The sequence below is a fragment of the Trichosurus vulpecula genome, chromosome 3 (genome assembly GCF_011100635.1).
Source record: "Trichosurus vulpecula isolate mTriVul1 chromosome 3, mTriVul1.pri, whole genome shotgun sequence".
Classification (NCBI taxonomy): domain Eukaryota; kingdom Metazoa; phylum Chordata; class Mammalia; order Diprotodontia; family Phalangeridae; genus Trichosurus; species Trichosurus vulpecula.
This window is the reverse complement of record NC_050575.1, coordinates 96,342,877-96,412,605: the sequence shown is the minus strand read 5'-3', so window position 1 is coordinate 96,412,605 and position 69,729 is coordinate 96,342,877. Positions and strand designations below refer to the sequence as shown.

At 50.2% G+C, this 69,729-nt stretch overlaps 3 protein-coding genes across 5 annotated transcripts in view; 2 read left to right on the top strand and 1 right to left on the bottom strand.

Annotated features, from left to right (window-relative positions):
- GRK6 (G protein-coupled receptor kinase 6) overlaps positions 1–3,479 on the top strand; it is a 20,631-nt gene extending 17,152 nt beyond the window's left edge. The window contains exons 13-16 of one of the 2 annotated variants that reach the window (XM_036751906.1): positions 1–64; positions 517–654; positions 773–907; positions 2,040–3,479. The exon at positions 1–64 is cut by the window's left edge and continues 74 nt beyond it. In XM_036751906.1, the coding sequence (XP_036607801.1) occupies positions 1–64; positions 517–654; positions 773–907; positions 2,040–2,093 (391 nt within the window). In that variant the 3' untranslated portion in view covers positions 2,094–3,479. Of the gene's footprint in view, positions 65–516; positions 655–772; positions 908–1,208 lie in introns of both variants that reach the window. The other variant, XM_036751908.1, reaches the window with a different exon arrangement.
- A 26,921-nt stretch (positions 3,480–30,400) lies between these two features.
- PRR7 (proline rich 7, synaptic) lies at positions 30,401–31,618 on the top strand. The gene is made up of 2 exons (XM_036752739.1): positions 30,401–30,839; positions 31,147–31,618. Exons 1-2 carry the CDS (start codon positions 30,401–30,403, stop codon positions 31,536–31,538), a joined length of 831 nt encoding a protein of 276 aa, XP_036608634.1. The 3' UTR covers positions 31,539–31,618.
- A 1,906-nt stretch (positions 31,619–33,524) lies between these two features.
- DBN1 (drebrin 1) lies at positions 33,525–57,039 on the bottom strand. Of its 2 annotated transcripts, none has more exons than XM_036752883.1 (14): positions 56,620–57,039; positions 48,316–48,371; positions 47,804–47,916; positions 43,817–43,891; positions 43,565–43,711; positions 43,380–43,457; positions 42,864–43,015; positions 42,556–42,619; positions 41,527–41,586; positions 41,193–41,310; positions 38,663–38,809; positions 36,116–36,744; positions 35,253–35,355; positions 33,525–34,628 (listed from the first exon to the last, which is right to left on the bottom strand). In XM_036752883.1, exons 1-14 carry the CDS (start codon positions 56,703–56,705, stop codon positions 34,558–34,560), a joined length of 1,899 nt encoding a protein of 632 aa, XP_036608778.1. In that variant the 5' UTR covers positions 56,706–57,039; the 3' UTR covers positions 33,525–34,557. The 2 variants fall into 2 exon arrangements, with proteins under 2 accessions (XP_036608778.1, XP_036608779.1); XM_036752884.1 differs by lacking the exon at positions 56,620–57,039 and adding an exon at positions 48,719–49,062.
- Between the last annotated feature and the right edge of the window lie 12,690 nt (positions 57,040–69,729).

Genomic DNA, 69,729 nt, shown 5'->3' with positions numbered 1-69,729 from the left:
CTTCAAACGTATCAACTTTAAGCGGTTGGAGGCCGGGATGCTGGAGCCTCCCTTCAAGCCCGATGTGAGTGCTTCCCCCTCCCCTGACTTGGGTGGCCCAGAGTGGGAGCCAGCTTTGGGGACTGACCAGGGCAGGATTGGGCTGGGCTCCCACCTGCACTAAAGTCACCAAGAGCCTGAAGAACCCTGGCCGCTGATGTTAACGAGTAAAGGGAATCAGAAGTCCAGCCCCACAAATCCCCAGAGGCTGTGGGTAACTGGAGAGAAAACGGGCTGGAGCAGTGGGATTGGAAGGGATTGGAAGGCCAGGAGCTGACCCTAGAGTCGGAGTCCCCGCTTCCTGCCCTTCCCAGCTGTGAGGAGGCCCGGTGAGCCCTCGGGAAGGTCTCAGGAAGGAGATGACCAACGCCAGGCAGAGGGCATCCAGGCCCACATGGCCACTGGACCCATTGGCACTTCCCATTCCCTGGCCTTGCTGGGTCACCCAGAGAGCCCCTTATCTCTTCCCCCTCCCAGCCCCAAGCTATTTACTGCAAGGATGTGCTGGATATCGAGCAGTTCTCCACGGTCAAGGGCGTCGAACTGGAGTCTACAGACAATGACTTCTACCAAAAGTTTGCCACGGGGAGTGTGCCCATCCCTTGGCAGAACGAGGTACGTTGGCCTGCCTGACATGTGGGAAACGAGTCGTCCCTCCCTCGAGAGGCTCCCCGAGGTAGGGTATCCCAGCACTACATTGCACCTTGACCACCTTCTTGCCTCACGGCCACAGATGATTGAGACAGAGTGCTTTAAGGAGTTGAACGTCTTCAGCATGGATGGAACAGTACCCCCAGACCTCGATTGGAAGGGCTTGCCCTCACCACAGCCCAAAAAGGGCTTGCTCCAGCGACTCTTCAGCAGACAGGTAACAAGCAAGCATGTGTTGCGACCCCAGGAGACAGCCTCTTTGTTTGGCCTTCTCTATGGAGCTGGACACTCTGGGCACTCCCAGGGTGTGCCAGGTACTGCTTGAGCCGCAACTCCAAGCCGAGTCAGGCTCCACCCTGATCCTGCTCTGAAACTGTGTCCTGATGACAGTTCCCCCCAAAGCTCCCTTGCCTGCGCTTGTGTAGAAGTTGAGGCCGAGGAAGCAGTCAATTGCCTCTGCCCCAGGCCTCCCTCCCTCCCTGCCGGGGCCTCATTCATGCTGTGTTTTCTCTTTCCAGAGGTGAGCAGTGTGTGGCTCCCGGCGGGGCCTAATCCCTTCTGCGGCAGTGGCCAAGCGATGTGGGCAAGAGGAGTCCGGTGCCTGGTGCCCTCCCTCCCCCCTTTCTTCCTGCCCACTGCTTCATTCTAAATGCCCAGAGCCACTAATCCTTGCTTGGCTGCCCTGTCTGCCCAGGCCCTGCCTTCACCAGCTTGGTTGAAGGGGTTCAGTTGCCCCTTCCCCATCCCAGTCTGCCATGTCTCCCTAGAAGCCACCAAGCTTATCCTCAAAGACAGTGGCTCGGTGAAGGAAGGGCGCTCCCTTTCTAAATGTGAACACATCCCATAGCACAGCCCTGGCTCCTCAGGGTGGCACCTCCTAGCTTCTGGGAGATGTGGGAGAGCCTTCCTTCCTCAGATAGGGCCAGCGGCCTGGAAACCATTGTTGCTGCTCCGTACCTCGGTTCCCCATGGCTGTAGCCCTCTTTCCTGCAGATCCATGGCCAACTTCTGGTGCTCAGGCTGCATGGGAAGCCTGGGTGGGCTCAGTTAGGTCCCTCTGCTCCTCACCACATCTTACAGGGTCTTACCCCCTCCGGGCCCCATGCTCCCCTAACTCCGTGTTCTGCAGCTGGCCTAGGCACTTCCCCTCTCCCAGAATCCCTGGGGTGGGGGGGTAGCCACTCTGCTCATTCCCTGAGGAGTAGGGGGAAGGGGGGACCAGGGACATCCCTACAGCACCTTTGGGCAGCACCAGACTTCTTGAATCCAGTAACATTGTTCAACCCTTCCTGCTCTGCTTCCCTCTTTGTCTTCCCCGTCTCTCCTCCTCCCACCCTTCCCTGTTCTAGGACTGTTGTGGGAACTGCAGCGACAGTGAGGAAGAGTCCCCCACCCGCCTCTAGCCCAGAGGGCCTGACACCCACACCCGGATGGCGGTAGCAGCTGCCCACCTGCCCTGTTTACAGTTTTGCACAATTGTCCTTAAAGATGTCTGTAAAGGCCCATGGAGGTGCCTCAGAGCCGGGCAACCCCTGCACATGCCAGGATTGTTCTAAATCTTTGGCTTGCCGGGGTAGTTTTCCTGCACCCTTGGGGGTGGAGCAAGGAGGAAAACTCTGTTCCATTCTTCCTTCCCACCCAGCCTGGACGGGGTGCCCTAGGACACCTTTCTAGAGGTGGCAGACCCTGGCTCCCAAACCTGCCCCCTAGGAATCATTGGAATTTTCTATATTTATATATCTGTATGTATGTATATATCAAGTGTAGATTTTTAAATCACTGGGCAGAGGAGCCATCTCCCTCCCCACCACTGCCCACAGTACTCACTGTGGCCCTTCCCTGGGCCAGAGCAGAGAGGGGCAAGATTTATTGCCAAACCAAAGGGCCCCACCTGGCCCACAGGGGCTGCTGGGCAGCTAGTTTGGGTCCCAGGCCCTCCCCCATCACACTCACTGTGTCACCCACCGTGAACTAGTGACAGTTGTGCCTACATATCCCACTGCCTTGTTTCCAGTGGCCTGGCATAGCCTCGTGACTGCTGGAAACTCCCTCCCTGCCTGCTTCCAGATAGGAACATTTGGGGCCACTTAGTGAGGCCCCAAAATAAGCCTCCACTTGGGGACAGAGGTAGCACAGACAGGAAGCCAAGGCCTGGCCTGTGGCTACCACCCCTAGGATCCCCTACCCCCACAGGACCAGTGCCAACTGCCCGGGGATTTGGGCCATGTGGACCACACCCTTTAGAAAGGAGTGCATCGTAGGGGTGGGGGTGGGGGGGTGGGGAGGGTTGTCTGAATACCACCCTTAGTCTTCCCAGAAGGCATCTCTTCCATAAAGCCCCTGCCAGGTCTGAGCAGATAGGCCTCTTCTCTCCCCTGGTGGCCTCCAGCTCATGTGCCTTCCCAGGGGCTAGAGAAGTGGGGCCTGGGCTCTTCTCCATCCCCAGTACAGCACCCCCCTTCCAAGGGTTTGGGAGGGGAGGACAGTTTTTAAAACATTCCAGCCACATTGCACAGTATCCACTTGTCCCTGTGTGAGTTCCTAGCAATAATCTGCCCCTTCCTCGTGTTTCTGAGCGTGTGGCGTGCCTGCCCTCAGCCTGGGCCCTGTCATCCCACTGAGCCAGGCTTCTCGGGACTGTGACTTACCCAATATGGCACCATATCTGTGGTAGCATTTGCTTGCACTGATGTTCCAATATGTAAAGACTGGTTTTTATGCCTTTTATTCATTGTACGATACCCAGTGTCTTTGTTGTTTCCTTCATGCAAACGTGAATATAAGAGCACAAACTGATTACGGCTCCCCAGCCTGCTTCTTTCTTGGGGTTCCTGCCATGGCCGGTATCCCTGCACACCTGGGATGGTGGCCAGGAGTGGGATCAGATGATGCTCACCCCTCGAGCCAAGTTTCTAGCAAAGTGTTGGGGGGCAGAGGGGTGGCGGGAGGGATGTGAGCTAAGTGAGACCAGGCAGACTCACAACAGTGTGAATGACAGATTCACTGAAGCCGTAGCAACCAGAAGCAGGGAAGGTCAGTCCCCGGACAGACATCTGTACTTCACTCTGGGCTGCACTTTTTTTTTTTTTGCCATAGATGGAATATCTGAATCTGAATGACAGGAGGCTAGCATGGGTGACATTCAAGTCGATGGGCCAAAACACCTTGTACTAGAGCGGTGAGCCTAGTAAGATCTGATGTAAAACATTTGTTAAGTGCCTTCTGTGTGTGGAGCACTCTCCTGGACAGTGGGGGAGACACCATCTAAATAAGACCCCACCACCACCCTCTGGGAGCCTGTGGCCCACAGTGGGGATATGCTACCAACACAGCTACCGGGCTAACAAATGGAAGACTAGTTACAAAATACGGGTCTTTGTGCTTTTTGTGGGGAGAAGCTGGTCTGTCAAGAAGGACTTATTCCTGGAAGGAACATCTCAGTTGGACTTCTTCTAAGAGGTGAAAAGGGAAAGGAAGAAGCATTACGCACATCTCATACAAAAGGTATGGAGGGTTGGCAGATTACCCAGAGAAGGGCCTCCGGAGTGGCTGGGGTTTAATAACGAGAAGAACCACGTGAAATTTAACTGCCAAAGTGAGTAGTATTGCACTTTACTGGGCTTCCAAAAGTTGCACAGGTATAGAGTCAGGGACTTGGGACAAGCAGTGACAGGACAACCGGAAAGGCTGATGTGGTCTGAGGTGGCATTAATAGAAGCGTATCAGAGCAAGAGAGGGTGGCTCTGCTGTGCTTAGGCCAGTGCAGCTAGCCTGGCAGCAGACAGAGCTAGGCCTGCAGTCAGGAAGTCCCGAATTCAAATCCAGCCTCGGACACTTAGCTGTGCAACCCTGAGCAAGTCACTTAACCTGTTGGGAATAGTGCCTCCTATGGTGGTTGTTAGGACAAAATGAAATATTTGTAAAGCATGTAACAATACCTAGCACATAGTAAGTGGGTGCTATGGAAATGCTAGTTAGTGTTAGACCCCATGTCTGTACTGCTCGGTTCTGGGCACCACGTCTCAGGGAAAAAAGCAAACTAGAAGGCAGCCAGGCTGGTGAGGCAACTAAAAGCCACATTCTATGAGTCAATTGATCAAAGAACCTAGAGGTGTTTCTCTTAAAGAAGAGACAACGAAAGTGCGATCTTCCTCATCTTCAAACATCACAAGGGACCCCCCCCCCCGTGGTAGAGGTAGTGCCCAGCCTGGCCCCCATGGGCAGAAATGAGATGAAAGCCACAGGGAGTTCTGATCAACATTAAGGAAAAACTTTCTAACCAGCAGACTTGTGCAAAGCAGACTGGCCTGCCTCAGGAGGCAGTGGACTGCCCATTACTGGGCATTCCCACTCGTTACAGAGTGGACTGATGACCTCTTGGTTGAAGCTCTTCCCACAGGGCTGAGAGAAGCCTGCACCCAAATAGAAAAGTTGCCAGCTGGTAGCAGTCACCAGCTCCCATCCTGCTTTGAGCAGGTTTGGCAGAGCTGAGAATCAGCTGCTCGCACCACTGCTTTCATCTCTGACATCAGAGCATCCTTCCTGAGAATCCACTGAGGCTCTAAAACCCACAATCCACAGTGATCAAGAGTGTGAAGGAAAAACAAAGTTTTCCCCAAGGCTTCCTGGTTATACAGCAGCTAGAGTGCCCTTCCTTTAACTTGGCTGCCTTGGAGGGCAGCCCTCAAGCCCTGTATTTACCCCCTTGACCTGGTTTAATTTCCCATTCTTGCAAAGGGTATTGGTTTCTCAATCAGGACTGCTGGAGTCTTCCCCCAGCTCTGCCTTTTACGCTGCACAACTTTAATCAAGTTACTTCTCTCTGGGCTTTGGCTTCATCCTGTATGAATGAGGAGCTTGGACTAGGATCTGGATGAGAACTTAGAAGAAGGTCCATTTTCTCTATACTTGAGGAGATGGAAGCCCAGATAAGTGACACCCCTAACCCAGGAACACATAGCTAAGTAGCAGAATTAGGCTTCCGATGCAAGACTCCTGACTCAAAATCCAAGGTTCATTTTACTATGCTGGACTCCCCTTTAGGGTTTCCTTACTGCTCTAAATGTCTGTGGTTCTTTCAAGTACCACCTTTGGTCTGACCTTACCCCTCCTTCCTCATGCACATGTGGGTGGAGGGAAATAGTCAAAGGATCCCAGGGCACACTCTCTGGTTCCATTGATAGATCCTACTAATGAGTGTGTACATCAAAGGTATGCCTGCTACTTCAAATCCCACCCACCCCCAAAAAATTTACAATGGACCTATTTGCCCACCACTAGTTGCTTCCAGAAGACCACATCGTTTAAGGAAAAGAGGCTTCCCATGCTCATAGCCAGAGCCCTGGTTAGAACCTTGTGGTTCCAGTGCAGAAAAGGCAATTGGAGGAGGCCAAATGAACCTGGCAACATCAGGACCAGAGTAGTCCTCTGCCTCCCTGGCTCTGTCTGTTAAAGCCTTCGAGTGGTTGACTGGGCTTCCCTAGAGAAATAGTAGAGAGAGCTTTGGCCTGAGAGCCAGAAGACCTGGGACTGAGTCCCAGCTCGAATACTTAACTCACTGTGTGACATTTTGCAACTGAGGGCTCAGTTTCTTCATCTGTAAAACGGGAATGATAATTATATTACCCACCTCAGGCCTATGGAGAAAGAGGTGCTTTGTATATTTGATATATATAATATATATATATATATACATATATATATATATATATATTGGAGAAGGGGAGGCAGGGCAATTGGGGTTAAGTGACTTGCCCCAAGGTCACACAGCTACTAAGTGTGTCAAGTATCCGAGGCTGGATTTGAACTCAGGTGCTCCTGACTCCAGGGTCGGTGCTCTACTCACTGTGCCACCTCGATGCCCCTTAGAGATGCTTTTATACCTAAAGTGCTACTGAATTATAACCACATGCCGGAGAATTGGGCAGCTTAATGAGTGAGACTCAGGGCTGTCTACCTCATCTTTCTCCTCCTCCCCTTCCCAGGCCTGGCTTTAAGCCTGGCACAGCAGTAACCTTCTCCCCACCCCACTTCCAGTACCTGGTAACTATGATGATGCCCTGGTTAGAGTGCTGGGCCAGGGGTCAGGAAAACTTAAGTTCAAATCTGGCCTCAAACACTACTAGCTGTGTGACCCCGGGCAAGTCACTTAACCCCTGCCTCAGTTTCCTCAACTGTAAAACAGGGATAATACAAGCACCTAGGTCATAAGGGTCTTGTGAGAATCCAATGAAATAATATTTGTAAAAAGCACTTAGAACAGTGCCTGGTATTTTAGTGGGTGTTATAGAAATGCTTGGGGTGTATGGGGTGTTCAGGGAGGACTAGCACTTATGCTATGAAGGCCTGCCAAGTCCTTGTCAGGGCTGCTTACCCACCTTTGGTGTCCACCTGTCATCCAACTCTCACCTATGGCTCCAAGAAGCTTTAGCAAGTGCAGCAGCCATGCTCCAGTAAAACCATCCAGCAGATGAGCTAAACCAGGTTGAGGGTAACCCACAGGTCTCAAACCCATTGGTGACTTAAGGCAATGTCTGCCCCATGTGTGAGAAGACATCCCCCCCCATGTCCCCACAGAATGAACAGATGAGAACAGCCATGAAGACAGCTGAAGCAAGTGCTATGAGGTTTTTAGAGCCAGATAGGACATCGAAGATGCCAAGGGACCATCCCAGGCCATCACCAGTCATCCTGGTCGCTGGACTTTGATGACTCTGGAAGAGAGAGTGAGGCTGATGACTCTGTGCAGCTCTGCCCCACTTAGATCCACTTCACAGACAAGACAAGACATCTCCCATGATTATTGTACCCAGCATCTCAATGTCATTGGTCCTCTTTGAAAACAAAGGATCAACAACAGAAATGCTCATTCCCTCTCTTCCCTTGGCCATGTTTGTAAGGGTGAGTCCTAGAATGAGAGATAGGAGGCAGGAGAAGATGGTTTCTTTGAAAGTGAAGAATGTTTTCAAAAAAGAAGGGAAGGTTTTTCAATAGCTCAGTGGATACTATGTCCACTGACAAGACTAACCAAAGTCTTCCTTCCTCTCACCTTGGAAGTACAAGAGTCTTCTCTCTGACCATCGTTTTCTATCCTTAGAATCATAGAATGTTTAAGTTGGAAGTGTTCTTAGAGGTCATCTTCATTTTACAACTGAGGAAACCAAGGCCCAGATAGGGGAAGGGATTTGCACAAATTCAGATTGTGAGTCTTCTACCTTTCTCTCTCCCTTATTCCTCTAAGATTTGTTCTTTGCCCTCTTTGGGATCTTGGTACCTCAATCCTTAAATTCCTATCCATCAACCCTGTTCTGGCTTCTTTTCCCTCCCTAGCCAACCTGGAGCCCTCCTCCCAGCCCTCGTCTCCTATTTCAAGATGTTCGCCATCTCCCTAGAATCATCCTGCTGCCACACCCACTACACAAGTCCTTTGGGACTGGGTTATCCTTTGTAAAGGAAGAGGTGCTTCTGAACTATGGGGGTAACCTGTGAGTCCATTGAAAACTATCCTATTTGCTTGTATTTCTCTGTTCATCCCTTGCTCAAGACAAGTGCAGTTTTGACCTGGGTTCAAAACCTGATTCTGCCACTCATTCCAAATGTAGTTGTAGGCAAGTGGCTTTCTGTCTCTGGGCCTTCCTGTAAAATGAGAACAGTGTTGGACTAGATGGCTATTGCTACTTCTCCTTCAGCTCTCAAAGCCTTTAGCTCACTGATGAATCTGTGATCTCACCAATGGAATAACACCCTCTGATCATGCATGGAATAACCTATCCGTACCTCCACATTCTGTGGGAATCTTGGCTGTGCCCTACTATAAATAGGTCCACTCACTTGGGATCTTCAGACCCCCCCCCCAAAGGGTCCCTAGATAAATTTCAAGGGGTCTATGAACATTTTTAATATTTTGATCATTATTTCAAGGTAATTGGTTTCCTAAGTATTTTATTTCATGCATCTGAAAGCATTATTCTGAGGCATTCGCAGGCTTCTCCTGACTATCTACCAAAAAGGATCCATGACCAAAAACAGTTTAAAACTCCTACTTTAGATGTTTTTTCATTACATGGGTACCAATGGCATACACAGGCTGTCCATCCTTCTGTCCTTTGCTCTGGCTATATGACTGACCCAAATCCACCTCCAGACAGTGATCTCATTTGTACCCACCCTTTGTACACAATTCTTCAGGGGTGCCATAGAGCTGTCAGGAGCCACAGAGCATCCCTTCCCCATGGGGCCTCTGCCTTAGCAGGGTGACCCTGGGTTCTTGAAGACTATGCTAGTTGAGCACAGGCCCCAGCAAGTTCTACCATGCTGGAAAGGCTTGGAGTACAATCCCAATGTCAGTCTGTTTCTGTTCTCTAAGGCCCACCCTAGGTAAACATAGGAAGATTAATAGCTAGGAGACAGGGCAGGTGTCATCTTTGGCCATGGCATTCTCAAAACAACTCTCAAATCCTATGATCCTAAAAATATCAATTAGCTGGAGGAATTGAGGGAGTGCTCTGGGTGGGGCACCACAAGCCTGCCCCTGTCATCAGCAGGTTCCCTCATTAGCCTAGGGTGAGCCTGGACCTGGAAGAATAGACCAGTGAAGTTGGTCCAGAAAGCACAGGTGAGAGAACACCGAATTGGGGTAGGGTACTTTCTAAAAGAAAGATGCTCTTCTCTTCTGGGACCCTGAGGGAATTGGAGCTTTTCAGTTGTGAGGAGGAATCAGAAGAGTCAGGGAGGACTTCGGTAGGTTTCACTACAGAATAGTTTTAGAAAGCTGAAGCCCACCTTGTCTGGGACTTGGTGGATTTATTCATACTTCTAATGATTTTGCCCCGGCATATTCTTGATTGGTGGTTGCCTTTTCCCCTGTAAATAAGCTCCAGGGGCGCCCTCTTGTGGTCCGGGCTGTGGAGAGGAGGGCATCCTGAGTTCGTGACTGCAGTACAGGAATGAAGACAGGGGATTAGGGATGGGGCAGCAGAACCCTGAGGACCAGGAGACCAGCAGGCTCAGGGAGCAAAAGGGGTCAGGAGTGAGGTGGGTTTTAGGCCTTGGTTGGGAATCAAAGATCAGAGAAGTTATGTACTGTGCCCTGTGTGTTTTAGGAATGCAAACTGCATTTAATTGCATCGTCTGTGTATACGTCATATTCCCTGGTAGACTATAAGCTCCATGGGGGCAGGGACTCAAGCACAGTTCTCTGCATACCACTGGCACTTAATAAATGTCTGTCAAGTTGACTTGAAGTGTTGGAATGAATGGTGGGCCAGCTGTAAGCAGAGAAGCGGACTGCAGATCGACCATAGGGAAGGCCCACGGATTGGTTCCCCTATGCTTTCCGGAGCTCCTACCTGCCCTCTTGCCTCCCCTGCCCAGGGCGGTCAGCATACCCGGAAAAAGGCAAGAAAACAGGTGGATTGGCGACACTACCGACTGACATCCTCTTCCTTTCTGTACTGCTCCAAACTTTCCCCTCCTTTTCAGCCCCCAACCCCCAGCCCTCGTGCTGTGGGTGCACGCGCAATGCAAACGTGGGCCGTTCGGTGCAGCGTGTGTGTGAGCGTGTGCCTGTGTGAGTGCAGCCGGGCTGTCGGTGCATGAGCGGAGCAGGGTGTGAGTGTGCAGGGACCGGGGCCGCGGCTCTGTGCCGGGCGTGCGCTCTCCAGCGTCGCGTCTCGGCTAGCCCTTCCTCGGGGAGGGTGTGGAGTTTGGGGTTTGGTTAGGGGAGGGCTCGTGGTGCGCGCGCGGGCTCCTGTCTGGGCACGCGCACGCTCTGTTCCGGGCTTGTGAGTGTCTGTCTGTGTGTGTGTGCATGTGTGTGTGTGTGCATGCATGTGTGAGTGTGCACTCTGTGTGTTGGTGCACGCGCCCGCGCGCAGGAAGCTCGAGACTGGAGCTTGGAACCTGCTCTCTCTGGGCTGTCCCTGGCCCGGGAACCCGGCCCTGTCAGGTCCCCGGCCCTGACACCCGGCCCACCAGCCAGAGAAGGAGGAAGAAAAAGAGGAGATGCCGGGGCCCGTAAGTAGCGCGGTCCGCGAGGGGAAGGAGGGCAGAGGGGCAAGGCGGGGAAGGGGCTCTCCTAGGCCCGCGAGGTGCGGGGGGGCAGGGAAGGGGGGAGCCCCGAGGATTCCTGGCCAGGAGGCAGGTGGGTGTGTGCCAGGCGGGGGTCTGAGTGCCCCGGGCTCTGGCCAGGACCTGAGCTTTCTCGCCCTTCCTCCCCCCACCACGCTGCCTGCACCCAGCGCCCGGCAGCTCTGGGAGCACCCCCTCACCCCAATCCTCATTCTCTCCCCCCCCCCACTCCCGACACACACACAAGCACCGGCTCAGGGAGAGGGAGAGAGAGAGAGCCCTTGGTTCGCTTGGTAACAGTTGCCATGGCAAAGAGGCTGCACTCACCAGGGAAACACATCTCCTGAAACCCAGAGACGCCTCCTCCCCACTCCCCACCCCCAGCCCGGCTGCTGCAGGAGGGTGGGTGCCACAGCCCTACCCCCCCCCAACCAAAGGGAATCTCCTGCCCCCGAAGGCAGGCCCTCCCTCCTCTGGGCCCCACCCTGGACAGCCTGGGCTCCCAGCCCAGCGGGTATCCCCATCTCTTCCCAGACCTGGGGTGTCCTCTTGGATCCGAGCTGGAAGGGACCCTAAAACACAGAATCAGCATGGCAAGAGGCCCATAGACATAGAACACAGAATATCAGAGCTAGAAAGCACCTCAAAGCACAAAATATTAGCTTCAAAGGGAACCTTAGGACCCAGAATATAATATGTCAGGACTAAAAAGGACCTTAGAACATAGAATGTCAGAACTGGAAGGGACCTTAGGACACAGAACATAGAATGTAAGAAGTGTAAAGGGTCTTAGAATATAAGATGTCAACCCTAGGGAAGGAATCTTAGGGATGGTCTAGTCTAATCCCATCCCATCCCCACCCCCACATTTGAGAGGAAGAAATTAAGATGGGAAATGACACTCATGATCACATAAATGAGTCTTCTGACTGTAAGCCCAGGGCTTTTAGCTGTGAAGAACTAGCAAAGGATGTCCAAAATAGTGCTTCACGGACAAGCCATACTGCCTTCCCTCCTGGAACAGGCCTTGCCTGCTTCAGCTCTCTCCAAGTCCAGGGAAAGCCAGAATTGCCTGCTCCTTGGCCCATCACAGGCTCTGAACCCTGGGCCTTGAATTCACCCTTAGGAGGGATGGCTTTTCCACTTCAGTTCTCTTCCTCCTCAGGTAAAGAATGGAGAGATATCCCCCTTCCCCCAATTAAGAGTTAACTGGATTCCCTCTGTGACACAATGCTCAGAAAGGAAGACTATAAAAGTTAGACCAATGACTAGGGTTTATAAGGCTAGGACCTTGAGGGTTTTAGGCATCTCAAGACAGTTCCTAAGGCCAGGCCATGAAGGAAGATAGGAAAGAGGAGCCAGCTCAGCCTTCAGGAGGGTTTTAAGACGTGACGGTTACTGCCAGCGAGCATAGGGGAGACCCTGTCATCCCAAAGTCTCTTTATCCTCATAGGGTCCCCATCTCTCTATCTATCCATCCATCCATCCATCCATCCATCCATCCATCCATCCCCCTGACCCCTTAACTGACTGCCAGAGGTGCAGAGGCTGGGGTGGGGAAGTGAGGGAGGGAGAGCCTGAGAGTATTCAGCAGCCACAGTACATCAAAGCCTGTTTCTCCCCTAGCCCCTAACCCCTAAAAGGGCAGGAGCCAATTTCCGTATGGGGTGGCTGCCTTTGATTCACCTCAGAGCAGATCCGTGAGACTGCAAACGTGGCGGGGGAGGCTCGGAGACTGGGAAACCTCTGCTGGACTTGGGGCTCCCCTGTGACTTGGAAGCAAAGCCCAAAGGTCTCATTCTTGTTTCTCCCACTCGAACCCATGCTCCAGTGAGCTCCCAGTCTTAAATAAGTCTCTTTAACAGGAGACCTTATCCTCTCCATTTCTCCCAAAGAAGTCTTCCCTGTTCCCTGATTCAGGGGCCCTCACAGCAAATGAAATGTTCCAGGATTCTCTTTCCTAAACCCATCTGAATAATCTACCATGTCTGGAATCCTGAGATCTCTGCTTGATCCAAGACCTGTCTGCTTCTCCCAGGAAATACCAAGGGGAGGGAGGCAGCTGAACAGGGAAGAGAAGGAAGAGGAGGGGGGTGGGGGGAGCAGATTGCTGACGTACTGCAGTGGCAGCGTCCATGTGGGAGCCAGCCGGAGCTCAGCCACATTTTTCTCTCCCTTTGTTCCTGGGGCCATAAGTGTCCTTTTCTTGTCTGAGGACAATGAGCTGCCTGTGCTGAGATGGCCTGGGCCTAGAGGAAACCTGGGGCCCTCTTCCGGCCCCATGAGGGGAGGCCCAGAGATTGGACCTAGGGGCCCACATTCCAACCATGGCAGCTGCTGTGTGAGAAAAGAGATCTGAGTCAGAGGAAGTGACCTGGCCCCTTCCCTGCCCTCCCTCCCATCCCAGAAGCCAGGGAATGAATGGCTGTCCAACCCTGGCTGACTCAGCCTTGCACACACTAGGTTGGGGTCGCTACTCCTTGTAATGCCAAGAGCCCCTGCACTGGCACATGGTGCCCATGCTGTGGAAAAACCTGGTGAGTCAAGGATGAAGCACTGAGCGCCGAGCCCCTTTGGTGTCTGGGAGCCTTCCCTTGGGCATTGACTGGAAGGGACCTTAAGAATGGGTGACCTTGTACTGCCGTTGCGGCAAGCACATGTCCAAGAACCAGTTTCTGTGATCCCGAGTCAGAAGTCAGAGGACCTGGGTTTGAATTCAGCCTCATCTCCTACCTCCTGCCTTTGTGGCTGCATAGTGCAGCGGTGAGAATGTTAGAGATGGAGTCAGGAAGACTCCAGTTCAAATCCTCCCTCAGATATTTAGCAGCTTCACGATGCCAGGCAAGTCACCTTTAACCTCTCTCAGCTTCAGTTTATTCACTTGTAAAATGGGGATAGGGGATAGCACCTACCTCCCAGGGTTGTCACAAGAATTAAATTAAATAAGCAGAGTTTTCTGTAGACTCTAAAGCATTCTATAAATGACTTAGGCAAGTCATTTTCCCTCTCTATGCCTCAATTCTTCATCAGCAAGGCAAGAAGATCTCTAAATACTACTACAGCTCTAAACCTTTTAAGCCATTTAGTGCATCCCAATGCCTCCGTTTCTTCACCTGTAAAATGGGCCTATGTAAAATGGCCCTTCTGACTGGGCAGTGTAGGATGGGATGGTGGGAAGAGAATCAGACAGAAAATTCAGAGGTTTGGGTTCTAATCCTAGCTTGGGGCAACTCATGGCCATCCTAGGTCACCAGAGAAGAGAGGCTCCTTCTCTGAGCTTCAGTCTTCCCATGTGCAAAACAGTCATGCCAAGTGCTGCTTCCATTTCCTTTTGTTCTTTCTCTTCCTGCACGTCTCTCCCCGCAAGTTCCTTAGCTGGCTTAGGGTGTTCTATAAATACTCTAATCCAAGCCTTTCAAAGGCTTCATTTAAACCACCCCAGACAGGTGAGTATCTTCCTTATGAGAATATGTATCAACATTCCATCAGCCTTCGTCAGGCATCTACCTGTGGTGAAGGGCCTCCTTCAATCTAAATCCCTCAGGGGATTATAGCCCATTTCTGAACCCTAAATCTGATTTCTATTTTTCCAGGCTAAATAATCCCAGATTTCTTCTCTTCCCCAGGCCCTGTGGGGACTAGGATGTAGTTACCCCTCTGTCTTCATTTCCACTCTGCTCTTTGGGACAGGGCACGGACGAGGAAGGACTGTGAGGCCTGCCGAGGGGCGACCCTGTCAGAGGTGGGCTTCACTTGAAGCCCTGAGTGGAACAAGTGGGCCGCAAATCAGCAAAGGCCCAGCTCAGCTTCCGTGCCAGGAACACAGGAGACAATGAATGGAAGGAGGAGGGAGCCTAGTGCCCCACAGTACGAGGACCACATTTACCTATTCAGGGACTGACCAGAGGGAGGGGATGGGATAGGAGCATGAGGTTCCAGGGAACAAAGCAGGAGGCGGCAGAGAATCCAGTTTCCCCTTTTTAAAATGATCTACATGAAAGATGCAGCCTTTCCCTCTGGGTTCTTATACAATAGAAAGCAGTGTTTCCCTTCCCAGTCTTTATAGCACTTTGCATTTGCAATGTACCCCATTAGCCTTTTCTTTATTATAATCAGCCCTCACGCGTGACTAGTGCTTTATGTACACTTTGGAGGTAGAGACTTGAGATTCAGAGACCTAGATTTGGAGACCTAGCTCTTCTACGTACTGGGAGGAGTTATTTCTCCTTTATGGGTCTCAGTTTCCTCCTCTGTAAAATGGAGACAGTAGCTGCTGCTTATCTCCCTTCCAGAGACAGTGAGAGGGCAGGATGAGAAAACACAGGTGGAATGCTTTCTTCACTATAAAGTCCTATGCACAGATCAGCAATTATTGGTGGTTCCATTATTGCTATCATCGCTAATAGCAGCGGTATTTGATCTTCCCCACAGCACCGTAAGACTGGCAGGGGGGTGATTCTGCTCGCCCATTTTACAGAGATGGAAGTTGAAGCCAGAAGAGGGAAAGTCACTTGCCCAAGGTCACACAATTAGTTGGTCTGGGGTAGAACTAGAACCCAGGCCTCTTGACATCCCTATCTAGTTTACTACTCTTTCCGTATCAGACTACCGATCCAGGACAAAGATATGATGATTTCCATTTTATAGATGAAGAAACCAAGGCAGTAAGCCTATGTCTCTGGCAGTCAGGTTAGAATTCACTGGCTCAGGGGCTTCTCTCATTGGGTCAGGAACCCCACAGGCTCAGTAAATAGCCTGCCAAGCCATTCAGAGCTGGAGAGGATGCAGAACAGGGGCCCAACAGTGCCATAGTCAGGCCCCAGAGAACTCATAGAGGAAGCACGTGGTGTAGTGGAAAGACCAGCAAAATTAGAATTTGGTCAACCTGGGTTCAGATTCCAGCTCCAAACACTAACTTGCCTTGTGACTTTGAACATGTCATTTTCCTTTCTCTCTGGGCTTCTTTTCCCGCCATCTACAAAATGGAGACAGTAAATTCCCAGTGGGGTTGTCAAGAAAAATCAAGTTGCCTTTCCCAGAATGCTTTTCATCACCTAGGATTTAAGGCTGGAAGGGACCTTAGGCCCTAGACTTAGTCCAATTTTCCTGATTTTATACAAGAGGGAATTGAGATCCAGAGAGGGGGAAGAGTTTGCCCAAAGTCACACAGCTAGTAAACGGCAGAGCTGGGGGGCTAACCAAGGCCCTCTGACTGAATTCTCCTCTTCTCTACTTGTCTGTTAATGACCTTTTTTTCAAGGGACACTTCCTTCACCAGGGGCCCAGTCTTCAGGGATCGCTCCCTCCACATGGCTTTGCAATTCCTCTTTGCTAGGCATCTGTCCTAGGTCCTCAATAAAACCATGAGCCCCTGCCTCAGTTATACCTCCTTGCAAACAGCCTCCTGAAGGACTCTCTGCACAGTAGGTGTCCAGGAAACTGACTTTGAAAATGATAAAGCAACATAAAACAGGGGCCAAGGCCCTACACTGAGAGTAGAAGTAGAAGCCACAGACAGCCCCTGCCTCCTAGGGGCTCACAATCTAGTTGGAAGACTGCGGTTCAGAAGAAGGAGATCTGGACTAAGAGCCACAGTAGGTTCTGTTTCTGCCAGACCACTTACCCACTATGTGTCCTTGGGAAATTCACTTCCCTTCTCTGGCCTCAGTTTCCTCATCTGCAAAATGTGGGTGTTGGACAAGGTCCCTTCTGACTTCAATCCCTATGAAAATGGGCCCTCCTGAATTTACCTCATAGGGGTATGATGAGGATTAAATGAGATACAGATGTGCTTTGTAAACCAGACTTTGCCAAGAATCTCAGAATTAGAGGTCATATAAACAGCTCTTCCATTACCAAGAATTCCCTCTCTAACAGTCTCACCAGGTGGTCATCAAACCTCTCCTTGAATACATCCTGTGAAGGGGGACTCACCACCTCCACAAGCGGCCTGTTCCATTTTTGGTTATCTCTAATTATCAGAAAATTCTTTCTTCTATCCAGCCAAAATCTTTGTCCCTGAGACTTCACTCATTGTTCCTGGTTCTGCCCTCTGGGCCTTCTTCTCCCTGATAACCCTACAAATAGACAGCCATCATACCCACATTGTCCTCTCTGTTCCAGGCAAACAGTTCCTTCAAATGACTCTCCCCTGACACGCTGTCAGGTCCCCTTCTCGTCTTGGTCACCAACCTTTGGAAACACTCCCATGTGTCAGGGTTCTCCCTGAAGTGAGGCACTCAGGACCAAATGAGGTACTTTGGATAGGAAGGAAATGGAATAAGCATTTATGCTTTACAAATACTCCTATACGATCCTCCAATGACCCTGTGAGATAAGTGCTATTGTTATCGCAGTTTTACAGTTGGGGAAACTGAGTCAAACAGATGTGGAGTGGCTTGACCAGGTCACACAGCTAGGAAGTGTCTGAGGTCACATTTGAACTCAGATCTTCCTAACTCCAGGCCCAGTGCTCTGTGCAGCATGATGCCCCCTAGTTGTCTCAGATGTTATCTAACGATGGTAGAATACAGTGAGAAATCAACTCCTGGGATATTATGTCTCTCTTGATGCAGCACAAGATTGCTTTAGGTTTGGGGCTGCCATATCAAACTGTTGGCTCATATTTGGACTTGTAGTCCACTATGACCTTCACATCATTTTTGTTGGTTGTTTTTTTTTTTTAATGAACACCTGGCCATCCCTCTGCATCCTAAACCTTTTGTCAATTTTTTAAAAACTTGAGTAAAAGATTTTACATTTATCCCTCTTGTATTTCATCTGATTAAGATCTTTTTTGACCCTGACTCTGCACCCAGTATGTTAGTTTTCCCTCTTAGCTTTGCATCATCTGCAAATTTAATAAGCATACCACCTCCACACTCATAGATGCCATTGACAAAAACGTTTAATAAACAGGACTAAGTGTACTTCACAGGACCAGAGAGTTTGGGCTAGAAAGGAGGCCATTTTATTTGGTAGAAGCGGGAATTCAGGTCCAAAGGGTTGAATGTACTTGACTCAGATCACATAGGTAGTAAAGAACAGAGGCAGAATTTGAATTCTAGTCCTCACACTTGAGAACCTGTGGGGTTTTCCCCACTGTACGAGGTGCTTCCCCTAGAGTCCAGAGTTCTAGATGATCTATAATGATTTATAGGGGCAGCTATGTGATGAAGTGGATAGAACACCTGGCCAGGTCTCAGGAAGACTTGTCTTCCTGAGTTCAAATCTGACCTCAGACACTTACTGTGTGACCCTGGGTAAGTCACTTAACCTTGTTTGCCTCATCTATAAAATGAGCTGGAGAAGGAAATGGCAAACCTCTCCAGTATCTTTGCCGAGAAAACCCCAAAAGGGTCAAGAAGAGTTAGACACACTTTAAAACACTGAACAGCAGTGTTTTAGAGTCAGCATGGCATCCTAGCTTGAGTGTTGGATTGAGAGTCAGGAAGATGTATCAAATCCCATATGAGATGTTAGCTGGCTGATCCTAGGGCAAGTCCCTTAACCTCTTTGGGCCTCAGTTCCTCATCTGTAAAATGAAGGGGTTGGACTACATGGTCTCTGAGGTCCTTTCCAGACCTAAATCTATAATCCCTGTCTAGGGCATTTCACTAAAGATCCCCTGCAGAGCATTATGCTAGAGACTTCCCTCCGGGTAGATATCAATTGATCAATGCTTTTTATGTTAAGTCATTACCAAGTTTAACTGACTGTACTCTCATTTAATCCACATCTCTCTACTTTGCCCAAAAGGATGTTTTAAGACGTTTTGTCAAATGTCTTCTTACGAAATCCATATTCTCTATATCTCTGGCATTCCCTTGATCTATACAAGGCTAGTCTTTCAGGTCATCAATGGATGTGTCATTTCATTGATATGGGCTTTCCCTCCACTGGTGAGAGCATAATCTATCTGTGCCTGCTCATCTTGGGTGATTTTTGTCCATTTCCTCCTGTAAATCCTCCATGGGGGCTCACACAGCATCATCAGCGCCTTCCTCTCTATCTCCTCACATCTCACGGACATTAATGGAGCATCCAGGATATTGCTTATCCTCACTCTCATACCTGACTGCCCCACCTTTTCTCATCATCCATCTGCAGGATGACATCTTTCACATCAACTCAGCTACACAATTCTTCATTAGTAACTTGTAACCTGTGCACACCAACTATGTGCTTCTCCATGGCCTTTGAGTGACCTTTACCTTTAATTCTTAAGAGACTATGGCATTCCATCACTTGTAGCCATTCAGAATCACCAGAAGAACCTTGTTAAAATCAAGCAAACAAACAAACTGGCTTTTGTTTCATTCAGGAGGAAGTTGGAGTCATTAAAAGAACTGAACAATTTCCAAAGGCAATCCAAAGCTGCTCCTCCCCTCCTATTCAATTCTGGGCCAAGTTAATTGCACTGGGTCTGTCCAAGATATATGTACTGATAAATCAATGCTATGGTTTGCTAGACAATGGGTATTTTCCATCCACTTAGTTTTTCCAGTGTGGATAGTTAGCCAAGGGGTTACATAAATGATTATCTCATTTGGGAGACTTTGCAGTGTTCCAGGGCTTAATTCAATCAATAGAATGTCATCCAAGAATCAGTCTAGCAGCCATGTAAATAACCAAAAAAAAAAGTTAATCTGATGTAGTCTGCTCTTGTTGAACCATTCTGGTTCCAGTGACGACCAGTCAATCAACAAGCATTTATTCAGCATTATTATTGCTACGTGAGGAATACAAAGAAAGGCAAAAAACACATGGTTTCTGCTCTGATGAAGCTCACATTATAACAGAGAAAAAACATGGGTAATTATGTACATGCAAGATATATACACTATAAATGGAAAGCAATCTTAGAGGGAAAGGACTAGCAGTGGAGACAATGAGAAAAGATCTGCAAAAAGTGAGACTGGAGCTGAGTCCTTCCTTCAGAAGTTAGAAGTACTTCCCTTTCTAAGTACATACACAGCATGATTTTAATAGCATGTTCCAGAATTTTGCTAACAACCAAAGTCACGTTCCCTGGCCTTTGTCAGCCAGTCAGTCAATCAACAGGCATTTAAAGATAGACTTGCCTGGACTCTCTGTGTGCCAGAGAGTGTCCTTTGGGTTGAAGTGTCCTTGATTTTTTTCAGATATAGTTATCACTAACAATGGTTCAACCATCACATCTGCAAATTCTTTCAGTACCCTACATCTAATGACCTTGTTGGCCTGGGTCTGATAACCTGAACTCACAGAGGGTGGCTAAGGACTCCCTCAAAATCTCTTCACCTATCTTGGGTTTCAACTCCCTGTTAACTATTTATGTTCTATCCTTCCCAAGCCCGGAATCCAGGGAGGACTTTATTCAAAACAATGACTGATGAGACAAATCAAGATGTGAGAAGTATCAAATGAGTAATCTCAAAAGTAAAAGGTTCAAGAGTTCAGAGAAGGAAGAAAGTATATTATTATCAATTCCTTGGTTCTTCAGCCTGGACCCTCAATCCCTCTCCAGGAGCTGTTTAAAATGCCTAGAATTGGGGGTAGCTAGATGGCAAAGTAAATAGAGTACCAGCCCTGGAGTCAGGAGGACCTGAGTTCAAATCCGGTCTGAGACACTTGACACTCATTAGCTGTGTGACCTTGGGCAAGTCACTTAACCCCAATTGCCTCACCCACAACAAAAATAAAATGCCTGGGATTTGGACTATAGAGCTAGAGATTCTTCCTCATCTAAATTTTCCATGTTTTGGTCACAGGGCTGGGTTCTCATAGAATGAAGTGTCCATTGGCTACAATTTTTATAGGTAGGTAATTGTGGCTCCTATTTCTATAGGCCTTTTTATCAACCAATTCCCTCTTAGCTCTAACTCTAGGATCCTGTGATGTTATGAGATGCAGGTGCAAATGAGAAGTTCTCCTCCTTGACTTGGTTTTTCTATAATCAAATATTGCTATAGAATTGTAATGTCCAGGATTACCATCCAATAATGTTCTAATTCACCCAAAACTAAGCCAGCTAACAGGAGAGGTTAAGCAGCGGAGGAAAGTTCAGGTCTTGGGTGTAGACAGGCCACATGTCATTTGACAAAAGCTCATTTGATTAAGGCTTAAAGCTGCATTAAGATTTCTGGGACACCCTGTATATAAACCATAAATAGGTATTGTTGTTATTCAGTCGTGTCTGGCTCTTCGTGACCCGGTGACTCATACACGCCAGTATTGTCCATGGGGTTTTCTTGGCAAAGATTCTGGAGTTTAGTGCCATTCACTTTTCCAGTATGTAGGTATACACACTTCCATTTCTAAGTACTCAAAAAGCATGTTATTAATAACATGTTCTAGAATTTTTCTAGAAACCAAAGGTCTTTTGTTCCAAGAGTCCATTAAGGTGTATCTTGTTCTATCTTTACATCTATATCTATATGGTAACTAGTGTTGTCTATTGTGTTAGAGTGTTAGACCTGGAGTGCAAATGCTATCTCAGGCCTTTAGTAGCTCTGTGTGACACAGGTCACTTAACCCCTCTTAGTCTTGGTTTCCTCATCTGTAAAGTAAAGGGGTTGAACTCAGTGGACTCTGATGCCAAGGTCCCTTCCAGTCCGAACTCTGTGATCCTGTGGACAGTTCTGTGAAGGAAGGTAGTTCAGGCTTTATTATTCCCATTTTAGAGATGAGGGACCTGAGGTTAGATGATTCATCCAAGATTCCAAAATGAAGTTTCAAAGCCAGGAATTAAAACCAGGTCCTCTGATACTAGTCCAGCACTTTTTATACACTACCATCCTGCCTCTAGATGCCTCTCATAATGTTTGTTCACCATGCCTGGCATGGTAGAGGGTCCATGCCTGTCTGCCCAGGCCACTCACAGTTCTCTCCAGCTGAAGTACTGAGGGCCTCTGCCCAGTATGCTTAATGAGAATCATAGTTGGTATTCTTACAGCAAACACTTTACATTAAAGCTTGTTTGATCCATCCACCAATCCTATGGAATAATTCTAAGAGATAGACAGACAGACAGATAGGCAAACAAATGTATAGATAGATTAGATTATTGGGGGGGAGGCAGATTAGATAGATAGATAGACAAATAAATAGGCAAAGGGATAGATAGGTTAGGTTATTAGATAGACAAACAGACAGATGATAGATAGATGAATGGATAGATAGATTAGATGATTAGATAGGTGATAGATATATAGGTAGGTAGGTAGGTAGATAGATAGAGAGGTAGATAGATAGATAGATAGATAGACAGACAGACATATAGATGAATGGATAGGTTAGGTTATTAGATAAATAGATAGATAGATAGATAGATAGATAGATAGATAGATAGATACATGGATGGATAGCTAGATTAGATGATTAGATAGGTGATAGATATATAGATAGGTAGGTAGGTAGAGAGATAGAGAGGTAGATAGATAGACAAATAGGCAAGTGGATAGATAGATAGACAGACAGGTGGACAGGTGGATGGGTAGATGAATGGATGGATGAATGGATAGACTGGATTATTAAATAGGTGATAGATATATAGATAGGTAGATAGATAGGGATCATTGGATTAGATAGATAAATAAGCAGGCAGACAGATTAGATAGAGATAGATAGAGATGGATAGATAGATGATTAGATAGATAAATAGATGATAGATTAAATAGACACAAAGAGATGGATGGATTAGATAGGCAGACAGATTAGATAGATAGGTAGGCAGACATGCATACATGCATATCCATACATATATACATATATACATACAACCTTCATTAAGCACTTCTTATGTGCCAAGCACTGCACTCACTTTCCAGGTGAGGAAGAAGAGGCTAAGAGAAGAAATGGCTTTCCTACAGTCACCCAGCAAGTTAGTGGAAGAATGAGGACTCAATCCTCAGTTTTTAGACCCTCCTAGTGATCCCTCCACTCTATCACAGGCAGCCTTTACCTTGACCTAAAACCTGCTGTGTGAGCCTCACAAGGTTGTGCACTGCAGGGCGCTGACAAGTCTAGAACATAATGCATTCCACAAACATTGATTAGACGCTTGCAGAGTTGCAGAGCCCAGTGCTAGGTTCTGAGGAGGATACAACCTGTAAATGAGCCAGGGTTCCTCTCTTCATGGAGTTCCCAGTCTGTTGGGGGAATCATAGACAATATGATGTGACAATAGTGCAAGACAAAGTCACAAGGCAGATCACTACTGATCAGGACAAGATTCTTGGAGAAAGGGACATTTGAACTGGGTATTAAAAATGCATAAGAATTAAAAGAAAAGGCAGGACATTCTAGACCAAAAGGACAAGGTGAACAATGGTACAGAATCAAAGGAGCACAATTATGTTAGGGGAGGGGAAGGACAGAAAGTAGGCTAGTTTGGGTGAGCAGAGATTGCAAGGAAAAGAGTAATATGATGTGTAAAAGCAGTGTTGTGCTAGATTGTGGAAGGCCTTGGATGCCAGGCAATAGGGAGCCACAGGAAATGTTTTAATAGAAGAGTCATATGACCAGATGGACAGATAGACAGACAGACAGAATAGATTACTCTGGCAGCAGAGTGAAGATTGGATGGAAGTGGGGAGAGCAGGAGAATAAGACCTATTCAGAAGTCTATTGTATAAACAAGGGGGCTTGTATTAGGATGGGGACAATGGCGATAAGGACAAAGAGATGGATTTGAACTCCATGACCCTATTAGAGATAAGGAAGAGAAAAGAATCAAAACCAAGCCTAAGATATCAGACAAAGATTGCTGGTGGTGCTAGACAAATAGCGAAGCTGGGGAAGGAGATAAGGTTTAGGCAAAAAGATGGTGAACTTGACTTGGGACACCTTTGAGTTGGAGGTGCTGCTGGGACATCCAGGTAGAGATGTCCACTGGCTGCTGGACATGTGGGTCTCCAGTACAGAAGAAAGGAAAGAGCTAGAAAGAGAGGTTTAGGAGTCACCTGCGCAGAGGTGTCGGTGAGCATGATTACCAAGAGCAGAGGAAAAAGCTAAAAAGGCAAAGATGAACTCTTAGAGAGATCCTCCCAGAATGAAAGGGTCAAGAAGGGGATGGAAAGTGCCAGTCATTGAACATGGAACTCCAAGCTCAATGGTTCCTTTTCTCTGAAGCTTTGAGTGACAATCCAGTGTATCATTTCCCCTGCCACTCCCAAAGAATTTATTCTGCCCAGTAACCTGAGTAGCCAAAGCAAAGTCCTCCCCAGTGACTCCTGTCCCTCCCCTACCTCTTTTGAGCAGCATGGAGCTAGGAAATGAGCACTGGATTTGGAGTCTGAGGAGCTGAATTTGAATCCCATTTCTGCCACTTACTACCCGAGTGACTTTGGGCAGTCACTACACCTCTGTGAGCCCCAGTTTCCTTATCCGTAAAATGAAAGAGTTGATCTAGATGATGTCTAGAAGGCCTCTTCCAGGTCTAAATTCTACAGTGATATTTCCAGCCTCAGTTTATTCATGAGGTTATACTTCCCATTTCTGTCCTGTTGGACAGCCTTACTGCCATGCACCCCGACCAAGGCCTGGGTCTCTTTAAATGAATGTGATTGGCTGTCTTGGAGCATTCCTGAAACACTTCCCCAGGGTTTCAGAAAAAGGAGAACAACAGCTTTAATTAACTCCAAGTGACTGGCAGCAGCAGCAGCAGCAGCATTGTCGGGCAGGCGGCAATGTCGTGGTTTTCTCTGGGCTCTGTCGCCATGGCAGCTGTGTGGAGGGGCTGGCATGGGGGCGGGCAGGCAGGCGCTATTGTTCCTGCCATTGTCTCGACTCAGAACACAGTGCCCAAGAAGTGGAGGGACTGTCCCAGGTCTGGAAGGGTACATAGAAGAAATGGACTACACTGGATAGAGTTGGGGGCCAGAGTATGCTTTCCAAGGCTTGTGCCCCTTCTCTGTTTTAAGTCTGTCTCCAGACCAGGGCTCACCCTTCTCCCAGCTAGAAGGAGCAGAAGGCCTACTAGTCAGCCTCTTCATGACCTTACCAGCTCTTCAGTCCCTGGATATGCCATTAAGACAACTCTCAGGCTCATACTGCTCTTAATTTGGGGGAGGGGGTCCCCCAGAACCAAGGAACTGGTGCACCAAAGGCAGGAGATCCACGTGGATAGATTTCCAAGGGTCCATGAACTTGGGTGGGGGAGAGGGGGAAATAACACTTTTCTCCTCATTAACCTATACCTGAAATTAAGCATTTCCTTCAATTATTTAAAAACATTATTCTAAGGAGTCCACAGGCTTCACCAGAATGCAAAAAAAAAAAAAAGCCCATGACAACAAAAAGATTAAAGACCCCTTTTGTAGGGAGATGAAAGGAAATGAAAGAAGAGCAGAATGGGGTGGGGGAAAGGAGGGAGAATGAGAAAAGAGAGAGGTACCGATAGGAGGATGTGATACCTCCCCTGTCAGTTTAATATCCTGGCCCTGACCTTACAATTCTCTGACACAATGAAAAACAACCAACACTTATAAAGCTCCTGCTGGGGCAGCTAAGTGGTGAAGAGGATAAAGGGCTGGGCCTGAAGTCAGAAAATCTGAGTTCAAAACTGACCTCAGACACTTACTAGCTGTGTGACCCTGGGCAAGTCACTTAACCCCCTTTGCCTCAGTTTCCTCATCTGTAAATTGAGCTGGAGAAAAAAATGGCATACCACTCCAGTATTTTTGTCAAGAAAACCCCAAATGAGGTCACGAAGAGTCAGACACGACTGAACAACAAATGTGCAGAGAATTGTTCTAGGCTAGGAGATAAATATAGCCAAAATACAGTCCCTGTCCTCATGGAGCTTATGTAAAGTTTAGGGGGATAAGACTGATTTCTATAATATACATTCCATGAAAAGTGCATCAGCATGGAGCAGCATGGTATGAGGGAAAGATCTGGAATCCAGGGCCTGGGTCTATTCTTGTTCAGCCTCTTACTCCTTGTGCACCCTCTAACACTCCCTGCCCCCACCTCCACCCCTGGGTCTGAATTTCTTCATCAATCAAAGGAGGGGGTTGGGCTGGATAAGATCCAAATTACTACTCAGCTTTAGATCCTATGAAAGACATTTTAGTCTGGACCTATGATTTCCTCAGTATAAGGAACTCCCAATGTGGAAAACAGTCTATAATTTGTAGGTTTAGGGAGTTGTCTGGGGGCACTGAAAGGTTGTGACTTGTTCAGTGTCACACAGCTAATATGTGCCCCAGGTGGGTGGGTCTTCTTGACTCCAAGGCTGACCTCCTTATCCATTAGACAACCACGGTTGTCTAGAATGAGAGAAACATTAGATTTAACAAAGTCAAAAGCCAATAGAGGTCTGAGAGAGGTCCACCCAACCCAGGGGGAATCATGGAAGATTTCCTGGAAAAGATTTTGAATTGATCCCTGTGAAGTCCAGATGATCAGGTCACAAGGGAGTGAACTAAAGCCTGCCGGGGCCCTGAGCACCTGTGGGCAGGGAGAATCCACTCCCACAGTGAAATGGCTGAGGTGCCAGACCTTGGACATTCAGAGGGACAGATGGTCATTAGAGAAAAGAGTCTAAAGGCTGAATTGCCCCCAAGACCCTGTGCCAGAAGAGGAAGTGGAGGTTCCCATTTCCCATGCCCATATCTATTTTTTCCTCTCTCTAGGAGAAGATGCCAGCCTTCATCCTTGCCATCTCCCTCAGGCAGAAAAAGGGACTGGAGAGGCTTGGCGAGGGAAATGCTGTGTGATGGAGAGAGGGAGGGGGTGAGGACAAGGAAATGGGGGAGGGAAGGAGTGTGACAGGCAGCGAGGGGGGCGGGAATGCGACAGCGGGAAGGAGGGAGAGAGACACCCTGAGCAGGGAGTGTTCCGGGCAGCTAGCGCAGAGAGAGGCCAACCCTGACCTCTTTCCCCACCCCATCCAGTGAGCATCGAAGAAACAAAGAGACCCTCACTCTCACCAGGCTCTCCGCCCAACCTCTGGACCATCTACACCTCTCGGGCTGGGTGCACGTTGCGGGGCCTGGCACGAAGCCGCCCCCGCCCGGCTATTCCTGAGCTCTTACCGAGCCCGCCTCGCCCCCGCCCCACCTGCAGAAACGACCACGGGAAGGCTGGGGGTGCTTCCCCCAGGTGTGTCGGGGCGGGGCTGGGCTGGGCTGGGCTGGATGGTAGTGGGAGGATGTGTCCCACCAGTGGGGGAAACCCAGGCTATGGCTGCGAGTCTAAGCGTCTGGGGGCGTTGGTAAAGACCAGGAGGTTGGTATCTCCGGGAGTCTCCGGGAGAACAGGGCCCCAAGGCGAGTGTGCTGCCTTGGGAAATGAAAGGGTGGCCCAGGCAGGATCTGGGAGGTGCGTGGGAGAGTGGCCCATGACCTCTTCCATAAAGCGCTGCTCTGCACGTGTGGACTTAGGCACATGCATGTACAGTATGTGTTCGGATCTGTTTCTGGGATATGGGTGAGGCGCGGCGGGGTAGATGTCTACAGGCTATGCCTAAGGAGCGGGGAGGAGCAGGGGCACGGACTCTATGCCCATGGGTGTCCGCGCGGCACCATGGTGTAGTGGAAAGAGCCCCAGCCGAGAGACGGGTTCTAGTGTGGACTTTGCCGCTTCCAATCTCTGTAACCGTGGGCAAGTAAGTCACTAAATCTCTTTGGGCTTGATCTTCCCTATATTTTTGTTTGCACTGTTTTGCAGGGTTATTGTGAGGAAAGGGAAGGAAAGGAAAGAAACATTTATTAGTCAATAAGCATTTATTAAGCGCCTACTATGTGTAAGCAAGGGTTATAGAAGTGTAAGCTATTCTTGCTATATTCCACGGCTCTCTTTAAATATCCGAAGAGAGACCGGCCAAGTCCTCGCACCTCCCTCACTCCAGGACCCCCAGATTTCTTTTCTGACTGGTCGGCCTCTGTCGCTGTCTCTTGCCCCGCTCCCCACCCACCGCCCCACCGCACATATCTGAAACGACCCGTCAGCTCCGTGCACTGAGGCTCTCGGAGTGCCAGAGGGCCCCTGGAACCCACTCAAAGCTTTTACCCAGTGCGGTTGCGTTCAGATGGAGGACTGGAAAAGGAAAATGGGTGAACTCGAGAACAAGTCCCTAGCAAGGGCCGGGCCGAGGCTCCTCCCTTACGGAATGGGGGTGGAAATTGGGACGTAAAAGGGTGACTGACGGCAGCCGAGGAGCCCTCGATCGTTTTCTTTCGAGGCTTGGACAGCTCCCTGGAGGGAGGATTTAAAATGCACGGTTAAGGAAAGTTTGTAGTTCCTTGGTAAGGTTGCCTGAGGCTTTAAACTCTGTAGCCTACCCCAAGCTTCGCCCTGTTGCAGGCCTAGGATCTCAGTGGAATGACCTGAGCTTACACTCGAGTCCTGGCACTCCTCCCTCCACCCCCCACCCCCCGCTCATACTTGGGGAGCGACCGGGAGAATACGAACGTGTGCCGACCCGGGGGAAGCCTTAGTGACGTCAGTGTCTCCAGTGACATCATCAGTCAGTCTGCCACTGGGGGACGCTGACCCTGGGCAGGAGGAGATCAGGCGGGATCTGAGGATGGGGATAGTCTTGTTTCAGGGATAGAGGAAGAGAGATGAAGGGTGGAGAGAGGGAAGTCTTAAACTCTGACCTGGGAGCCAGAAACTGGCTCCTTCAAAAGGGCTCTGCTCACTGCTGCCCTCCCACTCCCAGCACCAATCCTCCTCCCCTATATCTGCCCTCTTACACACACACACACACACACACACACACACATACCTTCACCCCCTCACTAGCCTATTGATCTACCATCCTTCCTGACCTTCAATACTGGTCCTTTCTCCACTCTTCCTTCTCTTCTCTCCACACTTTCCCTCTCCCCTCAGACTTTCCCTCCCTAACAAATTAAATTCAATGAAAATGTATTAAACACCTGCCTTAAGCAAGGCCTTGTCTTCAGGTTGAGGAAAGAAAGCTGAAAAGCAACAGAGGTCCTGCTCTCCTGGAGTTTATAATTAAATGGGGTGGGGGGGTGCTGGGAGTGAATATGATACAAGGTAGAGTGTGATGGGGCAGAGGAGAGATCTAGGCAAGGTGTTCTAGGGAAATCTGAGCAGGCGGGAGTGGGGCAGGGACTAAAAAAACAAGTAGGCCTTTGGGGAAGAGGAGCTGGACTTTGAAGTAAGAGAATTTCAACAGGCAAAGATGAAGCCTACTGAAAATGGATGGAGGCCAGAAAGGCCAGGATAGGATTGGGGAAGAGCTAGAGTCCAGTTTGGCTGAAATACAGAGCAGAATGCAGCAAAGTAAGACTGGAGGGGTAGGTTGGATCCAGAGTGTAGAGGGCCTGTAATGCCTGAGTTTGTTTTATCCTTTAGTGTGGGCAACAGAGTCACAAAAGGTCTTCAGAGTTAGAATAACCTGAAGACTCATAAATGAATGAAGGTTTCACTGGTCAGACCAATTCAGTCAGAAGATTATTTTGCCAGCCCTCTCAACCAACCCAATCCCTGAAAATACCTTAGGGTCAAAACTCACTTTGTTTTCCTTAAATACCAGCTCTGGCACAAGCTAAAGAAAACAACAGATCCTTTGAAAGCAAATGTTCTTTAGGGGTCGGAGGGCAGCTGGTCCTCCTGCTTGTCTGGCCTACATTGCCCCTTTTAGAGGCTTCCCTCCCCACCTACTTTGTCAGCTCCTCCTCCCCTTCTGGCACAACTGGACGATTCAGCCCCCCCCTTCCACTTCCTGCCGACCACCCAGCTAGTTCAGGGATAGTGGTTCTAGTCTGAGCTCTGGGTTTCTTGGTTTCCAAGAGATTCTTGCAGATACTACCCTAAACCATGTTCCCTGGACTGCTGTGCTTCCCCAACGCCTATGTGCCCTCAGTCCAGCAGTGGTGCCTCCCCTCACTCCAACCTGCAAACTATACCTTCCTCCCCAGTCCCCAAGTTGCTAGGGCAAAAACTATTTATCCTACTCGTCCTCTGAATCCAACCACAAGTCACATGCTGATTCCCCAAGGGACTGGAGGACCAAGGAACAGGTTAGTGAGGGAGGAACCAGACCAGAGTGTCTGCCCTGAGAGGTGGAGTGAATGGGAACGGTTACCCTCTGAGCTTGGCCAGCAAGGAGGGGAGATAGAAAAGGAAAAGAGGAAGAGGGAAAGAGAGAAGAGGTAAAACAGAAGATGGGGGGAGAGGGAGGTAGAGAAGGAAGGAGAAAAGGAGAGAGAAGGCAAAGAGAGAGAAAGAAGGTGAAAGGAGAGGGAGGAAACAGACACGTAAGCACCAGGCAGGCCGTCTGGAGCTGACCATCCTCCCTACCCTCTGCTCTGCCCCTCACAGATCCAGCCCACCCGTGGCTGAGTAGGTGCCCACGCCGCGGGGCCTGCGGGAGCTATGGGAATGAGTCGGGGCAGGCTCTGGGCGACCAGCCGCTGCCTCCTGCGCCCGCCCGCCCCCGCCGGACGTGGGCAGCCCCCGGCCTCGGTCAGCGCTCCACGGACAGCGAGGCCCGCGGCTCAGCTCGTAGCGGCCGGTCCCTAAGGGGTCTCCTGCTCCGGCCTCCGGCCCCCGCCCCAGGCCAGCGATGTTCGCAGGGGAGTGAGCGGGCTGCTGAGTGACTCCATGGCTCGGGCCCGGGGCGCCCACTGAGCCCGGGCCGCCCCTACCCCAGCCCAGCCCTCCGCCCGCCGCCGCCAAGATGGTGATGTCCCAGGGCACCTACACCTTCCTCACCTGCTTCGCCGGCTTCTGGCTCATCTGGGGCCTCGTGGTCCTGCTCTGCTGCTTCTGTAGCTTCCTCCGCCGCCGCCTCAAGCGGCGCCACGAGGAGCGGCTGCGGGAGCAGAACCTGCGCGCCCTGGAGCTCGAACCCCTAGAGCCACTGGAGCCCCTGGAGCTGGAGGGCAGCCTGGCCGGGAGCCCCCCCGGACTGGGGCTGGCCCCAGGACTGGCCCCGCAGGCCCGAGTCCGCCTGGAGGCCCCTGGCCATACCCATGCCCTGCACCACTCGGCCCCAGCACAGCACCAGCCCCACCCAGCCCACCATCACCCGCACCCGCCCCACTCGCATCCGCACTCTCATCCGCACCCGCCTCACGTCCTGGTGCCGCCCCGGCCCTGGAGCTACCCGCGCCAAGGTGGGCGCCCTGAATGGGCTGCGGCCAGGAAGAGGGGAAGGGACTGCACAAACCTGGGAGGATGTTGGGCTGGAGGCTGACTGACCTGGGGGGCTGTGGGGAGGGGGGCAGGCCAGCCTAGAAGGAGGGAACCTCGGTCAGTCTTGGGAGCTGGGAGTCGGATGAGGGGAGTGCTTGGGAGGCCGCGAGGGAGGTCGGGGGTTGGCTGAAAGGATGGGGAGCGGAGGGCGCGGTGGGGACCTGGGGCAGGAAAAGTGTCCCCAGGCCCCTGACCCTGACTCCTGGCCATGGGCTTGGCTTCTCGCAGCCGAATCGGACCTCTCCAAGCCCCCGTGCTACGAGGAGGCGGTGCTGATGGCCGAGCCACCGCCGCCCTACAGCGAGGTGCTCACAGACACGCGCGGCCTCTACCGCAAGATCGTGACACCCTTCCTGAGCCGCGACAGCTCCGAGAAGCAGGAGCAGCCGCCCAACTACAAGCCGCTCTTTCTGGACCGAGGCTACTCGTCGGCGCTGCACCTGCCCAGCGCCCCGCGGCCCGGCCCGCCCTGCCCCGCCCTCTACCTGCAGGCCGAACGCTCCCGCCGCGTCTTCCCCAGCTGGACCGACTCGGAGCTGAGCAACCGCGACCCTCTGGAGCACGGAGCCTGGCGCCTGCCCGTCTCCATCCCCTTGTTCGGGAGGACTACAGCCGTATAGAGGGGGTGGCCCGAGCCCCTGCCCCCTGGCCCCACCCCAGGGGCTAAGCGCCCGGACCGGAGCCAGCGCTGCCCCACTCCCTGCCCTGCCCCGCGCCTTTCTCCCTTTCTCCCTCCCCGAGGGCAGGCCGTTCAGACTCCTTTCTTAGGCCTCGGGGGTTTTTAAAACGCTTCCCTAGGACTCGGGGCTATTTCTTACCCTGTTTGTTACATTTTGAGGATAATAAAGGTGTGTGATCGGCTTTGGTACAACGGGAGGGAGAGCCTGCTGCTTGCACCCGGGGTGGGGATAAAGGGGGGGAAAGGGCACCCCACCCCGGGCGCCCCGCCCAGTATGTTTGATCCCTGGGTCCGAAGCCTAATCTCTGCCAGCTCCACCTCCAGAGACCTCTCTGGAGGCTAAAGTGAGCGTAGTGGAAAGAGACCTGTATCTGGAATCCCAAGACCTGAGTTCTGCCACTAGCTACCTGTAAGACCTGGGAAAGTCTCTTCTCTCTGGGGATCAGTTTCCTCTTCTATAAGATTGGGGGGAGGGGGAGCGTCTAGATCACAGAAATGAGCTGTAAAAGGTCCCTAGGATTAGTCTGTTTTAAACTTTTACATCTGCAAAATATTTTGTCTTTCCCTATTTAGGGAAACTGAGGCCCAGATCAGATAAGTGGCTGCCCAAGGTCACATAACTAGCTAGTAAGTAGAGGAGCTAGGGTTGAATTCTTCAGTCTGTGATTCCAGTTCTAGGGTTCTTTGCAATACACCACACTGGTTTATTGCCTCTGAGCACCAAGGAATAAAATTCCGGAAACTTGGAGTGCAGATACAGTCCTAGTAAACCAGGCTTTTGCTAGAGGCGAAGATATTTGGGCAAGATTCTCCCTCAGATGCTTGCTGAAGTCTCCTACCTCAAAATCCTACAAGAAAAACATCACCACTGCCTTGATGGATATGCCGAACAACTGGCAAGGGTCAAGTCAAGAGCAGACTTATTTTAGAAATGGGGAAGTGACTTCCCCACAGTCACACAGCCAATAATTGAGACATGACTATAGAGCCACATGGTGTAATGGAAAGACTGCTAAAGGCGGGTGAGCTATGGCCAAGCTCTGGCCTTTTGCTACCTGTGATGTGGGACAAGTTGTCTTCTTTGTGCCTCAGTTTCCTTTTATGTAAAATGTTAGACTAGACGATGTCAGGCTCTAAACCCTATGATTTGATGCACCATCCCAGACACCAGTATTCCAGTGTCCAGTGGTGATCAATAGTCATCCAAGGGCCTTGAGAGCCGCTGCTAAGTCTGCTCTGGCACGGTTCCTTCCAATCTCTGCAGGAGAGGGGCAGGCCTGGCTTGAGAACTGTCCATTCCAGGTCAGAGTCACAAGGCAGAGAGGACAGTCCAGTGTCCAATCATCTGACACTACATTTAATCCACACTTTGGGCCAGTGACCCCCTTCCTTTTTCTCTTCCCAGCTCAGGCAAAGGGACCTTAGTTTGAGGTTCCTATGGAAAACAGTCATGGTAGAAAGAATACAGGATTAGGGAGTGGGGTGATGGTGGAGCTTGAATTCAATTTTCACTTCTGCTACTTACAACCTTTGTGACCTTGGGTAAGTCATTTGACCCCTCTAAGTTTCCTCCATTGGTAAAATGAGGAATTAGACTCCATAGCCTTTGAGGCTCCTTCTCAATCTACATCTATGATCCCACAATCTCTCGTGACCTTCCCACTTCTAAATAGGATGATCTTGTGTTACAGGAGCTAGTGCAAATGACTGGGGGCTTTAGTTCCTCCTAGTGGTGTGAATTACCTTGTCTCCAGGCTCTCCTTTTGCTCATGGTTTTGTCCCTACCTGGCTGCCCCACCTCTGCTTCCTCAACCAGTTATACCTGCTGGGGGATGAAGAACAGAGTCCAGGGAAATGAGGGAGGGGGAGAATGGGGAAGATATGTTGGGATTGCCCTCCCAGCCCCTAGGAAGTCCAGAGCCAGGGCCTGGATCTGGATTTCTTTATTAACAGACATGAGCACACGCCATTACAGAAGTTTGTGCTTTCCAAAAACAGTTACTAAACGTGAAAAAGGATACCAAGCGACAAGAGGAGGGCAGTTTGGGGGAGGGGGCTGGTTCCTGGGGGGGGGAAGTACCCCAACAGCCCTACTACCTAGGCCCCTCCCATGGCCCAGTTGGGGCCAAGGGGACCATGTGAGCCATATAGAGGCCTCCAGCCCGGGACCTGCCCAGCAGGAGGGCAACATTAGAGAAGGCTGAAAGGCCAGGGCCAGGGGAAGATGGCAGATGGTAGAGACCCCCTCCCATTCACTCAGGAGCCATTACAGGGATAAGTGAACTCTCCTTACTGTCACCCTAACCCGTGTTGGCCTGAGGGCTCCGCCTTGGCCTGACCCCAGCTGGGTTACTCCAGGGGGGAGGGGGAGGGAGGGGTCCCATGGAACCAGAGCCCACAGAGCCATTTATTGCCATGTTTTTAAATTCGTGCAAATTATCCAAGCCCTGGACAGAGAATGCAATGAGTGATATTTTTCAAGAAACAAAACAAAACCAAAACCAAAACTAGGAAAAGGATGTGTATAAGGAGAACCGTTCTCCCTGGAGCTTGAAAGCAACCCCGGAGAGGGCTGGCCAGGCCTGGGGTCTGGGCCTCTGATACAGGCCAAGAGAACTGAAGGGGAGTACAGAGATCTACCTCCTCAGCCCCAAGGGATATGGACAGGGAGGGTGCGGAACAGCAGCTCACTACCAACAGAGAGGAAAACCAGTCAACTGTACACTTTTCCTATCAACTTTTAAAAAAAAGGGAGAAAAGCTATAAAAGTCTGGCCCCCCCATGGGCAGGACAGGGGGATGGGGAGGTGGCCCCGTTCCGGGACAGGGGCCGGGAGTCCATAGTCACCACCAACCAGGTGGAAATGCTGCGGGCGAAGGCGCAATGGGCCAGCTGGCATGGAGCCCAGACAGTGGGCGGCCTTCACATGGTGTCTGCCTGGGGAGACCCAGCCGGAAGGGCTAGACACTGCCTCCAAAGGCCTCCTCTTCCTCAGGCACAGGGTCCGAATCCCAACAGGTAATGTCAATCTCTGGTGGGAAGGTAGAAAGACAGAGTCAGGAGTCAAGCAGTAGGGCTAGCTGGGCCCTCTTCTCACCTACTACCTCTCCATCCTGGCTGTGATCCTTCATAGGATCATAGAGATTGACTCCAAATCCTTCACTTTACAGAGGGAGAGAGTGAGGTCTTGTTCATGGTCACATGGGTAGTACATGGCACATTCGAACCCAGGTCCTTTAGGTTCAGATCCAGCTGCCTTGCTAATGTCAATTCTGTTTGATATTCTAACAATGACACTCCCCTCTTCCCTCCTGCTGCATATACACACTTCCTTGACTTGGTACCCATCTATAGGAGTCTTCTCTCAGGACCTGCAGCTCAGTCCTTGCTAAGGTAGGGACAATCGAGGTGGGGAAGAGAACCTATGGAGATCATTCACAAACTTATCCTTAAATCTATTTTTAAACGAAGAAATAGGAAATGCCCAGGACCCAAGCCTCAGTTTCCTCATATATGAAATCCTATGATCTCTATACAGGTAAACACCTTGAGCATGACCAAAGGCCTGGCCTCCAAGAGCCCAGGAACCGAGCAGTGCTTGCTGCCTAGAAATCCGGAATCCCTGCCCAGCCTTCCATCCCCACCAACGCCTTACCTGGCGGTTTGTTGTAGAATACAGGAGGTGGGGCCTTAGCAGATAGCTCTTCTGATTGGGCAAACTCCTCGTCCTGTGATTGGCTGAAATATCCCTCACTGGCCTGCATTGGGAAAACTCAAGGTCATCTGGCTTGGCAGGCCAGCAGTTTCACCTTTTCCCAAGGTGTATTGCGTAGGCTAGGGGAGGGAGGGTGTGGAGGGAAGGACCTCTTAGCCCTGAGCTTATTACCCCAGCAACCAGAGACAGGTAATCTCTTTGATGCCATCAGTGGTTGCCAGGGAAATGCAGGTGCTTTGCCTGGATCCTGAGCAAAAGGACAAAGAGGCAGCCTGTATGGGAGCCCCCATTTTGGGTCACAGAGTTTGGGTTTCCTCTTACAGTTAACCCAGGCAATTAGATCCTGGACAGGTGAGGGGTCAATGCAAGGTGCTGATACAGCCTTCAAGAGAGGGAAAAAGGCAACTGATTTGGGGGGGGTGCCTCTAAGCAAGAGCCTCAAGGAAGGGAAGAAGAGGAGGAGGGGTGATGAGGTGTGGATAAAGAATTAAGAGAGAAAAGGAGTGGTCAGAAGCACCGACATGGTGGGGGGGGGGCAGGGAAGAAAAGGCTCTGTGAATAGAATTCTGGAGTAGGAAAAAGGAGTCAAGGGGTGGTCTGGCCCTAGGAGGGGATGGCAACTGATATGGGGGGCGGGGCGCGTTGATGAGGCGGGTCCAGTAGGGGAGGTACACTAGGAGGGGGAATTGATAGCTCCCTGGAGCCTCCTCCCACACTAAACCCCACAACAACTGCTTACACCCCGCTTCTTCCTTCTGCCTCCCCCAGGTCAGGTTCAAGAAGGCCTCCCTCTGGTCCCCCACCTGTGTCCCCTCCTTCTGGGTGGTTTCTCCATTGGTTAGCAAGTGGGTTTCCTGCTCTGGCTCCAGCTCCCCCAAGTCCATGGGCAGGGTCTCGGGCACCAGGACATCTTGTTCAGAGCCAGGGTGGGACCCCTCCATCCCGACCATATCAGGGGCTTCACGGTCACCCTCCTCAGGGTCACAGAAGGTGGCTGGAGGCTCAGGCAGCTCGTCGAAGTTCAGGAGGTTGGCACTGTTGTCAGCAGGCAGTATTGGGGGCTCGGGGGCTCCCTCCCCCAGTGGAGGAGGCTCTGGGGGGGCTACCAATTCGGATTCTTCCAGTATGGCCCCAGGTCCCTCCCGGGGTGGAGTTGGAGCCCTCAGATCGGCCTGCAGCTCCCATTCTGCGGGTTCGGGAGGAGCGACCCCATCACTCTGCCACAAGTCGATGAGGCTCCCCTGAGCTGGTGGTTCAGGGGGGCCAGCAGGCTCAGCCAGCTCTGTCTCCTCGGAGCTCTCAGCAGAAGCTACTGGGACTACTGCATCTGTAGCCCCCACCTCCTCTTTGGTCTCCAGAAACACCAAGTCCTCCAGGGGCCCAGCTGTCTCTCCTGGAGGCTCCTTCTCCAACAAGGACTCCACGATGGGCTCTAGGAGAATAAAGGTCAGAAAGGTCATTCTTCCAAGAGGAATTCTGGGGGAGGGGGGAGGGAGAGGCCTTGGCCTCAGCAGCTCTCATCCAACCACCCAGCTCATTCATAGCCAGATGTCATGCAGTGTTAGTAGAAAGGGCATTGGACTGGGGGTCAAAGGGTCTGGGTCTGAATCCGGGTTTGAATCCTGATTTTGCTACTAACAGCCTATGTGAACTTTTAAGCAAGTCTCTGGGCCGCTATTTTCTCACTTCTCTTTATATCCCCAGAGCTTAGCACAGTGCCTGACACACAGTAAGCACCAAATAAGTAAAGATTTATTGGCCTGATTTGACTTGAAGGGGTCCCATCTCAGGTGGCCAGATAACCCAAACAAGGAGATTGGTTGGGGTGTGGAGGGGAAGTGATCTTCCTCTAGTGACCAGCAGAGGCTAAAATTCTCACATAACCTGGCTCCAGAGTCAGAGAACCAGGACTTGAATCCTGCTTCTGACATGACCCGTATGTCCTTGGAAAAGTTACTTACCCTCCCTACCCTTTAGTTGCCCCACGAATAAAAAGAAGAAGGTTAGACTAGGTGACCTCTGAGATACTTTCCAGTTCTAGATCTGTGATACTAAAGGGACTTGGGGGGAGAAAGGGATTATAGTGCCCACCTCCTATACCCTAGCAGCAGGAGAAAGGCAATTTTTCTCAAGCTGAAGAATGACACCAAGGTCATTTCTGGAGGAAGAGAATGTGGCTCCTCAAGGATAAGAGGCAGAGGATTATAGCAGGAAGAACACTGGTCTAGGCTTTGAGATCGCCAGGTGTTAATTCTGACTATGCAGGTTACATCTGGCCCTGGACAAAGCGCATTCTCTGTCTCTTTCTCTATCTCCTCCCTCTCTCCCCCTTTCTCTCTCTTCTTGTGTGTGTGTGTCTGTTTCTCTCTTTTACTCTCTCTTTTTCTTCTCTCTCCCCCCTTTCTCTCTCCTCTCTTGTGTCCATTTCTCTTTTACTCTCCTCTTTCTCTCTCCCTTCTCTCTCCTCTCTTCTCTATGTGTCTGTTTCTTTTACTCTCTCCTCTCTTCTCTATGTATGTGTCCATTTCTCTTTCACTCTCTCCTCTGTCTCCCCCCTCTCTGTTTCTGTTTCTGTCTCTTTTACTCTCTCCTCTCCTTTCTCCTCTCTCTCTCTCTCTCTCTCTCTGTTTCTCTCTCTTTCTGTGTCTGCCTGTGTAAGATGAGGAAACTGCACTGTATGTGATTGCTTATGTCCCTTCCAGTTGTCCCAGAGTTAACATTCTAAGGTTCCTCCACAGCAGGGTTCTTCACCCTTTGTGTCCTGGACCCCTCTGGCCATCTGGAAGCCCATGGACCACTTCTCAGAATGTTTTTAAATGCATAAGATAAAATGTATAAGATTGCAAAAGAAACCAATTAGAGTAAAAATAAAGATGGAACTTGTTCTTCCCATCCAACTGTACAATCCCCTGAGATTTATCCATGGAGTTCTGTAAAGCCCAGGTCTAGAGCTCTGTTGGTTCCCCACCTGGGATACTGTTCTGAGAAGAGAAAGGATTCCCACCTCAGTGGCCTAGAATTTGTTAGGGGGTCCTCACCTGCAGCCTGCAGGACAGAACAGACCTACCATTTCATCTGCCTCAGGTTTAACTATATCACAGTTATCAGGCACCTTCTCCCTCTAAGCTGTTGGACCAGGTATTTATGACTTGGGCCCAGTTAGCCTTTGACAGACATCTTGAAGGTTTTGAGAGAGAGAGAGAGAGAGAGAGAGACAGACAGAGAGACAGAGAGAAAGAGAGAGAGAGAGAAAGAGAGAGAGAGTGTGCGCGTGTGTGTCCGGGGTGGGGGAAGGAGAGGCCTGGTGCCACTGAACACTTTTCTATTCAACCTAAAACCATCTGAGTCACCTCTGGCAAGAGGCTGTGGTTGTGAGGATGTCACCTCATCCAGGGCCCGATCAATCTGGTCTGCCACAGGCGTGGAGGCGGAGCTGGAATCTGAGGGGCTCCGGGCAGCTGCCGCTGCAGCCCTCCTATGGCTGTCCATCTGACTGCCTGTGAGGAAAAACAACGGAGGCTCATCAGGGAGGGGTCCCAGTGGAGCCGGGAGCCGGGGCTAGGGCTGGACAGAGCGGCTCTCCTGGGTGGTCGACTCCGTCTCATCTCCCCCTGGGCAGCAGGTGGGGGGCCTTCTCGCCTCCTGCCCCAGCTGGGGCCTCCTGACTCCTCCCTGGAGACGGGAAGAAACTGGGCTGGGGCGGGGAAGTCTGTCACTTCTCCAGTACCAGGGCAGCCGAGCAGATCCCTGGTGCTCCCAAACCTTTATTCCGAGCACCTAACAAGTGGTACCTGGTGCAGTGTCAGCTCTGCAGGGCCAATGGAAGCTATCCCTGCCCCTGGGGAGGGACAGGCAGTGGTGTCAGTTCTGGGGATAAGCACAGATAGTCACTGATGTGGCCCTGGGGAAAATCGAGCGCAGGGGGTGGGGGCCTAGGCAGGAGAGGGGGGCGCTGGGATGAGGGGCCCTCCTCACCCCCCCACCATGGCGTGGGAGCTGCTACCTACATGGGAAGGAAGAAGAAAGATTTGGGGTGCGGTGACAGGTGATATAGGGGAAGGGAGTCCGAGGAGGGGAAGAGGAAGAGGAGGAAGAGGAAGACGGCCCACTGTCCGGTCCTTTTATGAAAGGACAGTATGGACGACCTGCTAAAAGACAAAGACAGACGAGACAGAAAGAGAGCAAAAGAGAAGAGTCAGTGTTCCCCTGAAGAGGACCCTGCCCCAAGCCTTCCAGGAACCATCAGATGAATTCCACGTTTGGTCCCTGGAGGGGGGGAGACTTGGGCCCAACAAACCCTCGCCTCGGGCAGAGAGCCCAGGTCATTGACACCAGAGCCACAGAGCAATTCCAACCCCCTGTCCCTGACATCCGAAGAGTCGGGGGATCTCGGATCTAGAGCTGGAAAGGGCCTTAGAGGCCACTCAGTCCAACTCCCTCATTTTACAGATGAGGAAACTGAGGCACAGAGAGGTTAAGTGACTTACTCAGCATCACAAGGCTGGGGTGAGCGGGGTAACCGGCATGCAACGCAGCTTAGGCTGGTGGAATTAGTGTCAGGCTAGGGACTTGCAGACCTGTGCAACCTCCTACCCCCAGGACTCACAGGATTCCTCAGCCAGCAAAGGGTCAAGCACCATCGGGGAACCCCAGCCCACCTGATGCCCAAGAAGCCAGGCCACTGAGGGAAGCTTCCAGGTGAGAACTCCAGACAGAAGGACAGAGATTTGTAGTAGAAGGACATTCCCCTCCCCCACACCCCCAGACACATGCCTTTATGCCCACTGCTAGACAAACAGTAGGCAATATGGAAGATGCATGAATGGGACTAACCTTCCCCCCACCCTGCCCCTGGCATCAGAAGGCTGGGGTAAGCAGGGGTAAATGCAGCCCAGGTAGGAAACAGAGCCCCCTTCGTGTTAGGGCAATGCCTTGGCAGCAGTCACACTGCTTTGAGGATTAGGGAATGGCCCTGACAATGTGGCACAGCCTCAAAGCTCAAGGTGCAGGTCCCTGGGCTAGTGTAGCCAGGCCCCCAGCGAGCCTAAGCCCACCTTGTGAGGAAAGCGGAAAGCCAGCAGTCCCACAGGGCAGCACCTCTGGAGAGACAGCCACAGCACACCACGGCCAGCTCATTCCCAAGCCCTGCCAGGCAGGCAACATTGAGGGTGGTGCCAGGGGGCAGCTGGGAGTCAAGGTAGGCACGAAGCCCAAGGCTGCCTGCTTCTGGCAGGCCCGCTTCAGACAACTAGGCCGCCAGAGGGTATAACCCAATGCCACTAGCTAGGGTCTCCCCACCACCCTCGTCTCAGTTGCCCTGGAGGTCAGTGACTCAGCATGGATCTTCCATGATGAGTCTCTGGGCAATGCTAACAACTGGGCCAAGTTCTGAGGGGCATAAGCCCTGGGCAAGACCCGAAACAAGTCTTCTATCTCCCTCCTCCCACATGCACCCCACTCTGTCCTTTCTCTTAGCTTAGGGATGGGCCTTGTTGGGGTTGGGGCAGCCCTGAACACCCCTTCTTAGCTGTTGTCTGAGGAAGGGTTCTCCTAATCCTTTACCACAGCCTGTTCCCTTTGAGCCCCTAGGAGGGAGAGCACCTGTGTGACTACTGTTTTGGTCCAGGTTAGGGGCTCCTGGTGGACTGGTTGTATGTGTGTCCCTCCTTCTCCCCCAGTGACTGGTGCCTCCTCCCCATGGAGGCAGCCCCAGGTGCCCAGATTAAGGAATATTCCCCTATAGGACTCCCCCTTCCCAAGCCCCTGATGGCAGGGGGAGATAGCTTTCCAGGAGCCAGGGTGAGAGGAGCTTCTCCCATCAACCCAGGAGCTAAGCAGAACCCTGGGTCAGAGGGCCCCAGATGCTGAGTGTGAAGATACCTGGCCTGTGGTTGAAGGAGGTGGGCATTTCACAGCCGCTAGCTGAAGCCACTCGCTCTTGCTGCTTGAAGAATTCCCGGGGGTTGTCAGGTCGCTGGGCGATGATGGCAGCTGCCTCCTGCAGCCCCAAGGGAAGCCCAGTCAGGACCAGCATTCCATCCCAGCCCTTCCCCAAGGCCAAGAGATCCATTGACCTCTGGCCCCATCCAGTGGACTCAACTCTCCAGGGGCAAGGGGTATCATAGAATTTAGATCTCAGATGAACTACAGGGGACCCTTCAAAGTAGGACCCTGACCCTCCTACTGCCACAACCTCCAAACAAGATTGCTTCACCTCCACTTCTGATTCTGACTTCTTCATCTGCGCCTCTTCTTCCTCCTCACGATGGTCACCCTGGTAACCAAAGTACAAAGTCCTGGGGCTTCTAGTCTTCCCTGAGCCCCACCCCAAAACAGCTCTAGCCAAGGCAGCCTCAGCCTATTCGAGTACCCCCAAACCAGCCCTTCCACAGCTTCTCCCTTTACATCAGTGACCTACTGTCCTTCCAGCCCCCAGGGGCTTAATGTTTCTGGAATATCTCCCGATGCCTCCTCCCATCCTCTGCCAGCCGAGTGTTGTCCCTATCCCTCCAAAGCATCCTGTCCACTCCATGCTGTCAGCAGCCTGGTTCAGACTCTTATCACTTCACACCTGGCCTAACACAACTGCCTCTCAGACTCCAGTGTGTGCAGAAAGCAAAGGGAGGCAGGAGGGGGAGGGAGAACAAGTTTCCTCAAACACCATAACCATCAGGTCAGTCCCCTTCATACCCTTCATGGCCCATGCAAGAGCTGGCAATCATTCCCTTACTCACTCTCTCTCTCTCTCTCTCTCTCTCCACCCCCCCCCCCCCCGTCTCCTCTCTCTTCTCTCCTTCCTCTTACAATCACTATGCATACCAGTTTTTTCCTATGTGAATCTCATTTTTCCAAATAGAAAGCTGAACTGTGTCTAGAGAAAAGCCCAGTGGCCTTGGAGGCTGAAGACCCACATTCCAACCATGGCTCTGCCCTAGTAGTTCATCCCTAAGTAAGTCACTTGCACTCTCTGTGCCTCTGTGTCCTCATCCTTCACAAGCCCCCAAGCTCGCTGGGATGAAGGGAGGAAGGCCTTTGTACAGCTTAAAGCTTTAGAGAAACAAGAGGTATTATTATACTTCTATGCCCCCACAGGGCCAGGCAAAGAAGCAATCCTGATAAACACCACTGCCTTGACCCTGACAGTGAGGGCCAACTCTGCTGCCTCTCTGCTCCCCGCCGGGCCCTGACAACACCCGGAGCCCACTCTGCCTCCTAGGGAGCCCACTCCACCTCCAGAACTTACAAAGATCGACTGTTCCTTCAATCTCTGTTTGGCTTCCTCGGCTTCCAAAGTCTGCTGTTTTCTCCTGAAAGCACAGCATGGCAAATGACTGAGGGCGCGGGGAGGGAGTGGGGACAGGGCAGGAATGGAACACAGAGACCTTATGCCTAGGAAAAGGAGTTCTTTATTCAATCTGGGCCCAAGACGTCTCCCAGAGATACCCTGGGTTTGTTGGAAGAATAGGACACGGGCAGAGAGGTGGCCCCAGAGTGGGATGGGGGTGGAGGGAGGCAGTTTTGGAGAAGGGAAGGGAAGGGAAGGGGCCACACCTGTGCTCCTCAATCTGCTGCTCCCTCTCCCGGTATCGCTTCTCCCTCTCCTCCTGTTCTAGACGCTCCTGCTCCATCCGCTCCTGCTCAAACCTCAGTCTTTCATCCAGGGCCTTCTTCCTCTCCTCCTCCTTCCTTAGCTCCTCTTCTCTCTGTAGCCACAACCACAGCACACACCCACCCTCGAGCTGCCACACAGTCTCTCACCCCAAGGACCCCCTTGTCCCAGTTAGGGTCCTCCTCCCAAAACTACCCTCCCTTGCATATGTGGAGAACTGCTCTACCCACCCCCCTCAATTGCTCCAGCACAGGTTGCTGGGAGGGCAGGGGCTCCTGGACAATGGGGGAGTGGAGGGGACAGGAAACCCCTGACTCAAGCAGAGGAAGAGGCCTATTGAGGAAAGGGTTGGGGGCTCCTGGCCCTGCCAGGAAAGACACAAGGAATGAGGAAGAAGGGACAAGTCACTGGGCATTGCTTGGGAGTAGGGGCTTTCAAGAGGCTCTCAGGGCCCCTACCTTGGCCTGCTCCCAGAACTGCTCCCGATTAAGTCGTTTCATTTCCACAGCAGCGTCTGTCTTCTGGTAAGTGGTACCCTGGGGGTGGAGAAGGAGGAGATACATAAACAGCTGGACATGGTAGGCAGAGCCTAAGCGAGGCTGGGAGGGGCCAGGGAGGGGCTGGGCAGGAGAGGGCAGCTCACCACAGGCTCAGCGTTCTCATCCTCCCTAAGTCGCAGTCGGTGCAGCACCGGGCTGGACAAGCGAGCCAGGCCATTAGAAAGCCGCTGCCCAATGGCACCAGCATCTATGTCCTCCACGCTGCTGGCGTTAACGATCACATCCACACCCTGTGAATAAGCCAGGTTCACTTCAGAGGGGTCCTGGCACGGGAGTGATGCTGAGGCAGGTACACAACTCCCCCCGCCCCATCCCTCTCATCCCCAAGTCCACACCTGAAAGAACTCTGCCACCTTAGCCACATGGCTGGCACAGGCACACTTGCGGGCATCTGGCACATCCTCACCGACCTATTTGAGAAGAACAGGGGACAATTCAGCAGCAAATCCCCAAACTTAAGCAATAGGTGGGCTTCTGGAAGGGCTCTCACCTACATTCTAGCCTCTCAGTTGGAGATTTATCAGTGAGCTCAAGATTCAGCCTGGGGTCCAAACCCCTGAGTTCTACCCTATTCCCTATCCATCCCAGAAATGCCAAACCTCAAAGCTGAAAAAAGGCCATCTAGTTAAGAGTCAGTAAGCATTTACTAAGAGCCTACTATCTGTCAGGCACCATGCTAAATGGTGGGGGTTCAAAGAAAGGTAAAAGACAGTCCTTACCCTCAAGGAGCTCACAATCTAATGGGGCAAAAAACAAGCAAACAAAAATATACAAAGAAGACATGTACAGGAAAAACAGGAAAAAAAATAACAGAAGAAAGGCACCATCTGTCTCCCTGACTTTATACTCTCTTCATACAAGCTGTCCAGTAAGTGGACAGCCTTCTCCTGAAGACCTCGCCGGGAAATCCATGTTACTTTAGGACAACACTGATTGTCAGAAATGGGCAGCTAGGTGGGACAGTGGATAGAGCACCTGGCCTGGAGTCAAGAAGATCTGAGTTCAAATCCAGCCTCCTCAAGACACCTGCTAGCTGTGTGACCCTGGGCAAGTCACCTAATCCTGTTTGCCTCAGTTTCCTCATTTGTAAAATGAGCCAGAGAAGGAAATGACAAACCACTCCAGTATCTTTGCCAAGAAAGACTCCAAAGAGGGTCACAAACAGTTGGAAATGGCTGGACAAGAATCATTGTTAGGAAGTTTTTCTTTCTATTGAGCAGAAATCTGTCTCTTCAACTTCCTCCTGTGACTCTTGGTTCTGCCCTTTGGGGATGAGCAGAAAAGTCTAATCCTTGCTGGGCCTGGCCTGGGGAAAAAACTAAGGTTCACAGATTTAGAGATGAAGGAGAACCTAAAGGCCAACTGGTCCAACTCCCCATTTTACAGATTAGAAAACTATAAGCCTCCAGAGGTTTAGAGACTTACCTGAGGTCACACAGAGCCAGGTCACAACAGAGCCAAGATTTGAACCTAGGCCCTCCGACTCCGAATCCAGTATTCTTAAAATTGTCCTAAGCTGCTTCTTGGAGGAAGGGATAGTCTCCCCCCACTTCCAAATACTTGTAGCCAGCTATTTTTAAGACTCTTCTACTCCAGACTAAATATCCCCATATCACGGCACAATTTGCAATCCCCACACCAAATGGATCACCTTCTTCTGGATGCTCTCCAAAAATGTGATATCCGAAATGCAATAACAGATGCGTTCTGAACATCATGCATAATCTCTCAATGCATTGTTGGACTGTGGACTTATGTTGAGCTTGTGATCCACTAAAACCTTCAGATCTTTTTTGGATAAACTACTATCCAGCCCCAATTTGAACAGGTGAAATTGATTAAAAACAAGTGTATAACTTTCCGGAGTCCAAATCCTTAAGACAGCACTATAAGAATGGAAGTCTGATTAGGCTCCTGGGGCGGAAAATGGTATTTACTAAAGGGAATGATAGTATCTCGGTTAGTATGATTTTCTACCTTCTGTCCGTGGGGTAAAGTAAAGGCAATACTGTATCTAACAGCATTAACTCACACAAGATGAGGCCTTTTACCTAAGTCTCCTAGAGAGGAGCTACATTCTGGGGTTTTGAGAGGGAACTCTGGGTTGGTGCAAAATAAGTCAAGGAGATAAGATCTGATTATTTCCAAAGCATCTTGTGTATTATCTTATTTGTACCTATCAGTTTATTTGTTGTCATCCCCCATTAGGCTGTGAGCTTCATGAGCTTAACAAAGTACCCAGAATATAGAAAACGCTTAACAAATGTTTATTGGTGGCATAGTGGATAGAGCGCCGGGTCTGGAAACAGGAAGACTCCTCCTCCTGCATTCAAATCTGGCCTCAGACATTTACTAGCTGTGTGACCTTGGGCAAGTTGCTTAATCCCAATTGCCTCAGTTTCTTCATCTGTAAAATAAGCTGGAAAATGGAAATAGCAAAGCGCTCCAGCATCTTTGCCAAGAAAACCCCAAATAGGGTCACAGAGAGTCGAACATGAATAAAAAAGACTGAGCAACAACAAAATTGACCAAGTGACTGCCTGAGAAGCCCTCTCCCTCCTCCTTCCCTTTAAATTGAATCCAGTTCACGCAAGCCCAGAGTTTGGGATATTAGGCCACCAGTGACATGCACTTTGGACTAGATTGTATGTGAGAGTCTTCCAAATCTGAAATTCTGCCACTCTACCCTTATCCCTAATTAAATTTCATCTATTCAATGGAGCCTGATGTGGACTCTTACCATTGAGTACTTCAGCTATATTTTTCTATCCTATTTGACATCTAGCTACCCAGCTAATCATCCTGGCTTTGTGCCATCAGTGAATTTGATAAGCATTCTATTTATGCCTTTGGCCAAGTATCAGTTGGTTGGTCAACGCAGATCAGCTTGCTGAGTTTAAGGGCTGGTAAATCTTTGTTTGGAACTTTGTGTCTCATCAACTGGGGAAGAACTGACTGCCTCAGACTTCTTCAGGTTGGAGCCAACCCTCTATGCTAGAGCTAGAAAAAAGAGCCTTCACTGAAGACTTGGCCTTTTTTGTTCTTTTCTTCCTTTTTTCACTTTTCAAGGGGTCAGAGCAACAGAACTAAAAGAGGCTCAGAGTCCCAGGAATAGATGGGATTTAGGGGTCCTTCCAGGTCTAGATTTATGGTCTAGTGATTTCTATGCAAGGCTAAGGGCTTTATGGAATCCCTCCCATCCCCAAAGCTGGTAATTGTTGTACGTTTGAAACCAGAGTTGGGGCCTGAGAAGGTACCTAGACCCCAAGTTCTGCAATCTACCCTTTTAGGGGGAGTTTCTGGACAGCTCAAGCCTCGGGATTGTCTTCCAACAATCCAGACTTGGAGTGTTCGGGGTGACCCAGGCTTCTGCATGGACAAATGATGCTCCTGAGAGCACCAGCCTCTTGGATAAACCAGAGTTTCACCTTCTGTTGAAAGAAGGGGGAATTGATGGGTGCTACTAGTCTCTTGAGGAAAATGGGGTCATATGCCTCAGCAAGGAAGGAACACCATGATACAGAGGAGCAAAATACCTAGATTTTGACTTCTGCCATCCCTGTGAATTATTCAGACAGTGCAGATCCAGTGGGAAAGGAGTTTAGGAGTACCAAGTTCATATTTTTTCAGGGGAGTCTGGTAAACCACTAAGAGTCTAAGGGGACTTAGAGCCTTGGAGGTTAATGGGACTCACCAAAGGAGGAAAATTGTTTAGGGGCTACTGTGAGTCTTCTATATGCTTTCTACATTTTCCAAGGCATGCTGTAAAGGCTATTTTGTATCTGAAGTGTATTGCTGTCTTGAGTGCTTGTGTAAGAACTGGAATGTCTTCTACATACAGCTGTGGAGATCTAGACATGAACTATATTTGACCTATATCCTGAGATTTCACAGAATAAACTGGATGGAGGGGTGGTAATTTGAACTAAAGGGTAAGGGGCTGTCCTCAAGGTTTACTGTGGTCAGGGTAAAACCCAGAGCTTGGGGTGCTGGGTTATTCATGGGTTATGCATTAATTGATAAAAGCCTTTACCTTCCCAGGTACCCTAGAGCAATTTCCTGGTCTGGTCTCATCCCTTCCCTACCCCAGGAGAATAGGAACACAGAGTTTGACTAGATTATCTACAAAGTCCTTTCCAGCTCTAAATCCTAAAATCCTATGACCTAGTCTATCCAACTTCATTTTCCAGATGATGATGAAGACCCAGACTGGTGACATGGCTAGCTGAAGACACACAAGTAGCACAGGCCAAATTCAGAGCCAGGGCTAAAAACCCAGTAGTGTCTTCCCATTTATCCCATCCCCTTGGCCCAACACATACCCAGTTGATGAGAACATATTTGGGGAGTGCAGCCTGGGAGTCCTTGACACTGCAAAAACCGTACATCACCTTCTGGTTCTCAAAATGGCCAGAGAGCTCCTGTAGGCCACCGCCTGAGGCAAGCAGAGGACATAGGGGTGGCGGGTCAGGTTGACCATTTGCAAACAAATTCCCAACTCTTCCCTGAAAGAGAAGTCTTGGGTGCTGAGAAAAACAGTCCAGGAGGACAGCAGGTCCTCTTCAAGACCACTGGATTCCTGGGTCCCATCCGACCTGTTATCCTCCTAGAGTCTATCATCAGATTACTTTGGTTCCTACCCCTACTCCACCCCCAACTCTCTTCAACCCCTCTGCCTGATTTAGGAGGCCCCAGCTCATGATTATTACTTCCCTGGGGGAAAACCAAGAAAAAATCCAGAATTAAGGGGAAGGAGAATAAAACTGCCAAGAGAAAGCTGAAAGGGGGAAGGGGTGTGGAGAAGCCTGGAATGAGGAATGGTGAGAATTCTTACCTCCTGACGCTGCTAACTTGAGGTCATCGGAATCGTCCTCATATGTGTAAAGAGCCCTGGGGAGTGGTGGGGGGAAAATGAGGAAAGGCTCAATGACTCTGCAGGCTGGAGCGCCCCTCCCCTCCACGCCCACCCCTGTTCTCCAGGCCTAGGAGAAAATGGAGAGGAGGAGGCAGCGACTCCTGGGAGGAGGGAGGCTAATGGGAAAGCGCTGGCAAGCATGGAGCCTAGCCCAAGACAGTCGGGAACCTCCTTGGGGCGGGGTCTCAGCAGAGCTCGTGTGGGGACCAGAGTAATCTCTGAGAATGAGCCAGCAGGATGTGGGGGGGGGGGGGGGAAGCAGAGAAAGGCGCTGGGGGGGGGGGGGGAGGGCGCGCGACGGGGCCAATGCACTGGGCGTTACCATGGTAACCTGCAGCCAGGGCCATTTCCTCGGAGGGAGGGAGGGAAGGAGCGGGGGAGGCAGGAAGCGCTGGCCTCTGAGTGCTCCCACTCCTCTCCATTCTCTGTCTGGGTCGGCTGACCCTTGCCTCCGCACGAAAACGCTTCTCTGGCCCCAGATCTCGGGTCCAGCCTGGAGGGGGAAGCTTGCGGGGCTGGAGCAGAGGCATCAACGCCTGAGGGGTGGGGGCTGAGCTTCGAGGCCAGGGGCCAGGCCTTAACCGACCAGGCCAGGTTGGGGCATAACGGTTGGGGTTTGAGGATAGGTGCCCTAGTCAATGAGCCGCTGGGGTGTGCGACGGGCGCTTCCATGGAGACGGTTCCTTGGATACCGTTCCTTGGATACGGTTCCCCTCGTTCCCCATTGGCTGGCTGGCTCGGAACGTACCTGGCCCGTGCTGTGGTACCCGCGCCCCGCGTGCGCGCCCCACCCCCACCGAGGCGGGGGGGGGGGTTGGGCAGAGAGGTGGAAACGCACTTCCCCACTTCCCCCTTCCCCCCATATGGCAAACCCCCAGACATCGGGCTCGGGCCCAGCTCCTCAGCCCAGGCTGAGCTGAAGCTCACACACAAAGGGCCTGGAAGTGGGCGGCCCCTTACCCAGGGACCCCAAAGCCCCCTTCCTTCTGCCGTGGCTCAGAGAGATTGAATGGAAGCGCCCTTCCTCACCGCACCCCATAGTCCCCTTCTGGTCCCAAGACCCCTTTTCCAACTCAATCTTTCTCCCAGACAGTCAACTGGGCCCTACTCCCTCCTAGACTCAGCCTTCCTCCCAAGCCCCCTCCTCAGCTGCACCCTTCCCCGACTCTCAGTAGGGAATAGTACTCCTACCCTGACTTCTGCCCCTTCTTCCCCCCACCCCTCCTCTCTATTCGTTATCCCTAATCTGCACCCTTCTATCTATACTCAAACTGAGGGCTCACCCCTTAGGCATACCCAGCCTTCCTCCCCAGAAGGGCTACTTCCCCTTCTGCAGTGAGCCTTAGAGGGAGCTGTAGAACTAAACCAGATCCCTATCTTCAGAACCCCTCTTCCATATCTACCCACCCTCTACACTGGGGCAAAAATGAGCCTGTCTGGTCCAGTTGTCCATTTCTGTTTTCGAGCTGGAGAATTCCTCTCTTCTCCCCATCTCCTCCCCTAGAAATTTTCTCAGCAAACCTGACCCCACCGCAGCCTTTCCAGTTTCTTGGCCTCTCTTTAGCCAGCAGCCTCACTGGTTTATTATCAGTCTTGGCCTGTCTGACACAGTTCTCATCTCTCCAACCTTTTCAGATCCTGGACTGGACAGTCAGGAGGTTTAGCCTTTAGTTTTGAGACTGCCATTCACTTTGTGTTTGATCCTGAACAAGCCCATTTCCCTTATTTCTTTTGCATAAGATCAGGGTTTTGGCTTCCACGATTAACATTCGGTGGTTTCCTTTTGCAGATGAAGAAGCTGAGGCAGGAGAGATACTAAGGACTCCTCCCTAGTCTACAGTGAGGGAGTGGTGAAAAAGCTGGCCTCTGGGATTTCCACCGTCCAGCCCCCACCCCACCCCCACCCCTGGCTTTTACTCAGACTGATAATGAGTCACCACATTTTCCTCTTCAGGCCAGTTCCCCTGGCCTCAGGGCTTAGCTAGTACCTCCCAACTGAAGCTGAGGCTCCAAAAGCCTCCAGGTCCACCTAGCCTCAATACCCTCACACCCCCAGGGGCTAGCCATAGGCAAGTGAGACATGGACATGGAAAAGTTGCTGGGAAACAAAGGCCAATCCTTTCCCATACTTAGAGGAGTCTAGGGAAGCCAGAGGTGCTATCTATCATACCAGTCCGACAGCCCACCACCCTAGCCTCTTCTTTTTCCACTGAGGGAGCTTGGTTACTTCACCTATCTATCTCTCAAATGGGAATAATCCCTGAACCACCTACCTCACAGGGAAAGCACTTTTAAGCCACTGTAGAGATGTGAGTTAATATTACTAATTTCTCTGAGCCTCATTTTCCTCATCTGTAAGATGGAAATAATACCCACACAATCTACTTCTTAGGATGGGTGTTGAACGAGCTCTTTATAAACCCTAAGGTGTTGTCTTTACTACTTGGAGTCCTTGGAATTTTAATCCAGGCTCTGCTTCCCAGTGTGACCTTGGCCAAGTCATTTGCCCACAGTGAGGGAAGGGGACTTCTCTGTAAAATAATTCAATTAGATAATCTCCAAGGTCTCTAAATCTCTGATCTTATCAAAATTGCGGTTTCCCAGATGGCCTGGATCTGTGTGCCCCCGGGGGCTGCTGAGAGGATGGAGGCAAAGAATGGAGGAGAAAGTTCCATTAGAGCTAGATGAGGGAGACCAGTAATTGACAAATCCAACCCTTCCCTCCCTTCCTTCCTTTACAAAGCCCATTTCCTGTGACATCAGGATCCCGAGGGCTTCTCCCCTCCTGGGTAGGCCTACCCCACCCCCAGACCCTCAAGAAAGGAATTGTGTGGGGCTGGGAAGCTCCTGGCAGCTACCAGATCAGCTGCAGCTGTTGTATCTCTTTGAAAGCCCACCTGTGGCCCAGGCCAGAAGAAGGGGGCCCCAGACAGCTGCTGCCCCCTTCCAGCCCCAGCCGGGCCCCTTTGAAAGCCATCCTGCCACCCACTCCTTAGTCCTCCATCCTGAAAACAGAATCTTAGAACTGGCAAAGGTCCTCTAAACCTGCCTCCACCTTCTTACTTTCCAGAAGAGAAAATTAAGACCTACAGTGGGGAACTGACTTGTATAAAGACACATAGTGAGGCAACAGCAGGAAAAAAATTTCCAGTGCTCTGCCAGGGGGCAGAATTGGGTTGGTATTTAAATTCCCAGGCTCCTGAAATATTTTGCAAAAGGACTTTCCTTCATAATGCCTTCAAAAAATCCATTGGGGCATTGGAGTCAGAGGCTCTGAGTTCAAATCCTGACTGCCAGTTACTATCTGGGTGACTGGGCAAATCACTTAACCTCTCTGAGCCTCTGTTTCCTCATCTGTAAAATAAGGGGATTGGGCTGGATGGCTTCTAAATTCCTTCCAACTTGAAGTCCATTATCCTATGATCTCCCTGGCAGGGCTAGAGTAGTAGCTACCTACACCTAACCTGGCAGTCAGCAATGAACCCCGACCCAGCTGAGTCATCTGGGAACCTCGTGTGCTCTTCAATCCGCTTTGTTCCTTAGCTCCCATTCCAGACTGCCCGGGCAGTGACATGGTGGAAAGCAGGGCATCTCCAGATCTCTGGCCTGCTCTAGGATCAGCTCTGTTGGTCTCAGAGAGAGCCAAGCCCTCAAAACGTCTTCACTGTGCTGGCCTCTTTGAAGTAACCCCAGGGCTGATTTGAGGGTTCAATCACTGAGCCCCAGTCCCAGCCCTGGGGACCCAGCCCTGGCAGAGAACTTTCAGCCCTGACATACCTAAGTGCCACCCAGCCTCTGCAACTTCTCTCATCTTTGCATTCTAGGCCCTTCAAAGTTAGCATTCTGAACCCCTAGGGGAGACAGAACCAAGAGCTTTCCATTCCATTGCCTCTCCACCTCACCCTCTATTCAAACAAAACTAAAGCTGGAGAAAGAAGTCAGGACTCCACGACAGCCCAATATACTATCCACAGGTCTGCCCAAAGCCAGACTGTCCTTCCTTAAAACCCCTCCCAAGGACTCTGGGGCCCCTCCCCAATTCACTCACAGCCTGGGAAACAAGCTTCCAGGTTTCATAGACTCTGAAAAGAACCTTGATATCCCACCTAAAGAAACTGAGGTCCAGAGAGAAGAAATTACTTTCCCAAAGTGACCCCAGAGCTGGCCTTTGAACCCAAGTCTTCTGATTTCTATTACAGGTCTCCTTCACTATATCTCCCTCAGTCTTACCATCCTGAAGTCAAGTGGATCTCCCCTCAACCCCCCTCCTAATCCAGATGGGTTGTGACGCACAGGCTGTTGATGAATAAGTTGATCTGGCTACATGGACTGGGCTCCGTAGGCTGTCCATGGAGGCGGAAGGCCCAGTGCCTGGGAATCCAGTGCCTCTAATGATCAAGGGCCTGTGGGTAGGACTACACCCCAAAATACTGAGTTCAGAGGATGTTTTGTGGTGGCCTCAGTGCCAAGATTCTGGGGGTGGAACCCCGTGTCACCAAAGGGAGCCCAAGAGGGAAAGCTAGTTGTAGCAGGGCATTTTACTCAGTTTGTGAGGCAGGGCAGTGACCGAATTGATTTTTCCTGAAGTGGGAGAACAATCAGTCAAGAAGCATTTATTACATGCCTACTATGTGCCAGTGAGCACTTTCTCCAAAGGACAAGTGTGGGCAGGGATGGGCCCAGAGGCCAAAGAGAATGAACCTGAACAGGCCAGAGTCTGCAATACAAAGGTCTCACATCATGGCCATGCTGAAATCCTTCACCTTCCTTCAGGCACAGGCAGGTTGGGGATGGGGGGAAGGGAGGGGGCAGGAGACAGGTTAAGAACCAGATTTAAAATGGCATTAGCAGGGTTGTAATCCTGACCCTCCCATTTGCAACCTATGGGACCTTGATTAGGCTAGCTACTTCTCCTCTCCCAGCCTCAGTTTCCACATCTGTCAATAAGAAGCTCTCTTTCAGCTCTGAATCCATCCCCCACCAGTGTGTCCTGCTTCTCTAAGATCCTAAACAGCCCAACACAGAGTGGTTCTGGGCAGACTCCAGGGAGGGCTCCAGCCTTGTCATCCTGACTTGGCCTAGCTCACCCCACCAGCCCCCGCTATTGGCAGCGCAGCTCTGCTGAGAGTTGTCCCTGCTCCCTACCCAAGGGAGGCTGGGGTAAGACAGGTGACTGACCCACTCCCCACAGCTTGTCCGGTTTGTGCCCTCTTTATCATCAATAGCCCCAGCCCCTGCACTTGGGTCAGGGCAAGGAGAAGCTGTCTCCTACCAACTGGTCCCTGGGCAGCTAATTTTAGTAACTCCAATTTCCCTCCGGCCCTGGCCTCAGGCCAGTGGTGCAATGCTGGTGTGGCAGGAACCAGTATGTGCATGATCCCCCCTCCCCCCAAATCCCCCAGGCCTAAACTTCCCATCAGCCTCATCCTACCCAGAGCCAGACCTCATCTCAAGCCCTGAATTCTCCCCCAGTCTCATTGTCAGAAGGTAAAGCCTAGGTCTTATCTTTTAAACAAAGAATACTTTGTCTTTGGGGGAGGAGGGAACAGTAACCCCCCCCCACCCAGGTAGTGGAAAAGGACCAAATGGGGAGGGGGATAACACCATAGGAAGACCTCATGCTTAGGACGATGTCTTAGGTAATAGCTATATACATGGGGCTTGGGTCAGGACTGTGCCCCCGCACCACCCCCACCGGAGCTTCAGGGCACTGACAAAAGGGTACTCCCACCCAGTGATGTCCAGGTTTGTGCCCACCCCAACCCCAATCCAGAAAATGAAGGGAAGAAGTATGATTCAAAGCCTTGGAGTCTCTCCTCAGCTAGAGGGTCCAGGGCAGGGACAGAACCTTCAGCCAGACCACAGCAGGTGGCAGCAGCCTCTCCCTGGGGCTGTGTTGAGACCAACAGCTGGGGCTGGAACTCCAGCAGCTGGAGCCATTTTGAGGGGCCCGCCCAGCCCCTCAAGGCCTCTTGTCCCACCCCTCTCCACAAATCCCCCTGATTTGTAGCCACCTCCCAGAGAACCAGCCAGCTAGTTCACTGCCCCTCCCCTACACAAAGGCAGAGTTAACTCATTGGGGTCCCTTCCAGACTCAGCGCTACCTCATTGCCCCCATATATACCCATCGCTAGCCCCCTGAGCCAACCGTCCAGACTCAGAGCTAGCTCACTGCCCACCCAGAAACAGGGCTAGCTCATGGGGGTCACCCCAGGGTCAAGGCTAGCTTCCCCCCCAATTCAGAGTTAACTCTGATCTCTCACACACACCCCAGAATCAATCCCCCCCCCACCTAGATTCACAGCTACCTTGGTCCCCTTACAGAGCTCAGAGTTAACTCACCGCCCCTAGTGCATTAGGGGTAATTCCCCAAACTCAATACTAGCTCAATAGGGTTCGTCCTCCAGATTTAGGGCTGACTTGATTCCCCCAGACTCAAGACTAACTCGAAGGTATAAATGGGACCCCTCAAGACCCAAGCTCCCAGTAGTTAACGGCTGTTTTGCCTTTCTCTCTTGCTCAGGACAAAGGGCATACATGTGGGGCTAGGATTTAGATACTCTGGCCTGCCCTATTATATCTTATGGACTCCCGGAGTGGGACTGAGCCCACTGTATAAAGCCTAGTGGGGAATTCTGTCTCCCAGGGGCCCCACCCCCTCCCAGTCTCAGGAATTGCACTGGCTAGAGGCTGGTTTGTCCTCTATCCAAGTCAGCAAACGTATTAAAAACACACAGTAACATACCTAGGCTATTGTGGGGTTGCTCCCTGTACCCAGGGTTCTTCTATAACCCACCCCACAGTTCTGGTTTTCTAGTTTCTTCACACTCATCCTCCCAGGCTCCCGGGCTATCACCATATTAACCCTAGCACCGGGACTGAGAACTGGTCCTCTTTTAGAGAGAATAGGAAACTGAGCCATACCACCACCCCGACTCAGGGCAAGCTTATTGGGGTTCACTCCTCCAGACTCAGAAATCCAAACCCTCCTTGCCCCTCCCCTTCATCCCTAGGTCCGGTCCCACATGGCCTCTTAAGATCCACAAGAATTGGGGAAGGGGAAAGGAAGGTCTGAGGAGAAAGAGGAAGCCACGGAAGCAAAAAAGAATGAGATGGAATCAAGCAGAGAAGGTGGGGAGGGGCTCATATACTGGGCGTCGAAATGGAATCTCCTGGCTGGGATGGGGATGGGGGTAATGGGGTGGTATCAGGAATATCCTCCAAAGATTCTCTTCCAGCTCTTGGACCCCTAGAGACATTCCTGAAGCTAGATCCATGCCTCCAATATTGCTGCCCCAGGCTGGACTCCCCCGACCCATTTCCCCAAGAAGAAAAGGGCCGGTGCGCGTGTAGAGGCACCCCCGGGGGGGCGGGGCTCTCGAAAAGGGTTCCCCCAGCACCTAGTCTCCAGATAGCAGCCCCAGACCTTCCCCTCCCCCTCCCCTCCTGACACATCCCCTCGATCCCTCCTCCTCCCCACCGCGCCCTCCTTCTCCTCCTCCTCCCTCCCTCTTTCCCTCCTTCCTTTGTGCTGCCGGCTAGGGCCGGGCCGGGCCAGGGCCCTCTTTCAGCCGGGCAGTAGCGTCTCGGAGCCCAGGCCCGAGATACCACTCCCCCACCCACCCATCCAACCCCAGCCGACTGGACTGGAAGGTGCCCTTGGCTGGCCCAGGAGCGCGCACACACACACCTGCCCCGAGCTAGTCGACGGGCGGGGACACAGGGCCCGGGAGTCACCAAGGGAGAGGGTCCCCAGGAGCTCTCTAGAGCCTGCGGGGTTGCACATCTGGATCTAATCTCCAATCCCCCAACCGAGTTTTCCTAGCCCTCCCCCCACCTAGGGCTCAACTCCGACCAATGAGCCCCCCATTCACACACACCCCAACTCCGAGCTCCTGGCCCCGCCCCACCGGGCCTGGCCCGGCCCCACCCGGAGCATCCCTCCGGAGGAACCCCCTTCCCTCCCCGGCCGGATCGCACAAAGGCGGCCCCCTCCCCCCCTCGGGCCCGGGCTAGTTCTGCCCAATGCACCATTTTCCGGGGCCCTCCAGGGGATCCCCCGAAGCCCCAGCCCAGGCTCCGGCACCCACCCAAACCCCCTCCCCGCCCCGACTGGACGGGAACACAAAGAGGCAGCTCCCTTCCCCGAGCCCAGGCTGGCTAGGGACAAAGGGTCTGGGGCTGGGGGCCCCGGGGGGGGGGCCAGGCCGGGCCGCCGCTCACCAGTCGGCAGGGCAGTCCTCCTGGATCACCTCCTGGTACGCCGCCAGCAGCGCCAGGCGGTGGCCGCTGAAGCTGACACTGGCCATGGTGCAGCCGGCGGGCCGGGGGCTGCAGAGGAGCCGGGGCCGGAGCCGAGAAAGCGGCAAGGGATCGAGCCGCTGCTTCTGCCTCTGCCTCGGAGAGAGACACTGCAGCGCAGCACAGCCCAGCACAGCACAGCCGGGGGAGGGGAGGGGAAGGGAGGGGAGGGGAGGGGAGAGTAGGGGAGGGGAGGGGAGAGATGGAGGGAGGGAGGGAAGGGGAGGGAGAGAAAGCTGGGCAGGGAGGGGAGGGGGAGGGGGGAAGGAGAGGCAGGAGGGTGGGGGGCGCGATGCTCCGCCCGGCCCCAACTCCGCTCGGTCCTAGCGCCAGGCTCTACCTAAGCGGGACCCGGTGGGAGGGAGGAGGACTAGTCACGCCCCCTCCCCCCCACCCTCAACGGCCTTCTTCCGGTCCAGACTCCGGACACCGAGGCCCACCACATCCCAACCCTCTTGTCCCCATCACTGACCCCTTTTCCAGTGACACTACACGGTCAGACATACAACACAGGTACTTTGGGAACACTGCTGCATCACTGCCCTCCCCCATCCAGCCGAGGCATCTTCCTTCTCCCCACCTCCCAAAGAAACTCTGCCAGAACCCAGGGCTTTTTTGGTCCCTGTCTCCAACCCTGGGCCCATTCCGGTCTTAAGCGGTCCCCAGCCGTAGTCCATTCTCATATGCTGATTTTCATGTTTATCCCCCTCATCCCACCTACGTCTTCATTCCATCCTTACACACAACCTCATCCCCCAGGCCATTCACAAATCATTCTCATCCCTACTTTATCCTCAACACCATCCCTATGCCAGTCCTATACCCAACCCTTGCCAAAGCCCATCCAAATCATCAGTTCATCCTCAACCCATTCCTAACCCCATTCTCAACATCCCCAACCTAATCTTGTCACCATCCCTTTCCCTATCTACCCCTTTCCCCAAACCATTCTCAACTCATTCCCATCCCTAACCCCATCAGCATTCCCACCCCCATTCCATTTCCAACTGTATGCCTGCCCTTGACAATCTGAACCTTCTATGTATCCTCATTCCCATTCTCAAATCCATCTTCCACCCATTTTATCCCTAACCCCATTTTCATCTTTTCTCCAAACCCCTTTCAATTCTTCTTATCCCCATTCTTACCCCACTTCCTATCCCTGCCCTATCCTATCCCTGTCTCAACCCTCAATCTGTCCCCATTCATACCCCTAATTCTATTCATTTTTAAAATAAAATTTTATTGATATCTTTTGTTTTTACATCATCTAAATTCCCACTTCTATTTCTCTCCTTCCCCTTCCCAAAGAGCCATCATTTGAAACAAAGAATTCTATCCTTTTCTTTGAGGAGCACTAACCCCCAATCCCTTCTCATCCCCTACTCTGCTCACACCCCACCCACCCCCATTATTTTAGTGAAAATGTCTTATAAGCAACTGAAGATACAGATCTGGAGATCAGAAGTATTAGGGATATGTTGGGAGCCATGATATAAAAGTAATTGTTGAAGCCATCTAAATGGCTGGTCTCTTTGTGGAGGGGGGAGAGAGAGAAGAGCCCGGAGTTGGGGAGAAAGTACTTTGTCAACATTTAAGTGCTATAGGAATGTGTTATTATTAGGAAAAGAAGTAGGACAGGGCTGTGAGAAGACAGCCTAGGTGGGAATGGATCAGCATCCTAAGACAATCTTTCTATATCTGAATGCCCCCAAACCCACCACCAGATGAGGCCCTCTGATCAAACCTACCTTCTGCTTGGATTTCCCCACCAAGGTGGGGGAAAAAAATCTGTTTTCCCCTAAGTTTGCTAAGACAAGAGGACATCTGAGTAGAAAGAGAACTTAGTTTTAACTTATCTTTTATCTTAATTCTAAGTAGCTTCTGCCTCCATAGATGGACTTGGTTTCCACAAATAGACCCTGCCTAGGGTTACTGGATGAGGAACCCAGAAATTATAGCATGTCAGGCAAAAAGGGACCTTAGAGATCATCTGGTCCAAACTTCTTCATTTTACAGCTGAGGAAACAGAGAAAAAGGGAGGGGAAGAGAAGAGACACTTACCCAAGGTCACAAGTCTGTTAGTGGCAGAGCTCAGATTCAAAATCAGACATTCCCACCCCCCACTCCTAAATCCATGGCTCTCTCCACTTCAGCGTGATGCCTCCTGTGCTCTGCAAATGAACTCAACTTCTGTTTCTATCCCCCTATTCATTTACATCACCTTCATTTCCAAATATATCTCCCTCCCCCACCCAGGAAGCCATCCCTCGTAACAAAGAATTGTTTAAAAGAAAAAAAAAATAACAATTCAGCAAGAATAACTGAGTCTGAAAGTATATGCAGGATTCCACACCTATGATCCCCAACCTCTGCAAAGAAGAAAAGATGTTTTTCAGGGATATGGTTTTTGAGTGGTGTGATTAATTACACAGCATTGAGTTTTGGGGTTTTTTTATTCTTTCCATTTAAATTACTGTAGTCGTCAGTTTTGCTGGTTCTGCTTATTTCATTTTGAATAAATTCATGTGTCTTAAGTTTCTAACAACAAAACTTTGGGACAACTAGGTGGTGCAGAACACTGGGCCTGGAGTCAGGAAGACCTGAGTTCAGAGACTTACTAGACACTCACTAGCTGTGTGGCAAGTCATTTAACTGTTTGCCTCAGTTTCCTCATCTGTAAAATGAGCTAGAGAAAGAAACAATGAAACCACTTCAATATCTTTGCCAAGAAAACCCTACATGCGGTCACACAGAGTTGAATGTGACTGAACCACCAATTTTCTCTAGTCTTCATATTCATCATTCCATTAAAATGTAAGTTTCTTAAGGGCAGAGACTCACTTTTCTATTTGTATTCCCCATGCTTATTACTGTACATTGCACACTGTAGGAGCTTACTAAAGATTTTTTTTCATTCATTCAATAATATTCCATTACATTCATGCACCACAACTTATCGTTCCCCAGACAATGGGCACTTATTTCTGTTTTTAATTTTTGCTCCTACAAAAAAATGCTACTACAAATATTCTGAGGTATATAAGACCTTATCTGCCCTTGACTTCCTTGGGGTATATGCTGAATAGTAGGGTCTCTGAACCAAAGACTATGGACATTCCAGTCACTTTCTCAGCATAATTGCAAATTGCTTTCCAGAATGGTCTGCCCAATCATAGTTCCACCAGCAGTGAAGAAACTTCTCCTTCTGGAGGGAGCTAGGTGGTACAGTGGCTAAAGAGCTAGGCCTGGAATGAAGAAGACCTGAGTTCAAATCTACCCTTGGGTACTTACTAGCTGTGTGACCTTGGGTTATTTAACCTAATAGCACCTACTTCCCAGGGAGATTGTGAAGATCAAATGACGTGCTTAGCACAGTGCCTGGTGCATAGTAGGTGCTTAATAAATACTTATTTCCTTCCTTCGTTTTTTAGTCCCCCCCAATACTACCTATTTCCATTTTTTTGTCATCCTTGCCAATCAGCTGAGTGTTTGGAGAAACCTCAGAATTAAAACCTCAGATTAAAAAAAAAAAGAATTGTTTTGATTTCTATTTCTCTCTGTATTAGTGATTTGGAGCAATCTTTACTAAGGTTGCAATTTTTTTGAGAACTATTTGCTCATACCTTAAGACCACATATCTGTTAAGGAATGACTTGTGGCCTCATATACTTGTTCTAGTTTTACATATATAGATAGATAGATAGATAAATACATACATACATACGCACATATGTGTGTATTTGTGAAAATCAGGGATAGTTGATGTGAAGTTCTTGTTTTTGTTTGTTTTTCCCAATTGATGGCTTCCATTTTTCTCCTAGTTGCATTGATTTTGCTAGTGCAAAAGCTTTTCAATTTCATGTAATTAAAATATTCTATTTTACCTTTTGTAATCCACTCTATCCCTCCTTTTATTAAGTTTTTTTTCCTAGTCATACCTGTGGAAGGTACCAGAAATTATTTTATTTTAATATGTTTAGGGTGTCATCCTCAATATTCAGGTTATACAATTGGTGCTATTTTGTTGTTTTTTTAAAATCTCAACAGTTTCCCAGTGACTGCTCCCACCCCACCCACAGCAGAGCCCTCACTTGCTGGCTTCTTCCTTCACCCTTTCACAGCACAATCTCTCTCAGGACGGAAAAAGTACCCACCCATGAAAGGGAGCCCAGTCCCCAGACCCTTTGACTTTAGCTTTGGTAATTGACTCCTTGGAATCCTACTGATGGTGAAAGGAAGATAGCATGAATGAGCCTCTTTTTGACTTTTCTTAACCTTTCCCCAGGCTGTGATTTTTCATCCCTAAGTTTTCTCATTTGAAAAATATGATTAATAATAGTATCATCACCTGCCTTGTATGGTGGCTATGAGGAAAGTATTTGTAAATCTGGGGTTGAGGAAGAAAAGGTGCAAGGTGAAAGAGTTTATCATTAGAAGGGAACCTGGCTTGGAGTCCTAGCTTCACTACTCACGAAAGCAAAGTGACCTTAAGTAAACCACTTCCTCTCTCTGGGACTCAGTTTCCTCACTTTTAAAATGGATGAAGCATTGACCTGAGGTCCTAGAGTCAGGAAGATTTATCCTCCTGAGCTCAAATCTTGCCTCAGACACTTCCTAGCTGTGTGACCTTGGACAAGTCACTGAACTCTGCCTCAGTTTCCTCATCTGTCAAATGAGCCAAAGAAGGAAATGGCAAACCACTCCAGTATCTTTGCCAAGAAAACCCCAAATGAAGTCACAAAGAGTCAGATGTGACTGAAATGACTGAACAGTAGTAAGAGCCCTTCTCTTCTCCCTCTCTGAAAACTTTCTATCTGCAAGGATGTCACGAGTGGTTATGCAGCTCAGCCCCTTGCTGGAACCTGGCTTACTTAGTCTCTGGGAACCTTATCTATGCCCTTCAGAGGCTGTGGGAAATACAAAGGGAGGTGGGGGCTCAGGCTTCACTTCAACCTTCAACAAATAGGCAGTAAGCTCCTGAGCATTGTTGTAAGCCAGGACGAGATATGAAGTTTAGATAAGATATGATCCCTACTCTCTGGGAGCTCGTAGTCTATTGGAGAACAAGGTAAACACTTCAACAACTATGATTCAAGTCAACCGCAAATATTTCTTAACCACCTATTACACTCAAGAAAGTCCTTGGAGGTACAGAGAAAACATGAAATAGTCTCAGCCTTCAGAAAAGCTTGGGGGGCGGGGTGGGGGGAGGATACAATAGAAATTTAAAAAAAGGATATTTATTAAGCTCCTACTACGGGCCAGGCACTGAGCTAGGTGCTGAGTATACAACCATCAAAGGGAGACAGTCCCTGCTCTCGAGGAGTTCACATTCTAACATGAAGAGAAGACCCTATATTGGGGGAGTGGTTTCCAAGGAAGAATGTTTTGTCTAAGGAGTCATAAGGATGACGAATGGAGCCATATGGCAGTGGATCGTCAGGCCCTTTGCAGAAGCAATGGTGGTAGGGTTAATTTGGTTATGTTTTATAGAACAAGAGGTGGAGAGTAGAGTGGAGGGGGGAGGGGAGCTGGCCAGTTGGTATGAGAAACATGGTCTGAGGCTGCCTAGATATAATGGATTAGATGAGCTGGAAATGAATATTGATAAGTAAGGAAATTAAAGAGAAAGAGAAAACTGACAACTAGAGTAGAGGGGACCCAGAGAAGCCTTAATGGAGGAGATGATTCATCCCTCAGCTGAGCCTTAAAGGAAGGTAGCAATTCTGGGAGGTAGTAAGGAGAAGACAATGGGTTTCAGGCATGGGAGACGGCTCGCACCAGAGCATGGAAGCAGGAGATAGAGCCTCATGTTATGGGAATGTAGAGTTTGCAAAGGGCACTAATAGAAATAAAGCTGAGAGCGTAGACTAGAGCTGAATGGTGGAGGTCCTTGAATTCCAGGCTGAGGACTTTGCCTTTTCCCAGAGGTAATAGCACACTAGCTAAGCTTTTTGAGAATGGCACTGAAATAGCTAGACCTGTGCCTTGAGATGACTGGATATCGGATTAGATAGGAGAGACTGCAAACAGGAAGACCTGTGAAGTAACTGCTGAAATAGATCGGGTGAGAGGTGACAAAGATCCAAACTAGGGTAATGGATGTGTGAGTAGAGAGAAGGGATCAAGTCATATGATGGGACCTGGACCCCTAAAAGGAAAAGACCATGTCTTTGAAAGCAACGAAGTCCCTGAATTTTCACATACCTTTCAGCAGCTCGGATCATTGGTGGCTCCCCCCAAGGCACCTGGCCCACTCCAGCCCACCTAGATCACCCATTTAGCTTACTTGACATTCCTTTCACTGTCATACTTGGCCTATTCCAGACTACTTGCATAGACCAATCACTCCTTAATACCACCCAGATCTAATTTAAATTGCAGGTTCACTAGGAACCCTGCCCGCTTCTATTGGTATTACAATAAACCATGTCACTTGACTAGAAGAAGGTTTAAGAGCTATTCCAGCTGGATACCACTCTGTACCCCAACATTTTGGGGTTCCCACCAACCCAAACCACCTCAATGTTGTAGAGTTAGACAAGACAAGACTTGGCAATTATTTGGATTGGGAGGAGGGGGACAAAGGATGGCCCCAAGGTTGGGAGCCCAGGGGCCTGAGAGGAGGAGGATGCCCTCTGCAGAGATGGGGAAGTTTGGAGGAGAAGCAAATTTGGTGTGGGATAAATGGGTAAGGGGAGAGAAGATAAGCTCCCATTTTGGATGTGTGTTTTAGATGACTGGGATACCACTGGGGGAGATGCCCATCAGGCAGTTGGCACTGCAGGACTGGAATACAGGAGAGACCAGAGCTGGACAAGTAGACCTGAGAGTCATCTTTATAGGAATGATACTGGAACTCGTAGAAACAAATAAGATCACCAAGGGAAAGTGGGTACAGAGTACAGAGTGTGTAGCCCCCTAGGCTGAGGCCCTGAGGCCAAGGACTCCCTCTGCCCGAATAGATGATGCCCACCAGATGCTCCTGCATCTCCCAGCCAGCAGGAACCCAGACTCAAGCAGCTAGTTCATCTTAAAGGAAGTAAAGACATCATAGGAAAAGGAACAAAAGACTTAGAATTTCAGCAACCAGATTTAACAAATGTTCTTGGAGGATAAAGAGAGAAGAGGATTATAAAATCCATATGGACCAGGCTGACATGAGGCTAGAGGAGCTAGGCAGCAGAGCGGACAAAGTGCCAAGAGTCTGGAGTCAGGAAGATTCCTCTTCCTGAATTCAAATCTGCCCTCAGATACTTACCAGCTGTGTGACCCTGGGCAAGTCACTTCACCCTGTTTGCCTCAGTTTCCTCATTTGTCAAATGAGCTAGAGAAGGAAATGGCAAAGCACTCCAGTGTCTCTAACAAGAAAACCCCAAATGGGGACACCAAGAGTCAGATGTGGCCAAAGGGACTGAACAACCACGTGAAGCTACTATAACTCCTTTTTCATTCTAATGAGACTCAAAATGTGAAACCATTGGGATGTACAAACCCAAACCCTCAAAGAGGCTGCACAACAAGGCTTTGGATCTTGATAATGAAACAAGAGGGCCCTCCATCTCCCACTTCAGGACCTTTGCAGAGGCTGTTCCCCCTGCTCAAAATGCTCTCCTCTCCTCACCTGGGCCTCAGAATTTCTATTTCCTTCAAGATGGAACTCAAGTACTGACTCTGCATGAAGCCTTTCCTGATCCACTCCTCCCAACTGCTAGTGGCCTTCCTACCTAATATTAATAGTAGCTAGCCTTTATATAGCACCTACTGGGCACCAGGCACTGTGTTAATATTCCTATGTTCCATAGAAGGAAACCGAGGTAAGCAACGGTTAAGTGACTTACTTAGGGTCACACAATTAGGAAGTATCTGAGTCGGGATTTGAACTCAAGTCTTCCTGACTCCAGGTGTAGGGTTCTATCTGCTGTGCCACGTAGCTGTCCTAATGTACTTAGGTATAATTTATTCTGTACATATATATATGTATATATATACACACACATACACATATACACACATATACATATATGTAGTAACACATATTTATATATGTATAAATGTATATTATACAGACACTACATATTCAGATCATCTTTCCTGATGGAATTTTAGCTCCTTGAGGGCAGGGATTGTTTAATTTGTTTTTGTATCCTCAGCACTTAGCACAGTGCCTGTCAATAAAAGACAATTAGGAACTGCTCACTGAGTTAAATTATATACAATGAAAAGAGAAGGGGACCCAGGACAGAAATCTGGGGAAAGTGCACTTGGGGGACAGGATATGGGTGTTGGTCCAGCAAGACAGACTGAGAAGCCCTGCTAAGACAGGTAGAAGAACTGGGAAAGAACGTCGTCCCTGAATCCAAGAGAAGGAGTACCAAGCAAGAGGGATGGTCGACACCACCTAAGAGCCATCGAGATGTCAAGGAGGATAAAGACTGGATTTCTCAGTTAAAACATTGCTGGTAACCTTGGAGAGTGCTATGTCAGTCAAGTGATAGGCTGGGCCGCCTCATTGCAAGGGGCTGAGAAGTAAGTGGGTGGTGTGGAAGAAGAAACATCAAGTGTAGACTAAAATACAAAATAGTACATGATTGTGTGTTGGAGAAATGCAAGGTGCTAATCAAGGAATCCGTCAGTCAGGAAACATTTCTAAGTGCTTATTGGGTGCCAGGCACTGTGCTAGGCTCTGGGGATACGGAGACAGGCAAAGCCCTCAAGAAGCTCACAATCTAATGGGTGAGACAAGGTGCAAACAACTATGTACAAACAAGCTATGCACAGGATATATTATTTTTTGTCCTTCTTACCGAAGGTAATGTCTCAATTTGCAAGTGAACTGGATTTAAGTGAGGCAGGGCTGTGAAAAGTCATCAGCCTCACTCTCTACTCCAGGCTCATCAGAGTCCAATGCCAAGACATAGGTCAAGACGACTGGCAATGGCCCTGGATGCAATGGGAGACCTTTTTAAGCTAAGGTCTTTCCCAGGTCTCAGTTTGTCTGAGGCAACACCCATTCAGTGATTTAAGGCTAAGTAGAAAGTGAGGCAAAAGATGGCCTAGTTCCTCTTCACAAAAGAATCAATTGGGAGGGGAAGACCCTCAGGGTTTCTGGTCAGAATAGAAATAATCAACAAAAGAAAGGCACTAGAATTAAGAGGGGCTGGGGAAGACTTCCTGTAGAAGGTGAGACTTTAACTGAGACTTGAGGGAAGCCAGGAAAGCCTGGAGGTGGAGATGAGGAGGGAGAGAATTCCAGGCACGGTGTCAGGAAATGAAGTGTCTCTTGGTTAAGGAACAGCAGGGAAGCCAGTGCCTCTGGATAACAGAGCATATAAGGACATAGGAGACAGGAGAAGACTGGAAAGGTAGGAGGTAGAGCAGGTTATGAGAGTCTTTGAATCCCAAACAGGATTTTGTATATGATCCTAGGAGTCATAGGGAGCCCCTGGATTTTATCGGGTAGGGGGAATGATGCAGTCAGACCTGCGCTTTAAGATCTCTTTGATGGCTAAGGAGAAGGTGGATTAGAGTAGGTATATTTGAGAGATGTTAGGAAGGTACAATCAACAAGCATTATGTGGGGAGGGAGGGAGTGAAGAGTCAATGATGATGCTTAGGTTATGAGCCCAGGGAACTTGGAAGGTGTTGCTGCCCTCAACAGTAATAGAGAATTTAAGAAGAAAGGAGGGGTTAAGGGGAAAGAGAATGAGTTCAATTTTGGATATGTTGAGTTTAAGGTATCTAAGGGTCATTGGGCATCTAGGTGGCACAGTGGACAGTACTGGGCCTAAAGTCAGGAAGACTCATCTTCCTGAGTTCAAATCTGGCCTCAGATACTTACTAGCTGTGTGACCCTGGGCAAGTCACTTAACCCTGTTTGCCTCAGTTTCCTTATCTGTAAAATGAGCCAGAGGAGGAAATGGCAAACCACTCCAGTAACTTGGCCAAGAAAACCCCAAATAGGGTCACAAAGAGTCAGACATGGCTGAAAGGACTGAACAACAGCAACGGGTCAAACAGTTCAAGTTGTCTAGTAGGAAGTTGGAGATGCAAGTCTGAAGATCAGCACAGAGTTTAAAGCTGGATGGGGTGTTACTAGGGGGAATCAGAGGAGGCTTCTCGGAAGAGGTGGCATTTGAACTAGGTTTTAATGGATGGGCAGAAATCAAGCTGATGAATAAGCAGAAGGAGGGCATTCTAGGAACGTTAACAAAAGCACAGAGAAGCCTGACCCAGTAAAGAGGTCTGGCTCTGGAGTCTGAGGAACTGAGTTCGAATCCTGCTTATGTATGACCGTTATCTCCCTGGGTCTCAGTTGCCTCACATGTAAAACGAGGACATTGGACTGCTAGGCCTCTGAGATCTCCCTCAGCTTAGGATCCTATGAAAATGCAGAGTGGAAGAAGGGAGGGGGAGAGGGAGGAGAGCAGACCAGAAACCTGAAGAGAAAGAAGAAATAGGAGCTCCTTTGTGGGTGAACAAACGACCTGAGGCCAGGAAGAAAGCCTACATTTTCCATCCTGCGCTTCCAGGTTTTGTTCAGTGTGTGGAGCCCAAAGAATGATGCTTCCCATGTCTTTACCACTTTTTTCATGCGAGTAGTCCAAACACGACTATCAGCTGTTCTCATTTCACAGATGGGGAAAAGGAGGCTCAGAGAGGGAAAGCTACCTGCCCATGGTCACACAGCCCTCGTGAAAACCCTGGTCTTCTGATCTGTGTCTCCTGGGCCCTTTAAGCTCTAAGTCCTCACAGCGGGAGACTAGCTCTAACTCCACAGACCAGTGCCAGGTCGGGAGCGTAGAGGCTAAAGGCCGACACCCCCTTCCCCTTCACAACGCCACCCACTCCCCAGTCAGATGAAACCAGAAGCCTAGAGGGAAAGGAGGAAAGAAACCACAGGCTCTGACAGTAGGAGAAGGACGCCCCCTTGTGGCCTCTTCGGTAGTGGCATCGGGTGTGTTTGTTCAGTCCTGTCTGACTCTTCGTGACCCCATTTGGGATTTTCTTGGCAAAGACAGTGGAGTAGTTTGCCATTTCCTTTTCCAGCTCATTTTACAGATGAGGAAACTGAGGCAAACAGAGTTAAGTGACTTGGCCAGGGTCACACAGCTACCAAGTGTCTGAGTCCACATTTGAACTCTGGCCTTCCTAACCCTAGACCCAGCATTATCCACTTCACTAGGAGCTGCCCTCAAGAGGGCCCAGGGGCTAATAAAAACCAACCAGGGGATGAGTAATGGCTAGACATCGCCACCCCCAACAGTAATCCACTACCGAAGTCCATCTTCCCAGCCCACTTCTGGCTCTTTGACCATCCCCAGCCTGCAACCCCAGCCTACTGGGAGCTCCCTGGGGACCAAATGGTCAGGAGCTGGGAGGGGGCAGTTCAACCCCACCCTTGTTTCTGGTTCAGGCACTTTTAAGGCAAATGGGAAGGGCTAGGGTTTCACATTCCATGGCTGACTTTCCCACCTCCACAGACCCCATCTACACAAATGGGCCTTGGTTCCCTCTCCTATAAAACTGTCCACAGGACACGAAGTCTGGTCTAATGTAAAAGCACTGGATTTGGACTCAGGGGACCTGGATTCAAATCTTCACTAGGCTACAGACCTGCTCTATAATCTTGGATTCTTCACTGAGTGTCTCTGAACCTGTTTCCTCATGTATAAAAGCGACAGGGCTGGACCGAGATGACCTCTCCTGGTCACTTCCAGCTCTGACTTTCAAATCTATCAGTAATCTGGACTCATCATTCCTCTGCTCAAAAATCCTCGGTGGCTCCCTATTGTCTACCAGATAGAGTTCCCAGAAGTCCCTCCACAATTTGACATCCAGTTTTATTTCCTGCTGCTTCCTGGCACACTGCCCTATACTCTAGCCTAGAGGTGTCAAACATATGGCCCAAGGGCTGCTTACCACCCACACTCTCCAGAGTGTGCCTGAAACCAGATTAAAACGAAACTGGGAAATATTTAACAAAATAAATAGAAATATAATAAAACTGAGATACTGTTACGTTTGAAAACTAAATATGCAGCCCACGGGGATCCTTACGTATGGTTTAGTGGCCCCCATTTCTATTGGAGTCTGACATCAGGACTGTAGCCAACTCTTTGCCCCCAGAACGTGCCTTGTGTTTTCCCACCTCCAGAGCTCTGTTCCTACTACTCCCTAGTCTTGAAATGTCTTCCCTCCTCCATTTTGCCTTCTTTTAAAGCCCATCCTCCAGTTCCACCCCCTCCCTAAGCCTTTCGTCATCCCCCTCATTCCAAATCTTCCCCCTCAGAACTGTCATGGCATCACAGCGATCATTTCTCTAATGAATTCATCATGAGATAATATGTGTTAGAGTTAGCTGAGTTTGTACCAGTCTCTAAGTTCCAAGAGAGCAGGGACTTGGTATCTTATCTACACTCTGTCTCTTTATCTCCCCAGCACCCATCTAGTACTATGGACAAAAATGAGTGTTTGTTATTCAACATTAGTGCATTGTGTTCTGTTCTAGTCCTAGAATCCAGAGGGCTGCCATTAGGCTCATGTCATCCCTCTGCTACTACCATGATTCCCTTGGTGACTTTGGGCAAGTCACTTTGACTGTCCAGGATTCAGTTTCCCCCTCCATAATATGAAGGTGTTGAAGTAAGAAATCTCTAAGGGCACTTTTAGGTCTAAATGATATTTGATGTTTCATTCCCATAGAATGATGGAAAGAGACGTGGATTTGGGGTTAGAAATCTTGAGTTCGAGTTGGCTCTTGCTGTGTGATCCTGGGTAAATGACTCAGAAATTTGGTTTCCTCATCTATCAGATGACGATAATGACATCTGTGTAACCTACCCTATAGGGCTGTTGTGAGGAAAGGACTTTAAACTATATAAATGTGAGTCGTTCTTATGATTTGATCAATTCACTCAACAGGCATCCATTCAGTTTGTATAGAATCCTGAACTAAATGCTTCAGGGAAGCAGATGAATAAGAAAATGTCCTTACCCTTAGGGAGTCTAACAGGGAGGGACAAGGCA

Coding starts and splice junctions, on each gene's coding strand:
- PRR7 (XM_036752739.1), top strand. CDS start 30,401: ATGGTGATGTCCCAGGGCACCTACACCTTCCTCACCTGCTTCGCCGGC. Junction 30,840..31,146: donor CTGGAGCTACCCGCGCCAAG/GTGGGCGCCCTG, acceptor GGCTTCTCGCAG/CCGAATCGGACCTCTCCAAG.
- DBN1 (XM_036752883.1), bottom strand. CDS start 56,705: ATGGCCAGTGTCAGCTTCAGCGGCCACCGCCTGGCGCTGCTGGCGGCG. Junction 41,311..41,526: donor AGTCAGAATCAGAAGTGGAG/GTGAAGCAATCT, acceptor TTGGGGCTGCAG/GAGGCAGCTGCCATCATCGC. Junction 38,810..41,192: donor CTCCTTCAACCACAGGCCAG/GTATCTTCACAC, acceptor TTTTCCTCACAG/GCAGTCAGATGGACAGCCAT.